Below are 66,176 nucleotides of genomic sequence, written 5' to 3'. Positions count from 1 at the left end.
CTTGGCACAGAACCCACCTTGGGGGGAGGGGACACCTGCGGGGGGGGGGGGCACCTTCAGGGGAGCAGGGCACCTGCAGGGGAGGGGGGGCACCTGAAGGGGAGGGGCTACGAGGCCACGGCCTGGCTTCTAAACCTGGGGATGCCGCTTTGGCCTTGTGACCCGGAGCAAGTCACTTGTACAATGGGGCAGGAACCCACCCCGTTCGGGCTCAGAGATGGGCGTGTGGCCGCCCCCATCACAGGTGACTTCTGTAGGTAAGGGGCGGGGTGGGGGTGGGGGGAAGAGCAGGAAGTAAAGGCCAGGATGATGCTGTCGGGCAGGAAGAAGGTTCCTGCACACGGGGCTGCAGGGAGGAGGGCTCCCGGCAACTCTCTCCCTCGCCTGCCCTTCTGTGCTCAGCCCCCCCCTGCAGGTGAGGAGGTAAGGGGGGGGACACCGGAAGAGCCTGGCCCCCCTCGGTCTGCCCGTGAATATGAAGAGAAGAAACCGGCAAAAACAAAGCAAAGACATACCACGTGCACAATGTGCCCAAACTGGACAGCACAGAGCTCCCAGTCCCCCACCCTCACTCCGGGCCGCACCCCTGCCCCCGCTCTCCGGGGCTCGCCAGGGCTCGCCGGCGGGCCCACCAGAGCTGGGTGTCTGCTTCCCGTGGTTGCTTCTAAAGACTGTCGGGACTAAGCTGGTTGGAGGAAGATACGACCGGCTCTGGGTCTGCGCGGGGGCCTCGTCTTTCTTACAGGGCCCCGTTCACCCCCGCCCGGCCAGCCAACAGTGGCGCGGGGGTGGGACTGGGACCCAGCGCTGCCCAAGCCCACACGGGATCCAGCGAGCGGAGGCAGACGCACGCTCAAGTAGCGCACGGAGCAAACGCTCCGCTGGGGCTCCGGCAGCCCGCAACCAGCCACGCGCAGACCCGCGAACGGACCTGCGCCCGCCCCCACCCGCCTCCACCGACGGCGAGCACCCTGCCGGGAAAAACCACGCCGACAGTCCCGACACCAGACCTCGAAAGATCAAATCACGAAGTGACTGAGACAGCAGACCCAGAGCAAAGGGCGGGACTGGCGGCCGACGTGACCTGGGTTTCCTCGGGAAAAGATCAGTCTTCAGAAAAAGGTGAAAGTGGTGAGGCATCCGTGGGCACCGCGGCATCCCGAGAAGCAAGGCCACGCGGGGCCCCTCCCGCTGCCCGCCCCCCCCAGCTGGACCGGGACGCTCCGGCACCTGGCACCTGCTCGGCCCCCCCGCGGTCGGTCACTTACTCCACAAGGGTGCACAGCGCGCAGGCCACAGCCCCGCAGCTGCAGCAGATTCGCACGCACCGCCCACACAGGGCGCGCTCACACTGGCCACACGCCGCCTTCCCGTCCACGGCTCGCACGCACGAGGAGCAGGCCCTGGTCGCTGCCCCGGACGGGTCTGTGAGGAAGAGACGCCGCCGTCGGCCCTGCAGCGGCTGCGGGGCCCCGCCTCCCCGACCCGTGGACAGAGGGCTGACCTGACTCCCTGCACCTGACCTGCCCCCTACCAGGGGTCCTCCTGACCACCTACAAGACAGCACGGCCCACGGACCCTCGCTCACTCGGAAGACCCCAGGAGCCCAGGGGCAGGTGAGAGGCCGGCTTCCGCGACCCCGTCCCCGTCCCCGTCCGTTCTGCCATCTCCAAGTCAGAGCGGGAAGGAGCAGTTCTCCCCCTGGTGGCTCGTATCAGAACTCTCGTGGCCTTCGTCTCGTGATACTAGCCCCGGTGTCCCAAAGCGTGGCCCGTGCACCACCGCTTAGCAAAGGCTGTGCTCCGGGCCTGGGGGCGGAGAGGGGGGACAAGGACTGTGGTATCTGCCCCGCAATGAGGGTGGTGGTCTGAGCTGCTCCCGCCCAGACGGAAAGCAGGCAGGACGCCAAGAGGGTTTCCACTCCTCTCCTGACCCCCCCAGCCAGAGGCTGCTTCAAAACCCAGGGCTTGGATGTCAGGGGTTGGGGGAGGGCAGAGCCTCCTGACATCAGGAGCCTTCTGGGCTCCCCAGCTCCCGCCTGCCCAGGAACGGAAGAGCTCCCCGGCAGACGGCATCAGGAATGAAGGACAACACACCTCCACATCCATCCTCCGCGCGGGGCCGGAAGTGCCAGCTGCTGGCCTCACTCACCAGCTTCGGAGGCCTGGGCTCGGCTCCTGGTCAGTCGGCCATCCGGTCCGATCAGCATCTGCCCACGGGGGGTCCCAAGGGCCTCTGTGGGGCCAGGCTTCGGGGACTCTGGCAGGTCAACGATGGCACAGCCTTCCTCCCACAAGTGGTCCATATAGGCCTGGGCCCCTCGAAAAAGGAGCTGCTTGGTTTTCTCTGGGGAAGACAAATCAGTCCCAGCGTCCACACCCCTGTGGCGTGGAAACCCTGGCCCGGCCACCCTGTCCTCCGAGCCGGCTGTGGCCAGGCCTCCTCTGTGTCCTGTCATCCGGTCGCCCCCGGCCCATGCTGCTCGCTGCTGGCCCTTCCTTACCCGAGCTCCGGGGCCACCTCCTCCAGGAAGGTCCTGGACCATGCAGCCCTACCCAGGCTCCCTCTCCTGATCTTCCACATGGCTCTCTTGACGTGTGGCCTCGCATCACCGCGGTTTCTCCCCTCCAGACCCCGCAAGCACCCCGCGAGCCGGCGGTATATGGCACAGAGGAAGCCCTGCCCCTCAGGTCACTAATTCACAGCCCTGGCCAGTGTGCCCCCCTCCACCTACCGTGGAGCCGCCGGCAGCTCTGACACAGGCGCCCCAGGACTTCCCAGACCTCCGTGGGCCCTGGAAACCCCGCCCCTGGAGCCAAAGTAGGTGGTCAGCTCCGCAGCAGTGGCTTTGCCTCAGGCCGCACATCGGTCATCCAGGGGCTTGCACGAGAGCGGACGCCCACCTCCAGCCCCCAAAACGCCTGATCTGAGGTTTTCTGCCTTGTCCCAACAGAGCCAGGGTGGAGATGCTGGAAGCTGTTGGCTCTACGTGGTACTGATGGGAGGACAATTGCCGGGTAACTCAGATGACCCCTGCCACACCCAGCCCTCCTCCTACAGCCCCTGCCTCGCCTTATCCTGGGGAAAGGGGGAGTGTCAGGAGGTGACCGGTTTTCCAAGGCTTGTGGTTCATTCAAGGTAGAGGTCAGGGCGACAGTCTCGGCTGGAATTTGCTGCACATGAATTCAAACTGGGCGCCTGGTCCTTAATTATGGAAGGCCCCGGGGGGTCGAGGGAGAGAGTAAGCCAGACTGACTTGGCCTCAGAAAGCAGTTTCGTTCGCCACCCGAGTGTGCACAAAGGAAAGGGCAGAACGACTGCTGACAGCAGGGTGGTGGCTGGGGTGGTGGTAGGAGGACAGGAACCACGTCTCCCAGGTGGGCTCTCCCCCACATCCCTCAGGCACAGCGGCTCCGCTTGGTTGCAAACCCTCACTGCTCTAAGGGTATAATCTCTGGGCCCCCACCACTAGGTGAGGTGAGCTCCACTCTGGAGCGGCCTCAGGGTATTAACCGCCCCAAACTGAAGAGCCATCGTGTCAATGCACCAAGAACCATGCACGAGGAAGCCAGATAAGGAGGCCTACAGCTCGCCGCCCTCACACCTCACCGGGACCTGGATTCCAGCACGCTCCTGCTTCCTGGCCTTTGCACGTGTGTCCCTCTGCCTGGAATTCCTTTCCCCTTCCTCTCCGCCTACCTAGCTCCCACCCACCCCGCACGAGCCCTCGGACACCCCTGCAGCTGGTCCTGCAGCGACCGGTGCCCGCCCAAATCACCCCCGGAGAGTCCTCCCCACACTGGGCCGGGAAGCTCCGCGGGGTCTCCCGCGCGGCCGAGGGCAGGGGCGGCGCGCTCCACAGACAGCTCTCGGGTTAGGATGCGCACTCACGCCTGCTTACCCCACCCGGGTCAGGGCACCTCCCCACCTCCCGCTGGGCCCGAGAGACGCGGAGGTTAACCCGGCCGGGGTTAGTTACTGGCCCAACCCGGGGTCTCCCGGGAGGACAGAGCCCCGAGGCAGCACCGCCCGCAGGCCGCCCGTTAGGGGAGGCAGGGAGGGAGGGGCAGGCACGCCTCCTGCGGCCTGGGGTCGGCGCAGGTGAGCGTGCGACCCTTCATGCCCCGCTCAGCGCTCCCAAAGCCCGGCTGGACTGCTGGTCCCGCAGTCTCGCAGCTCCCGGGGGGCGCGGCCTGCAGAGACCACCTCCCAGGCTCCCGCGTGCGGGAAGCCCACCCGGCACTCACCGAAGATCTCCCGCGAGTACCGCTCGGCGCACACGCCGCGGCTCAGCTCCCTCTGGCCAACGCGGACCTTCAGCTGCAGCGGGGCCGCGTCCGCGAAAGTACAGCCCCGCTTGGGCATGGCCGCGGGCCCGGGGCTGCGCAGCTCAGCCGCGCGCCTAGCCGCGACCCGTGTCGTCACAGCCGCGCGCCAACGCAGCGCGGCGCGGGATAGGATAGAGGCATGGGCGGGGCTGGGCTCGAAAGCGGGACGGCGCGGGATAGGCTCGGGGCGAGGGCGGGGGCGGGACCCAGCTGCGCGCGAAATGCCGGGGGTGAGGGCGGGGGCGGGGCTCGAGCCCGCCGCAGGATAGGTCGGGGGCGAGGTCGGGGGCGGGGCTCGAGCGTGGCGCGGGATAGGCCGGGGGAGAGGGCGGGGGCGGGGCTAGAGTGGACACAGCGCGTGATAGGTCGAGCGTAGGTTGTGGTCGGTACTGGGGCAGGGGCGGGTCTTGTGTGAGGCGCGCCGCAGGATAGGCGGAGGGTGCTCTGGGGTCCGGCCTCGGCGTGGCCGCGCGGAAGGGGTGGCGTGTCTCGGGTGTCTTCTGGGTGGTCGTTCCAACATAACTGTTGAGAGTGGTTATATTTCCTTGTTGAAGTCATCAAAGTTGGAGGATGATTCACGTCGTCCTAACTTTTAAGTGGGAGCAATGCCTAGTCCTCACGGAAGTGGCCAATGGCGTACTGGACGCCTGGGCCCTGGACGCAAGGAAATCGCTGCCCGCCGCGTTCCCGGAGCAGCTGACGCCACTTCCGGCCGTCGGCACGCGAGCGCGGAAGAGGGGTAGTGTGAGCCGCTGGGACTGTGGTGCTTGAAACGCGGGAACTCCGGGGCGCTGGCTTTAATCTTGCGAGTGTTGGACCGTTTTCTAGAGTCTTTGTGTTCGGGTTTAAAGCTGCTTCGGGACCTCTGAAGACACAGGAGCTGTCTAGCGTGGCTAGAGGCGTGTCGCGGAGGCCCAGGAGGCCGCGTGTGCACCTGCCGGCGGCACCCCCTGACGGGGTGACGCGCTGCCACCGGCAAGGCTGCGGGTCCGCGAGGCGGGGTGGCCTCCGCCCTGGGTGGGCTACCGCGTCCTGGCTCCCGTCGCGGGGCCGGCACTGCCACCGCTGCCTCCAGCACCTGGAGGTCCAGCAGCCCCCACTCCTGAGTCCGTGAGGACCTGTGGTCACTGCGGGAGGACCTGTGGTCACTGCGGGGGCGAGACGCGCGCACCCCTGTTCGCTACTTCCGCGACCTGGCTGCATCCTGTGCGACCTCACAGACGAGTGGATGAAGAAGATGAGAAGGACACCTGCAGTACCGCGCATGGCCCGGAGGGTATTGCGCACAGGGAAAGACACATACCCTATGATCTCACTAATACGAGGAGCCTGAAGTCCTCAAACTACCAGAAACAGAGCGATGGTGGTTGCCATGCTTAGGGGTGGGGGGTGGGGGGTGGGGGGTGGGGGGCGGAAGCTGTGGGTCAGAGGTGGGTCTGCCCTGCAGCGTGGTGACGAGCCAACGGTACTGTGATGTCCATCTTCAGTGTTCTCACCGGAGCAACCGCAACGGCCACGTGGGGTGAAGAATGTGTCATATGTCAGTTATATCTCAATGCTGGGGAAAAATTACTTCCCTGAAGACCTCGTCTCCAACACAGTCACCTTTCGAGGGACCGGGAATCGGACATAGGAATTTTGGGGCGATGCAGCCCAGCTTATAACACATGCCACGCTCTGCACTAGGCTCTTGGAGTGCCGTTGAGTACAACCAGCCGGGTCCCTCCCCGGTGGGGCAGATGTCACGACAGGGGAAGCATGGGGGGCCGTGGAGGCAAAGGTAAGCACACCTGCCCTGCCCAGGTCAGAATGCCCCAGGAAACCCAGCTGGCCAGGCGCAGGGCTCATGTGAAGCCTTTGCTGAATGGCATAAGCTTAAAGTTGGATGTTGGAGAACGAGAAGCCGGAAGCACTGTGAGCATGTCCCGAAGGAAAGGGACGGAGCAGCAAGAAACCGAGAGCCGTTTCATCCCCAGCACGGAAGGCCGCCGGGACTGCTCGTTCTCTCCAGAGGACATCATACGGGCGCCAGGCCTGGGGTAAGAACATTTTCTCTGGCGCCAGATGTACTCAGGACCCAGTGTGGAACACACTGCAGGTGCCGGACCTGTCAAGATGCCAAGTACTATGTTGGACGTGCCTGCTGTTACCAGACAATTGGCAAAAATAAAAGAGGCTTGAGCCAGAGGACCGATGCTTCGGCTCCTGGAGATTCTTAGCTCCCTGCTTTCCAATTCTCTCACCACCCCACCTTTAGGACCTGTCTACAGTTGACATTCTGGAAATGGATGTTCCAGAATTGCGTTGAGGAAGGAACACGCTTTCTGTTTTCCCATGAGGAGGGCAGCATACCTGCCAGAGAGGACAGGCGGGCAGGAATTGTACGCATTCAAGTGTCTAATCAGGGCTGCCTCAGGGCCTCACGATGATTGTGAGTTGTCATCTCAGCTGTCCGAAGCTGGGTAGTGTGGTTGTATTACTCTCAGTAACTTAGGTTGGAGGCTGATTTATTTACTTAGGGCGAAGTTGCATGGAACACCCAGATGATAGATGCCCAGTTCCACCCGTCACAACAAACCCGAGTGCCCGGGGGACCTGGAGAGACCACGGCCCCGCTTTCTGTCCCCGTGGGTAGTGTTGCAGTCCTAGAACCTGACACGTGCAGACTCGTTCTGCAGATGCCGGTGCGTGGGTGCGTTTGTGTCGGGCTCCTCAGCACGCTGCCTTTGAGACCGTCTTTGTTACCGTTGTATCCCGTGTGTGGACGGGCCAGTCTGTTTGCCCGTCCACGGCCACCTGGGCTGATGCCAGGTCTGGGCTGTGACAAAGGTGGCTTCTCTGGATATCCTTCTGTAAGGCTTTTTCTGAACATTCTTCATTTATTGTGGTCAGCAGGCATGGAATGGCTGGGTGGCAGGTCAGAGAGTCGGCAGCTTTTCAAAGTGCTTGGAAGAGCGCATCAGTCACGATCAGTTACCGATTTGTCTTTTACTCCCGTATCGAGCTGAGGCCACTGTGAGCCCCCTCCTCCACTCTGGGGCTGTGTCATTGGTGCAGAGTAGAGCACCTTATAATTACTCAGGCCCTCAAAACACCTGATGCTGGAAAAAGGGGGCTGTGAGTGCCAACCCATCCCTCAGAGCCTCCTGCCCCTGGGCCGTGAGAGTGAGGAGGTCAGTGCCAGGAAAGGACCACTGCCCCTGGAAGTTGGTCTTTTCAGCCTGTAAAACTCCACAGACACCCGAGGACGTTGCCTGAGGCTGCCTCTTTGAGATTTTGGCCAGAGATGGGAGAAGACCAACAACGGTTTGTGTCCAAGCGAAGGATTTAGCAGCCACTACAAGACGGAGATTTGAAAACATTTTTGCAGCTATTATAAATTGCTGGTTAACCTTCCGAAGCCGGGCTTGGAGCTTTTCGTGTAGAATGAAATGATTTCTCTTCTGAAAAATGTCTACTCCGCTTGACTGACAAGGGCATGCATTTCTCTGTTGCGGCAAAATGCTGCCGGACGGTCACCTCACGTGGAGAAGCGTGCTCCCAGGGGGCAGGGAGGAGTGCGGGGCCCAGCGTGGCTGAGAGGGTGGCTCCACTTCCCCGAAGAACCCACCCCTGCCTCCGGGCTCTTCTTTGGTCCTTCTTGCTGCGTCATGGAAGGAGATGATTCTCGGGAAGCTCAAAGAGCAGTTTCTGCTGTGTTCCTCACCTCTGCCTTCAAGCGGCTGTGCTGCTTGGGGACTGGAGGCCCAGGGAAGCTGGTCGGAACCCGTTTTCCTGGCTTTCTTTCAGATCACTGGACACTGCTCTGGACACCGAGTGGAGCGGTCTGCGAGCGTGCCTGAAACCGCAGGAGTCTCAGAACGGGCGCGCTGAAGATGCCGCCACACGGTTAGCATCTCTGAGGGGCGAGCCAGCCACACTGCAGCCCGCGGCCCCTTCCTGGACCAGTGTGGTCCCTGGGAAGCGAGCACCATGGGCACTTGGCCCATTTCGGTGAGCCCAGATGACAGTGCCAGTGTGGCAGAGCCAGGATTTGACCCTGACCGATGATGGGTCTCCCCACTGAATTCCTGCTCTCCAAAGCGATATTGAAAGGGCGGTTGTTTTCCTGAATTTACCCCCAATTCTGGAGAGTTGTTTGAGGACGCTACTCAGCCTCCAACGGAGACCACAGTGAGCTGGTTCCCGCTCTGGCCAGTGAGGAAGTGACTTTCTCGGGGCGCCTGGGCAGCGCAGTCAGTTAAGCGTCTGACTCGTGATTTCGGCTCAGGTCACGATCTCACGGTCTGTGGAATCGAGCCCCATGTCGGGCTCTGTGCGGACAGTGCGGAACCTGCCTGGGATTCTCTCTCTTTCTCTGCCCCTCCCCTGGTCACTCGCGCTGTCTCAAAACAAATCAACTTAAAAAGCGACTTATTCCACTGACGTTTCGAGGGATGGGGGCAGGTGGTTGCAAGTGACGTGAAGAGGGGCCTGCTGGTGGCCTCCCTCCGCCCGGGCAGGGAGGGCTCCCAGACCAAGGGGATGCTCCTTTAACTGCCCCCGTTAGCGAAACATCGGATGGCTGCAGGCTCTCCTACACGGGCTCCCTCCAGTTTGCCGTCTAAGCAAGCAAACGGCTTGGCTTCATGACACCAGAGACCTGCGGCACCACCCCCCCCCCCCCCGCCCAGACTGTCGTCACAGCAAAGCATTAGCAGCACCTTTTAGAGTTTAAAAGTCAAAACGAAGAGACAGAACAAGACATGTACCGACCACTACCATTCAGTGGCTACTAGATTTGTTTATTGCTGAGCTCCAACCGGCCATACAGCCATGTGACAATTAACGTGCCATAAAAGTTCTCTGTTTTGAGTACTTGGGCTCATTTTAAATAGCAGGATTTAAAAAAAAAAACAAACAACAACTGTCCACAGCCCTGGCTGTCAGATGTTTGAGTCACTGTAGACATCAGTGGTTGAGCTGAAGGCTTGGAGAGAAATATAAAAGTACAGAAAATTGTTTCCCTAACTCTTAGTTTACGGCGCTGATTTTGTGGCTGATGATGCCGGATGGGACGCTGCGGCCTGCCGGGGTCAGCTCTGCTTGTCTAAAACAGCTGGATCATGGAATCTCTTGATTTGCCGACACCAACCCATTTCACTGAAAGGGAAAAGGGTCGCTCAGCCCCAGGGTTTTGGGGCAGGGAGAGGGCGGGGTGGTGGCCGGGGCTCGGGCACCCACCTGCCACTCCGACGTGATTCTCCACGAACCGGATGTAGTTCTGGGCCTGCGGGGGGAGGTCCTCCCACTTCCTGGCGCCCGTGGTGTCCGCCTTCCACCCAGGCAGTGTTTCATATTCGACCTCGACCTTCTGCAGTATCTCCTGGTTAGCTGGGGAAACAAAGGGTAGGGGCTGACCCATGTCCCGAAGATGCTGGTGTCTCAGGCTGCCCATTCAGGGGCCTGCTTGCCGTGGGGCTGAGCAGCGAGGAAGGCAGGCAGCCCTGTTTGTTCTCAGAGTTGCAGGGTGGTTTTAGGACACTGGCTGTAACCCTTCCAGACCAGGGGGGACACATCCACCCAGACGTGGGTTTGCTAAGTGCTCTGATAGAACGTACACTGGTGACTCAGCTAAGGAACTTCACGGACCCCACTCGGAAATTCTAAGGGTCCTGAAGCATGAAGGGTTCCTGAAAAACTCTTGGGTCCCGTTCCCGGGGCGAGGGCCCCGCTCTAGCTGTGTGGTTCCTGGCACGTGGCTCACAGTAGATGCCGACCGCCCCTTATTGACGGAAGGCGCTGGAACACGCCGTCTACTGCAAGGGTCCTCCTTCACATGCTCCCCTGGGCCCTGGATCCCTGGACTCACACCACACTCCTGCTGTGCCCTCTCAAAGGTCGGAGACCAGTAGGGCCAGGGCACACAGGCCGAGAGGACACCCGCAGCCCCCGCAGCCAAGCGGCACTGGTGGGTGGCGGGTCTGCGCGCGCGCACAGGCGAGGGAGGGCCACTCCCCCCACCCCCAGCTGAAGGCGGGAAGTCGCTGGCAGGGGCGCGGCCAGGTGCGTAAGTGACAGATCCAAGAAAACATGAGCCTTTGTACTTTTTAAAAGATTTTTAAAAGAACGGATGCACGGAAGCAGAAACCCATCAGGTGTTCAATGGTCTGACTGAAAACCGTGTTTTCCTGGGTAGAACAGTCCGCTTCGTGTTTGCACAGAGTCGGCCACACGGGCCGCTCGGGAGCTTCCGGTGCTCCCGGGAGCTGGGCCTCGGCAGCCAGTGCCTCGGTGTCCCCGGGGGCTGGGGCCAGCGGGGTTGGCTCCCACCTGTCAACCCTCTCCTGGGGCCAGGCCTCCCCAGGGGTGAGAACCTGTGACTGGCAGCTGCCCGCCCGGGACTGGCCGGCTCCGGAGACAGGCGCTCGCTCTGCACGTCTGACGTGCAGACCCTCCCCTGCTCCAGCCTCTTCCCACCTCGGATCTTTCCGGTACCTGGGAAATAGGGGATCCTCTTCCCGTTCAGCTTGTACGAGACACCGACTTTGACCTCGTCCAGGGCATCCAGGATGTCCAGCTTTGTTAAGGCCAGCCTGTCCAAAAGCCAACAGACCGAGGCACGCTGGAGAAGCTGTTCCGTTCGTCCGTGCCCCTTGCTTCTCTACAAAGATGAGGGGGTCCCAGGAAAACGCGGTGCAGACAGGCTAGGGAGTGGGGCTTGTGCCCGTCCTCGCTCCGCTCACCTCGAGGGCCCCCCCACCGGGGCCCCGTCCTGGCGGCTCTTGCCCTCTTTGCCCGCCGTCATGGCTCCGCCTAAGTGCTCCTCTGCGGGCAGCTGCCCCATGACCCCAGGGACCGGCGGCCTCCCCGGGTGCCAGCTCTTTCCGGCACGGGCCCTGGGCCCCGGGCCCCGGGCTCCATCCTGCTTCCTCCGTGTTTCCCTCCTCCCTCCCTCACGGACCGGGCCGAGAAGGCTCGCAGTGGGTCTCCCCGTGCTTGTGAGTCCGTGGTGGCCTCTGTGCCCGGCGCGGACACCCCGTCTTCCACGCTTCTGTGTCTCAGCCCTCGGCGCGCAGAGCGCAGCCGCTTTGGCACTAGGTCCTACTTGGGGACGGGGGCCCCCTCCCACGGCCCGACCCAAACCTACAGACCTAACGGAGGCGCTGACTCGGGTCCAGCCAGGCCCAGGCCGGCCCCTACTGTGCCCGTGAGGACGGCCGCGTGCGCCCCTGTGCGCCGGCGTAACCTGCTGCGCACGTGCTCAGCCGGCTCTGACGTGCTCGGGGAGGGGGGCCTCCCAGGGGGACCTCCCTGTCACCCCCACTGCGGCCTCACCGTGGGGAAGGGGAGACCCTGTGGCAACAAACAGGCGGGAAGGGCTGCTCACGCGGTGAAGCCGTTGACCATGTGCGCGTATCGCAGAATCATCAGGTCCAACCAGCCACAGCGCCTCTTCCTGCCCGTGGTCACCCCCCACTCGTGGCCACGGCTCTGTAGCAGGTCCCCGATTTCCTGCGTGAGAACAGAGCGGGTCCATGGCGCCACTAAAGGGAGCCCGCACTTGGCTGCCTCTGTGCTCAACACCTCTCTCTGCTGCCGCCTCCTCCCCTCTTCTCCCCTCCTCTTCGTCCTTCTCCCTCCTCCTCTCCCTCTTCTCCCTCCTCCTTCCCTCCTCTCCCTCTTCTCTCCCTCTTTCTCTCTCTCTCCTCCCTCTCCCTCCTTCTCTTTCCCTCCTCCTTCCCCTCCTTCCTCTCCCTCCTCTCTCCCCTCCTCTCTCCCTTCTCTCTCCCCTCCTCTCTCCCTCCTCCTCTCCCATCTCTCTCCCTCCTCTTCTTTCTCTCCTTTCTCTCTCCTCCTCTCTCCCTCCTCCTCCCTCTCTTCTCCCTCCTTCTTCCCTCCTCTCCCTCTCCTCTCCCTCTTCCTCTCTCTGTCCTCCCTCTCCCTCCTTCTCTTTCCCTCCTCCTTCCCCTCCTTCCTCTCCCTCCTCTCTCCCTCCTCTCCCTCTCCTCTCTCCCTCCTCTCCCTCTCCTCTCTCCCTCCTCTCCCTCTCCTCTCCCTCTACTTCTCTCTCTCCTCCCTCTCCCTCCTTCTCTTTCCCTTCTCCTTCCCCTCCCTCCTCCCCCCTCCTTCCTCTCCCTCCTCTCCCCTCCTTCCTCTCCCTCCTCTCCCTCCTCCTCTCCCATCTCTCTCCCTCCTCTTCTTCCTCCCCTTTCTCCCTCCTCCTCTCTCCCTCCTCCCCTCCCTCTTCCCTCAGGGGAATGCTTGAAATTACACCCCCTGACAAACCCTTCCTCACACCTGGCTTCTCCCGTTGTTCCCACGTTCTCACATCCCCGGCAGGTGTGTCTGCAGCTAAGGCTCCCCGATCGGGCCTTGCTGACCAGTGGGGTTGTGTTCTCAATGCCTCCTGAACACACGGGTGGGGAGCATGACAGCCTCTTGTCCCCACCGATGGCCCGCGAGGACAGAGGGGGAGCTGGCCCTATAGCTTTGCGCCAGGGGCAAGGTTTATTTCTGGGCAAGATCCCCATCCCTGTCCCTGCTCCCCTGCCCCGTGAGAGCCCTGGCTGCTCCTGGACGTGGCACCCTTCCCTCCCCACGCCGGTCTTCACACGCACCTGCTCGGGACAAGAGCCTGTGCCCTCGCTGCCAAGGGCACAGGGCCATGCTGAGAAAAGGCCAGTGTTTTCCTGACGGTCCCTGAGCTGCACCACACGGGGCGCCCTGAGGGGGCTGAGGCCCCCCGCGTGCTTGCAGTGTGTCCCGAGGACACGAGCTTCCGCGGTGCGAGGCCGCTATAGCGTGCAACCTTCTGTGCGCTCGTCTCTGCCTGCCTCTGCCCTTGCCCTGCACATCCCTGCCCGCCCCGCCGCGGAGCGCCCCGCACCGCCTCTGTGTCCCCCTGCTGAGGCCCCGCGGGGGCTGGGGACTCACGTTGATCTGCTCGGTGGGGAAGGCGCCGATGCCCACGCGTGTGGTGTAGGCCTTCACCACGCCGTAGACCTCGCCTATGTTCTGTGGCGGGATGCCCAGGCCCGTGCACACGCCGCCCACGGTGCAGTTGGATGATGTCACAAAAGGGTAGGTCCCTGCAAGACAGAACCGGACGGGGGGTGTCCACCGCCCCTGCAGATCACCCCGGCCCGGGGCTGCCTCTTGGCAGAGGACAGCGGGCGGTTCGGCCTCCCCTAAGTCCCCTTGGCGGGGTCTCCAGGGCCAGTGGTCTCAGGGACCAACCTGGGGGAGCTGCCTGCAAGGGCACTGTGAGTCAGGCCGCTGTGGCTCAAGTAGGAGTCTGGGGGTGAACAGAGGAAGAAGGCTGCTCCCAGCTTGGATGGTGGGGGGCCTCCCCTGCTGTACCAGGTGGCCTCGGCTCGGGTGCGGCCACGGGGTCGGGACAGGATGTACAAGGGCCCACACAGCCGGAAGCACCGGCTGTACCCAGCCTTGCGGGGAGCCCTGGGCCCAGCTCCGGACACTCTCCCTTCCTTCTAGATCGTCTCTCCCTCTTCCCCCCTCCCAGCTGAAGCAGGAAGACTGGGGCGGGGGGTGCAGCGTGATCATCCTCAAGGGGAGCCCCGCCCCGTCCCGTCAGTGGCCAGCCTGGTCCCCAGCAGGCACGAAAGGAGGTCCGCTGGGAGCAGCTGGGCTGGGGACCTACCGAAATCAATGTCAAGGAGGGCTGCGTTGGCACCTTCCACGAGGATCTTTTTGGGGGTGCCGTGGAGTGCCTCGTACATAAAGTAGACGCCGTCTCGGACCATGGGTCGGATCCGCTCAGCAAAGCCCTGTGGGGGGAGGCAGAGGGAGGCTGCGGGGGACCAGGCCACGTCCGTCCAGCTCCAGCCCCGTCTGACAGCCCGATCCTTCCAGTACATTCCTTTCCCGCGAGGGTCCTGACCTGCCAACCTGTCCCCAGACCTGGAACAGCCCCTGGCCCCACCTGAGTCTTATCTGCGACTCTCACGAGCCTCTTCCTGCTGTCATGGGCTGAACTGTGTCCCCCCAGTTAATCTGTCCGAGTCCTGGCCCCCGGCCCCTCGGAATGTGACTGCGTTTGGAAACAGGCCTCTAAAGAGGAGATTACGTTGAGGTCACTGTGGTGGGCCCTAATCCAACGTGACTGGCATCCTCATCGGTTTGTCCCTGTCCTCATTCACAGCCTCCAGCAAGGACTGGAAGGAGCCAAGATCCCAGCCTTGGAAACTTCTGGAAGGGCTCTGTGCTCTCCTCATCCTGTCCCTGACCCCATGCTGCCCCTCTGTGAGTCAGCAAGGCCCCCTATACCTCATGCCCCAAATAGGACGGGGACAGCCTCTTTCTCCAGTGCATCCTGGGAAACTTGCCCTGTGGGAAAGCGAGGGGCCCAAGCATCCCCCGGCCTCCCGAGGGGACCCTCCTGACCTGGCTGGCCCGAGGTCCCTAAGAAGGCCAGCCGCCCCATAAGAATGCCCTGTGACAGCGTGCGCTGCGAGCGTTCCGTGAACGTCAGACAGGGCGTCGCGCCTCTGGCAGGCTGCCCGCCGTGCCAGGGGTCCCTGCTCTACCTTGAGCCTTTTGAGTTGACCTTCAACATCCACTTCCAGGGTGGGGAACATGGACCGGTGCTGGTGAGCCAGGTTCTTGAATCTGCAGGGGTGACAGTGACTGCGACCCCTCGCCCCGCCTGGGTGTCCGCGCCCCTCCTCACCAGCCACGGTCCCCCCCTTGGGCTGCGGACGTCTGGGTACCTGGCGGAAAATTCATCAAAGTCCGACAGGAGGTCGCAGATGCGGAGGCCCGTGCGGGCCGCTTTGGAGGAGTAGGCAGGTCCGATCCCCTTCCTGGTGGTGCCGATACTGGAAGATGGGGCGGCCGTGAACACAGGGAGCCCGGCCCGCAGCCTGCTGGGGGCCCCGGGCCGGCACCCCTAGACCCCGGTTTGCACCCCTACAAAAAGGGTAGAGCTGGCAGGGGCGCTTCCCAGCAGTAGCACCTGGAGTCTGGGGCCGCCTCTCCAGGATGGGGGTGTGGGGAGGGGCTGGGGCCCTGGAAGGTGGTCCTGGGCCAGCCCTAACCCTCCCCTCGTCCCAGGCCTTGGCTCTAAGACATCCTGTCTGCGTTCGGCCCCGGCTTCCCTCTTGCGGGGCACTGAGGCTGCTGCCCTGCGTGTCTGCCCCGGGCTCGGCCGACGGGACGCTCAGCACTGCCACCTGCTGTACCTGCGTGTGAGCGCGCGCGGTAGGCGTGCGCGTACCTGCGTGCACACGTGCGGCAAGTGAGCATGCCACGTGACGAGGCAGGACGGCCACTGCCTCACCCCGTCCTGACTTTGAGAGCCAGCCGCTGGCACACTCTCGCGAGGATCTTTGGAGGCCAGGGAGACAGCCGTTGGTGCTGGTGGGGCGAGGGTCTGGGCGCCGCGGTGAAGTGGTGGCCCGTGTGTGTGTGTGTGTGTGTGTGTGTGTGTGTGGCGGGGCGGGGCCGGGGCACCAGCGGTCCCGGTGGCTTCCAGTGGACCTCGGCCCCCTCTCCGCACACCCCAGGGCCCCCAGACTCGAAAGCCCCCCGGAGACACTCACTTCTTCCCCTCCTGCGCCTGTCGCTGTACTTCCTGCAGCCCGTCCACCGCCTGGTGAAAGTCAAACACTGCCCGGCCAGGCCAGGGTCCCCAGGGGGAGACAGACACAGGGTTAAGGGCCTCGCCTGCGCAAGCCCAGCCGCCCGGGACAGGTGGTCCAGTTTGAAAGGGGACATACTAGGATCTGGCCGCCGCCCAGACTCACGCGTCACCGTGAGTCCCTCGGGCCTCAGCTTCCCCATCTGTCAATGGGAACAGTGACCCCCACCCACTGCCCACCTTCAAGTTTTCGAGAAGGCCCCGTGGAGCTACGGGGCCCAGCGTCCCGGGGAGGAGGGCCGCGGCCGCGTCATCGCTCACGTGGCAGGTGGGTGGAGCTTACCCAGGTGGGCGCGGTCAGAGATGATGAGCCTTTTCTCCCAGTCCTTCAGACCTGCGGCCACGGGGCAGGCGGTCAGCCCTCAGGGGCAGCTGGCCCAGCTCCCTCCCAGGGCGAGTCCACAGAGGTCACCAGGGGTGTGCCCTCCCCTCCTGGCCTCTCTCCCCGCCGAGGGCCCCGGAATCTCCCGCCCCACCCGGGACGCCCCCCACATCTCCCTGCGGGGCCTCCGTCCTGTCACTTCTTGCTGCTCACGGCCCAGGGTCAGGTTCCCGTTGACTCTTCTGGCTCCTGCCCTGAACTCGAGCCCTGAGGCCGAGGCACGCTTCCTCCTCGGACCCCATCAGGGTCTCAGGGCTGCGGCCTCTAGACAACCGTCACGGGGCGCAGTTGCCCAGACACCTGGCCGGTGGCCTCGCTCTAGCCCCTCTCTGCCTCCTGCCTCCGGAAACCACATCCTTGCCTGCAGGCGTGGCGGGCCCAGCGGTCCCCAGTCCTGGCTGGGGGGCTCCAGCAAACTCCAGGTCCCAGGGCCCTTCCCTGACTTCCTGGATGTGACGCTCCAGGGCCACCTGTCCCCCGTGTCGTGAAAGCACCTTACAAACACTGGGGCCCACAGCCAATTTGGGGCCTTAGCCCGCCCTGCTCTGTGCGTCCTGGAGCGAAGTCCGGCTTTCTGCAGGTGCAAGGCCAGCAGGAGGCGGGTGGGGGCCCGGCCGAGTCGGGGAGCCCCCACCCCAGAGCCGGGCCAGGGTGAGCGCGTGGGGACGCGGACCCACCTTTCTTCTCATTCTTTTCTGCTTCTTCAAACAAGCCGGGTAAGTGGACGACCACCCCATTGCCTGCAACACACGACAGGAGACTGGATTGAATGGCAGACCCTGGCGAATTCGGTGAGAGCGTCATCAAGCGTGCGCGCTCACGGCAAGTGGGGTGAGAGCGTCATCAAGCGTGCGCGCTCACGCTCCCAGCGGCCGTGTTCGCGAAGCCGGGCCCCGGACGCGGTGAGCGGGAAGCAGACTGGGCTCTGGCCGCGCTGGGAGCCTGCGCAGCCGTATGAAGGGAGGACGTTCGGACCTGCTACGCACGCGGACCGCGGGGACACGACGCCGAGTGCAACAGCCCATTCCCAAAGGACCCACACAGTGTGGCCACTCACACGAGGTCCCCAGAGGAGTCAGAATCGCAAAGACAGAAAGTAAAAGGGGGTGCCAGGGGCTGGGGGTGAATGTTTAATGGGGACAGAGCCTCAGGCTGGGAAGATGGAAAGTTCTGGAAACGGACCATGGCGGTGGGTGCGCTACAGTGTACACGTGCTTCGTGCGCTGAGCCCTGTGCCTGAAGGTGGCCAAGAGGGGAAGCTTACGTTCTACGTATTTATCACGGTAGAGACGACAGGGCCCGAGCAAGACAAAAGCCAGCACGGAGCGTTTACAGGGACGGACAGCGTTTAGTGGTGGCTGTGGCGGGGGCAGGGCTCCAGCCAGGGGCGTGAGGGAGCCTCTTGGAGTGATGACAGCGTCCTAGGGCTGAGTTGTGGTGGCGGCTGCGCGACTGTGGCGAATTTCACAGCACGTAGATTACACTTCAGTAAAGCTGCCAGGGTTGATTTGAGCAGCGGAAAAGCGGGAGAAATGCAGCCCCAACCGTGCCCGGACCCGACCGGGGCCTCCGGGGAGCCGAGCCTTCCCTAGCCATACGACGCTGGAGTGGGATCCACATACATGCTTTACACGGGCAGGGACCGAGGCCCAGAGTAGGAAGGTGGCTGGCCCCAGGTCACATGGCGCGTTGGTGTGGGGTCCGACGTGAAACGCAAGCCCTTTCCTCTTAGACCAGAGGCAGTGGGGCTGGGACACCTGCTGCCTTCCCATGAGGAACCCCTCCTGGCCCGGTCCCCGCCAGGGCTGGCGGTGGCACGGGCTCGGCCAAGGGAGACGGGACACAGGTCCAGATGGGAGTGGCTCCGAGACTATGCGGTCCGTGCCCAGTACAAAAGGTCACCTAAATGCCACGGCGTCCTGAGATGACCGCGTGGCAGGGGCCCAGGCAATGTCGCAAGCTGAGGGGCAGCTGTGTGAGCTCTGGCACGTTCTGCCCCTGCCGAAGCACGCCGGTGGCTGGGCTGAGCCCTGCCGTGCTGCCCGGTGACCACCCAGCCTGGGGTCCGGCTGCTGGCCCCCGCCCGCCCCAGCTCCTCAGCGGCAGGCAGAGCTCCTCCGATGAAGCAGTGCCTCCTTGGCCTTGCTTCCCGCCAAGTGGGGCCCGGGGCCTGGCTGCAGCAGGGCCTCAGCCTGCGGGTTGTCCCCGGGCTGTCCTCGGCCCCTGCAGGGCACCCGAGTCGGCAGTCCTGCAGCCCTCTCCTCTGCCCAGCCTCGCCTGACCACACACAGCCCCTCAGCCCACACGTTCCTTCTTTTCCCCGACACTGTGCCCTCACTGGGCTCACACGCAGCTGCAGACTTCACTTCCCAACCGGGGAGGGGCGGATACGTCACCAGTGAGGTCCTGCTAAGTCGTGGAAGGAGCCGGAGGAAAAGTCCTGGACACCGTGGGAGGGCGTCCCGGGGGGCCTGGCCGGGGCAGGGGGGCTCAGGCTAAGAGCTGAGGGCAGGACAGGCAGTCCAGCCCAGTGGCCGGGAGGGCGGGGAGAGAAAGAGAGGCAGACAGAGACAAAGAGACACAGAGCAGGAGACCCCACAGTCCTGGAAGGGCCGCGAAGGTCCCGGCCCTGAGGGCGAGCCGTGCTGTGGGGAGCGGGTGGTGAGGAGGCTGGGCCTCCACGAACGCGCACACACGCTTGCCTGCACACGTGCACGTCCCCATCCACACGGCACACTTGCTGTCACACTCACACACGTGCAGGCGTGCAGACGCTCACGTTCACGCCCACAGTCACAAACGTGCTGGTCCCTGCGGCCCGGACGGGCCTCCCGCCGCCCCCTCTCCGTCTGGCCCAGCCCCACGTGGCACCCCGGGCCCATCTTGCCGGCACTCTCGGGACCCCAGGCTGGCGGCTGGGCACGGCGGACACTCACCGATGAAGGACACGGCCTTGGTGTTGATGATGCCGCTGGGCAGCAGGTGGAAGTCGTACTCCCTGCCGTCCACCACCACCGTGTGGCCCGCGTTGTTTCCGCCCTGGGAACAGAGACCCGGCTGAATGTGCGGGAGCCTCAGGGCTTGGCCCTTCCCTGGGAGGGCCTGCCAGCCTCACTCTGGACCGGCTGCAGACAAGGTGCTTGGGGGCTGCCTCCCCCAGGGTGCACGGGACACTGTCCACACTTGGACTTGGGGACTCTGGTGTGGCGGGTGGCTCTGATCCGGGTCTGGGGTGCATCGGGTTGGTGACCCACTCCTCGGATGAGGTGCGGGGGCCTGGCCGGGGGACTGGGTTGGAGAGGGGCTGGCCCAGCCGGTCCCCCCAGCCCCCCAGGACCCCCCTCGTGGGCAGGCCCCTAGGAGGCTGGCTTGGCAGAGGTCGCCCAGAGGTGCTTATAACTCCGCCCCACCTGTGACCCTCTCTGGGTGTCTCCTCTGATGCGGGAATGAGGGGCCAACCCTCCCAGGAAGCGCAAACCCAGACAGGCCCCCACAGCTCGAGCTCTGCGGTGGCGGACCCTGGTACCCACCTCCGGGGCTGGGTGAGGCACAGGTGCAGTCATTGGTCAGCGGGGCCACTGCTCCCACCCCCTTAGCAGGGGCCCCTCCCTTCCCGCCCTCTAGGCCTGTGCCTCCCATCGAAGAATGAAAAGGAAAAAACAATTCCGAGGCCAGCCCTGTTCTGGGGACACCGAGGTGACGGTGGGCTCGGACTGGCTGGGGTGGGTGGCCAAGCCAGGGGAGGCCAAGCCCCAGGAGGGAGGCCCAGCCTCCTGTTCCCACCAGCAGAGGGCACTGTGGGCACCCCGGCGGCCCCTGGGGCGGGAAGCCTGCTGGCCGGTGCCCCGCCTCACCCGCCTTCCTGCCCTAATCTCCGCAGAAACACAGGCTTATCCATCGGGCCTCTCCCTGCCGGCCCGCTGTGCTCCAGCCTTGCGAAGAGGGGGGGGGCGGGGGCCATGGTCTTGTCCGCCCCAGGCGGGTCTGGATGCCAGCAGCCCCCTCCCCCCACCTGCCTACCAAGAGTACCTGCTCCTTCCAGTCCCTCCACACACAGCCCAGGGTGGGGGGTGGGGGGGCACGGCCGGGAGCCTGGGGGCAGCGAGGGGCAGACACTGGAGACCCCCCCGGCCAGAAGCTTTCCCTCCTGCGCCTCCCATCATGCATCAGTGCCCTAGCGCATCTCCCGGACTCCCACGCGCCCTCCACCCCCACTCACCCCTGTGAGCTGTACCGACTGTCCCACACGGCCCTGCGAGAAAGCAGTTCCACGTGGGGCCCCCCCGGCTCCCCAGCACCCCGCTTATTTAGTGCATGTGGATGGTCTTTCTGGGTCTGCTGCTGCCCGGACACGGTGTGGAGGACCCTCTCTAACAGACCCCTGGGGTCACCACGACCCAGGACCGGGCCGTGTCCCCAGGTGCTGAGGCCGGCAGGGGCCGAGCTGCCCTGGGACTTGAAGGCCGGTGGCTGTGGGAACGGACCGCAGGCTCCCGGCAAATGATGGTGGAAAGGGATGGGCTGCCCTGTGGGGAGCAGACAGGAAGGGTGAAGGGGCAGTGGGGGCCTGGGAGCCCAGGGGGGTGTCCCACGCGCAAGGGCAGGAGGACAACACCAGGCCGCAGGGGGCTCAGGACAGACACGGTGCTGGGAGGTGACCCGGGTGGGCTGCTCCAGAGGAGACAGGGAAGGGGCATGAAGACAGCAGATGCTGGCGGGCCGGTGGTGGGGGAGGGGAGCGGGGGCAGAGGGCTCGGCCCCAGAGGCACAGGCCGTCCTTGCTCTGCCCCGGCCTTGGCACCTGTGTGCTGACCCCTCACACAGGCCCCTGCACACGTCTACGTGCACTGGACGCTCATGCCCCGTCACAACTGCCGCCACAGGAGGGGCGCCCGGGGGTGTGGTCTCCACTGGCAGATGGGGCCACTGAGGTCCCCAGAGAAGTGACCGCAGCAGGATCCAGGCTGGGCTGGACGCAGGCCCCACTGCCTCTCTGCAGACGCCTGCCCCCCCGTGGCCACTTCCTGCCTGCCCCAGCTGGGCCCAGACACCCCCCCTCCCTCCCCACTCTCCCCGTGCCCAGCACCAGGGTCAGCTGGCCCCAGGACACACACACACACACACACACACACACACACACACACAGAAGCTCCTCACGCACACCCCCACCTTTGTTTGCGGTAAACACGGGTACCTAGGAACAGGCACAGGCCGTCGTGGGCCAGTGGGCGTCAGGTGACTGCTGCCAGCTGCAGGGCCCAGGCGTCAGGCCATAGTCCTCTCCCGGGGGGCAGAAGCTAGCCCCAGGAGGCCGCGCCCGGGGCCTGTTTCTGAGAGCTCCAGGGGGACTGTCCCAGAGCCGCCCCAGTCTGTCCTCCCCCAGGTCACATGCAGGCCGCTGGTGAGGTCGGGGCAGGAACACCCCACCTGCCCTCCTCAGGTGGTGGCCCAGGCGCCGTCTGTAGTCCGCAGGCCCCAGGATGGGTGGGCCAGGGGGCCGTCGGGCTGAGGGTGCAGCCCCACACACTACGGCCGAATTTGGAAAACCGCCTGGAGGGAGGAGCTTGTCTAGGGTCCAGCGAGACGAGTGAGGACACGTGGCCGGCCTGGCCGCCTCCGTGGGGACTGCCTCTTGGGCGGCCCCTCTCGGCCTCCCTGTCCCAGGGGGCAGGTTCTGCCCTGGGGGGGTGAGCGAGGACCACTCCGAACCTCAGGGTGGCCGGGGTGGGGGGTGGGATTCCCAGACCTCGACTCCACTGCCTGAAGCTGGCCTCACCCTTCCTTGTGCCCCTGGGGGGCTGGCCAGTCAGGTGGGAGCTGGGCACAGAGGCAGGGCTCGGGGCGGCCTTAGGGGGCTCTGCCTGCCTCCGGGTCCTCCCTCTGTGCTCGAGCCTCAGGTCGGGCAGAGCTCCAGTCCCACTGCCCCCGCCCAGCCTGTCTGGTCACTCCTGGACACCCCTGCCAGCTGCCTCCCTGGAGGAAGAGATCTAAGAAAGGGGGGCTTTCTCACTCCTGGACACAGGAGCAGAACCAAGGCCACGGCTGGCCCGCTAGGGAGTCTGGCCAGATCTGACCTTCCCATCCCTGCAGGAGCCCAGCAAAGGCGGGGCCCAGGCCCCGCAGGGAGCCTCTCCACGGGGCCGCCTGGGCTTAGAGTGCGAGTGGCGGCCGTGGGCCGTACAGCGCAGACCCCTCTCCTGCCCCATCTAGAGAGCGGGCCCCGCCCCGTGTGCCCTCCGCCACCCTCCTTGGCATCTCAAGGCTGTGCAGCCCTGAGAGCCCGCGCCGGGTCCCCACCAGGCCCCCGAACCTGGGGGACAGAGAGCCCGTGGGAGCCATTTTTCTGGCGCCCTCGGCCCCTCCCTCCAGGAGGCCCCCGCTGACCCCCTGGGGGCCATTTCCGGCCTGACGGACCTGCCTCTGCAGCTCCCCTGGGCGGGCAGCCGGCCCTTTGAAGAGCAGGCCCCGGTGCCCAAGTCTGGTCTGGCGCCCGCGGGCCTTGGGAACGCTGAGGGGCGGGCTCTGCCGGATCAGAGGGACCATCTGCTGTTCAGGGATGTCACCTCCTCGGAGGCAACGGGGGGGGGGGGGGGAGGGCTGGGAGCGTACGGGGGGGGGGCAGTGTGAAGGGGAGAGGATGCTCCTGGGACGTCACCCCCACCCCCGGCGCTGTGGCTGCTCCTTCTCCCACACCACCCCTGCCCGGCCGCCGGTGCCTCTCCGCACCCCTCCTGGCCGCGACAGTCCACACCCACGGGGCTCCGCGTGGCCGCCCTATGGAGGGGGACTTGTCACCCACACGTGTACCGCTGCCGTCCAGCATCCGTCCCCATCCCTGCCCCCTTTCGCCAGCCCTTGGCCCCAGCACCCCGCTGACCTCTGACCTGCCAGGGCCCGACCCCTACGACCTGCTCAGCCACCACTCCTCCCGTTCTCTCTGAACCCCCAGCTACCCGGGTCCCCACGCTGCTCTGGACGGCTCGTTTGGCCACAGCGAGCCCTCAGCCCCGGTTCCTGGGGAGGCACCAGCCTGGCCATCTGCCCTGCGATGCAGCCCCCTCCTCCCGGCCCCCGCCATCATCAGCATTGAGGGCCCCAGGCCTCTTCTCCCTGCCGACGTCCCTCATTGTGTTTCTCACACAGCCTCGCCCCCATCCCTGCAGCCAGAGCCTGCCTCCCAGTCCGGCTCACTCTGGACGGGCACCGCCCCTGTCGGTCCCCAGCCCTGGTCCAAGTGCCCGACAAGTGGACAAAGGGAGGGAGTGAGCAGGGAGGTGAGCAGGGGCGGGTGGGGGTGGGGGCAGCTCCTCAGAGGCTGCGGGGCCCCTCCCGGCCTGCCCCCAGAGTGCTTGGGGTCCGCTTGGGTGTGGGCCTGGGTCCTGGGCTGCAGAGCCAGGTTTTATCAGGCTTCTGCACGACACGCGGCAAGGGGCCGGCCCTCAGGGGGAGACGCTGGCGGCCGCAGCCCCGCCCGTGGGGGAGAAACCCGGTTCACCCTCCCGTGCGCAGCTTCACCCCTTCTCTGTCTGCCTGCCGCAGGCAAGCTCCTTCACTCGTTCACTCATTCAACCCAAACAAAGAGTTGCCCTCTGCTCAGTGAGGCTCCGGGTGGGGCCTGGGAGGAGGGAGGTCCTGGGCTCGAGGTGGGTAGGCAGGCCTCACCTGCCGGGGCCAGAGGGGGCTGTGTAACCTGGGGGGGTGGCCCTCCAGAGCCGCCGCTGGGTGGTCAGTGCCGTCAGAGGATGCAGACTTGCAGGGGAGGCCCGCTTCTGGAAGCAACCCCGGGCGCTCCCGGCCCCCGTCCCTGTGGAGGGCCCCGGCCCGCCTGGGGTTCGAGGTGAGGTGTCTCCTGATACCCCCCCGGGGAGAGGGGTCCCCGAGCACCAACAAGCCGCAGGGCGTGGCCCCTCAACCACTGAGGCCACCGTGTGCAACACCAGACCTTCCACCACCGCTCGAGGCCCCCGGCCCTTCCCAGGAAGTGACTGGCTGGACCAGTGGAAACCGAGAGACCCAGCACAGCACCCTCGCTCGTACTGAGCACGTCACACACGGAGCCCCGTTTACACCGAAGCTGGAAGGAGGGAATTTTAAATCCTGACCTTGGCGGTCCTGGGCAGGGGGCCCCACAGCCTTCTGACCAAAGTAACTTGGGAGGTGGAGGGAGGGTTGAGCGGGAGCCCCTGGCTCTGTGGGCCTGGGGCCGAGTCCAGGCTGGGGGTGGGATCAAGCAGCAGGAAGGACGCTGAAAGAGGGACCCCGGAGGAGGTCTCGAGGAGGTGTGGGGGCTCGTAGGAGGGGCCAGCAGAGCTCACAGGGGGAACACGTGAACTTGCTACAGAGAGCAGAGGCCCCCGGGGCTGTTGTCACTCGGTCCAGAGGGAGCCCGCCCCGCCAAGAGCAAAGGGAGGCCCCGGGGGACCCAAAGCAGCACCCCCAGCCGAGAACGCTGGGCGCGGACCAGGCACTGCGGGGGCCGGGGCGTGAAGGCTGGGAGGGCACAGAGGCGGGCGCGAGGCGTCTGTTCAGTGTTCAAGTGGCACGGAAAACAGCAGCGGGAGGAAGCCAAGCCTGAGACCCCGGACAGTAAGGAAGGTCGTGGGGGAGTCCTGGGGCGCCGACCACGGGCCCCACACGACGGGTGGGAGAGAAACAGGACAGCGGTGGGGGTGCAGGCGGCCTCAGACCACGAGGGCCGCAGAGGGCTTCCCCGCCGAGCAGAGGCAGGGTGGCGCCAGTCAGCAGCCCCCCCGCAAGACGGCCCCGGGCCCAAGTGACAGGCCAGGTGACCCTTCTGGTCACTGGGGCTGGCCGGCTTCAGTCCTTCCAGGCAGCCACCCAGACGGGACTCCTGGCCCGGCCCGCTCTGCCCGCTGCACGTGCCCGCCGCCCGCTTCCCCGGGCCCCTCGCTCCCACGTGCTGCCTGGCTCCCGGGGTCACGGCTCCGTGTGGCTCTGTGCACCCGGTGGCCGTGACTTTGGGCTTCGTGTGTTCGCACCCTGAGTGAGAGGCAGCCTTCCCCAGGGCAGAGGCTGGTGCCTCAGCATGCAGCCGGACGCCAGGGCCGTCTCCACGGGTGTGTGGTACACGCGGGGGCCCACGCGTGCTGCTTATTCCCGTTCCTCAACTTCTCCAGGCCTCACTTTCCCAGCTTGTCAGGAGGCTGGAGGGGGGTGGGGTGGGGGCGCTGGGGCTCCTACAGGCAGAGACGCGGGTGATCTCTGTGTGAGAAGTCAGATGGGGGCCAGCCTGCTCTGCCCGTGGCTGGTCCCGTCCGGGACTCTTACTAGTGATGGACGGGAGAGGGCAGGGCCTGGCCTGCTGACCCAGGTGGCAGAGCAGGGAGGCCCCACTCCAGAACCATTTCCAGGACGAGGAGAGCCCACAAAGGCCCCCAGTCTCCTCAGGAGGGAGACGGGCCACAGACAGACGCGTGAGGCTCACCGGGGCCGGCAGGTTACACGGAGGGCCGTGGCGCCATGTGCCCAGGAGCAGGGGGACAGGAATGGGTTCGCTGGCCGGGCTCAGGGCACGGAGGGTGGGGGCCTCTCACGATCCCAGGAAGCACCTTCCGGGAACCCGCTGCCCGGAGGGCACAGGAGTGGGCACAGAGAGCGGCTGGCGTGTGCCGAGAGCCAAGCGTCGGGCTCACCCTTTCCCCGGGGGCATGCCCCAGCCCGAGCCCTCCCGGCAGGGGCCAGGGGATAAGGCTACGGACCAGGCAGAGGAGCTCAGGGGTGTCCCCTCCCCACATGGAGCAGCGTTTCTGGGCTCCAAACCGCAGCAGAGCCAAAGCACGAAGCGTAAAGCCCACCCGTCTGTGCCCTGAGCTCTAATTATCCGGTCAGCAGCGTGGCTCTCGCTCTGGTACAGGGGCAGTGGCTCCGAGGGAGCCCATAGCTGGCAGTGGCCACCCGGGGCCCTTGGGGACAGAGCCCGTGTCTGGCTCCCCGCTGGCGCCGCCAGCCCCTGGGTCACCCTGGCCAGCCGTCCGTGGCCCCTCCCTTTCCCCCTGAGTCTGGCCGGGACCCTCCTTGCCCCTGGTCCCTCTTCCTCCGGGTCCTGGCCCCGGCCCCCTGTCCCGCCCTTGCCTCTGCCTCCTCTTGGCTGATGCCCCAGGGCCACCCCGCTGGCCGGCCCTGTGCCAGACCCAGACGGGATGAGAAGGGAGGGTGTCTCAAACCAGACAGAAGCTGGGGGCGCCACCCCACCCCACCCCATGAGGATCGAGTGTCCCCAACTCAGCACTTGTATTTATAGCTCTGCCCTGGCCCCGGCCTTAAGGGGTGGGGCTGGGCGGGGGAGGCGGTCCCTGGGGGAGGGGGCGGGGGGGGGGGAGTGTGTGCGTGTGCGAGGGTCGGGGTGTCCAGGAAGGGAAGGTATCTAGGAGGCGTGGCCAGGTCAGGGCGCGGGAGGAGAGGGTCCCCGGGCGTGGGGAGGGGGGGGGGTGTGCTGGGGGGGGGGCCCCGCACCTGGCAGCGGCTGATGATGTCGGCGTCCGTGGCCAGCAGGTCCACCACCTTGCCTTTGCCCTCGTCCCCCCACTGCGCGCCCAGCACCACGGTCACCCGGGAGCCGGTGGCCGCCGCCTCCTGCTGCAGCCGCCCCCGCTTGACGCCGCCCGAGCCGGGGGGCCGGTCATTGGAGGAGGCTCGGGTTCCCGACATGCTGGTGCGGTCCTCGGCTGCGCTGGGCCACGGGAGGGCCCGGCCGCCGCACCATTAAAAGGAGCCGGCCCGGGGCAGGGGGCGGGCCGGGGGCGGGCCTGGCCGGTGCGGCGGCGCCTCTCGGTGACCTCCAGGCCGCCGGGTCCCGCCCCCCGCCCGCCCAGCCACCACCGGGGAGCCGAGTTGGGCCGCGGACGCTTACTCATGGAGGTGGGGGCACAACGACCGCGAGAGCGCTGCGCGGTCCGGGTTTCTCCCTCGGGAAGGCGGATGGGGACATCTGCGCTCCGGCTCCGAGAGGGGCCTGGGGAGCCCTCCCACCGGCTCCCCACCAGCCTCCGACCTCAGGGCTTTAGCGACTCTGGGGGGCCCTCTCCAGGGTGGGGGTGCGGCTTGTAAAAGGGGAGCCGTGTCCTCACACCGCACCTGGGGGCGGGGGGGGGCTGCATCTTGGGGGCTTGCAGCGCACCTGCCCTGAGGTGAACCTGGGTCCCTGGACCCAAGCGCGCACTCTGGTGGCCAAAGAGAGAGCGCGCGGCTGTCCCCTCCCCCAGCACACCCACGCATGCTCTCAGGGGCTTGGCGTCCAGCACGGGGCAGACAGGCCCCACTCGGGCTGTGCTGCCTCTGGTCCGCAGGGCCCGAGAGTCCAGGGACACAGGACCCGCGATGGTAGGGTCACCTGGCCAGCCGAGAAACAGCCAGGGATGCTGGCCAACCCCCACACGGCCAGGGTCTCCGAGAGGCTCCACTCGAGACACCTTTCCTGGCCCAGCCTGTGCAGGGACTGGGTTTCCAGACGGGATTTGCATCCCATTGCTGGGCTCCCGTGCTCCCAGCTGGGTGCCCTACGTGGCCCCCCCGGGAACGCGCCACATCCTGAGTGGACTCGGGTTTGGGCATGGCTCACCCCAGTGGGAGATGGGGCCAGGGATGGACCCCGGGAGGGGGGGCAGGAGCACGCCGTTAGCCTCTCACCCTGTTCCCTCTGGGGCCGGCGGGGGGGGGGGGCAGTCTCAGTACAGAGGCCCCCAGAGCCCAGCAACTAACCTGTGGCCAGGGCTCAGGGAGCGCCGGGCTCCGTGGATTCTGGCGGGGGGACCAGAGCTCCCATGGAGGAAGAGAGAGCAGACTCTGGCTGCCACACAGTCACTCACAGAGAGTCCCAGCTCACGACCGCACTGCCAACCTGCCCCTCGTTTGTCCCCTCCTCGGCCCACCCCCTGCTGGGGTCCTGGCTGGGATCCCTCCGCGGCCCAGACCCTCTTCTCTCACACGGGGACACCGGCGGTTCCTCCTCCCGGAGTTGCTGTGGGGCAAACACCAGGGTGCAGGTACAAGTGGGGCGCGAGGGGCAGGCCTCCCGTCCTTGGCCCCCTGGGCGACAGCCCCCCTCTGCCCCGGCTGGCAGCGCAGGGGCAGGCGGGCTGCCTTCTGGAAGGCCAGGCAGAGCAGGCTGAGGGTGGGGCCCAAGGCCTCGGGCAGCCTGGAGGGGCTGTGGCAGGGGGCTTGGGTGTTTCTGGGAGTGGGGGCTGGGAGGGGAACTGGCTGTGTAGACACGAAAAGTCGGAAAGGCATGGTTGTAGCAGAAGGGACGGAGAAGGCGGGAAGGGTTGTTTGCATTTGCAGAAGGAGCCCAGCCTTCCCAACGGCCACAGGAGCCACGGAGGGGAGGGGGATGTGCTTGTCTCATCAGATGGGGATGTTTCTCTCTGCTGAAGGGGGGTGCTAGCTTGGAGCCCTTCCTGGGGGAGACTGGGGCTCAGTGGGGACAGCGTGGGGGCTCACACGGGGTCTGCAGGGCCAAACCCTGTCCGGCAGGGGCACCGACTCCCCCAAGCCCGGTCTATAAATAGCCAGAGGGCCTGGTGGGAGGGGGCGGGGTTGGGCTTTTCTATAAACAGCCCTGTCCTGGCCCAACAGCTGGGGCCCTGCCGGTCACACGGCCCTGCCTGAATTAGAACACATCCCCTCTGCCGTGGCCTGTGCACAGTGGGCCTGTCACCAGGGTGGTGGAGGAACAAGTCAGCAAGCCCGGGGGCCTCACCGTGTGACCTCGGGCTCAGCCACATGGGGTTTCCACCATCCGGGGGCCACACGGCACCCTGGAACCACATCATACACAGTGGTCCAGGACGCAGACAGCACAGATGCCTGCAGGACGCTTGTACCCTTGAGCGCAAGACTGCACGGCAGGGGTGAAGACAGTATGCGGCAGGGGCGAAGAGGGCGGGCCGCAGTTTCCTAAGACGTCGGACAGTAGCCCCAGCCTAACGAGCGCACGCGTAGGCGCAAACACAGGCGTGCGGATACGCGCAAACGCTTCGCGCCGGAACAACGTGGGGTCGTGCACACGTGCACACGAAGGGGGAGCAGGGCGAGGCCCCGCCAGACGGCGGGGTGTTACTCAGCCAGAAAAAGGGGTGTTGTCCCAACACACGCTACGACACGGAGAAGTCTCGAGAGCACGCCATGTGGAGCGTAGCAGTCACAGAAGGCCACGTATTGGGATTCCGTTCATACGAATGGTCCACAGAAAGCAAATCCACGAGACAGAAAGCAGATCTGGGGGCTGGGAGAGGGGGGATGCGGAGTGAGCGCTAAGAGAACTTTTGGGGGATGGTGGAATATTCTAGAATAGGATCTTGGTGCTTGAACGTCTCGTGCATCTGCTGAAAAGTCACTGAATTACACACCCACAGCGGGTGAGCCATGTGTACATGAATTCTGCCCCCAAGAGCCCTACTCGCCTCACCCGCCCTCAGTGGTGTTTACCATCTGCTCGGGCCACTCTGGGTGCCCTGTGGGCGCCGGCCCGCCCACCCCCCCCTCCCCCCAGCGCATCACAGCTGCTGGAGGGCAGACCCCTCCGGGCACCGTCCAGCCCCTGCACGTTCGCCCGCAGCTTCTTGAAACCACGTGGCCCTCGATGGGCTGGCTCTGCTCTTTATTGTTTATTGGTCTGAGGCTCTCCAGATGCCAGCCTGGGTGGCAGGGCACACCTGGGGCGGGTGTGGGGGCGCGGGCAGGCTGGCCCTCCCGGGGTGGGCCCTGGTCTCCTCTCGGCCGGCGGGGGCGTGCCTGACCCCGCCGGAGGCAGCGGCGGCTGCAGGCTGGGTCACTCTGTCGACAGGGTGGCGAGGGCTTGGCGGGGGCGGCGAGAACAGATGCCCTCCCGCCCCCAGGGCTGGGTGTGCCCGGTGTGGATCCTGTCTGCCGAGTAGGGGCACCATGGCATATCTGTGGCAATGCTGGCCAGCCTGCCCCTACCCGAGGCCCCAGGGTCCTCCCACCCACCTGTACCCAACTCAGCTACCGCAGGACAGCAGGAATGCATGAACAACCCTATTTCAGTGAAAAAACACTCTCTGCTCCGGCCTGGCGAAGCAGGTTGGGGGGCAGAGCGGGGAGCGGGGGACTGAGGCTCGGTAAGGAGGCAGCGGGCGGGGGCAGGGGCTCCCACGGCTCTGCAGGGAGAGGTCCGCCAGGGCCTGTCTCCAGAAGCATCTGGGCACCAGGTGGCCAGAGGGCAGGGCGCAAGCTTCAAGGTGCCCTGGGGACACAGCCACTGCCCCTCACCCCTGCGGGCGGGTGCTGGGGAGCATGCGGGCGCCGGCGTGGGCATCGGCATTCGGCAAGCAGACCACGAGGGAGCTGGGGCGTGCGGGGGGCTGGGCTCTGGTGCCTGCTGGGGTCTCGGCCAGAACAGACCCAGGAAGCTCCGGGAGGCCCACGGCCCCGGAGGGTAAGGCACAGAGTTTTGGTTCCCCAGGGGCCCAGTCCCAGCCTGGCCCCGGAGGAGCCCCGCTCAACCGCACGTCCGGCGGCCCACGGCTGTGTGGAGGCCGGCAGCGGGCACGCTCACTTGGCTTTGGGCTTACGGCCGAGGCCTGTGGGGGGCGAGAGGAAAGCATCATTAGGAGCAGACCTGCCGGGGACAGCGCCGAGGCACCTGCGTCGGGGTCCCCAGGCTCCTGCTGTCCCATCACCACTGCCCGGTGGGCCCACTGTCTCTGGGTCCGCTCTGACCCTGGGCCCTCGCCCCTGCACAGCAGGACTCTTCCGGGTGCAAGATGCTGGGATGCCCCCCAGCCAGCTGGCTCCTGCCCACCCGTCCAGGCCGGATCTGGGCCCTTAGCACACGGTCGGCCCTCACCGATCCCCGGCACCGCTGTCTCTCCCGGCGCTTCCCCGGCGGTGTCCCTCCTGCTCCCTTACGCTGTCCCCACCTGGACAGTTCCTGCCACCTGCATGCCCCCCCAACTGGCCCTGCAAGGTCCCCGGCCCACTAAAGCCCTCTGGTCCAGGGGCCCTCTCGTGGCACCCTGCCCGACTCCCCTCCCCCCACCCCGGCCACACCAGAGCCAGGCCCGTCCCAGGCCCCCCGAGCGTCTGCAGCAGACTTGGGTTTGGGGAGCATGCTTGAGAAAGACGGGGCAGAAAGGTCGGAAGTCATTCAAAGTGTAGCGCCTGGGCGGCTCAGGAGTCCGACTGTTGATTTGGGCTCAGGTCATGATCTGTTATGACAGCTCAGAGCCTGCTTGGGATCCTCTCCCCCTCTCGCCCTCTGCCCCTCTCCCATGCACGCACGCGAGCGCTTTCTCTCTCTCTGGCTCAATAATAAACATTAAAAAAATAATCTCAAGAAAGGGGCGCCCGGGCGGCTCAGCCGGTTAAGGGCCCGACTTCAGCTCAGGTCACGCTCTGACAGCTGGTGGGTTCGAGCCCCACACCGGGCTCTGTGCCGACAGCTCGGAGCCGGGCGCCTGCTTCGGATTCTGGGTCTCCCTCTCTCTCTGCCCCTCCCCCAGTCGCTCACGCTCTCTCTCTCTCTCAAAAATAAACATTAGATGGGGCGCCTGGGTGGCGCAGTCGGTTAAGCGTCCGACTTCAGCCAGGTCACGATCTCGCGGTCTGTGAGTTCGAGCCCCGCGTCAGGCTCTGGGCTGATGGCTCGGAGCCTGGAGCCTGTTTCTGATTCTGTGTCTCCCTCTCTCTCTGCCCCTCCCCCGTTCATGCTCTGTCTCTCTCTGTCCCAAAAATAAAAATAAAAAAATAAATAAATAAATAAACATTAGAAAGTTAAAAAAAAAATCTTAAGAAAAAAGTCATTCAGAGCATGGTTTCTATCCCAGCCCCACTGCGGGGTGCCAGGACACAGGGCCAGGGGCGGGGGGCGCCCAGGGCACCGCACAGCAGGGGTCTCTCAAAATCACCACCTTAACCAGATAATTGATGTGAAGGTCACTGACCACAGGGCAAATGGCCCCGAGCTCTCCTGGGGTGCTGGGGGTCGGCGTGGGGACCCACGTCCCGTGTGCAGAATTCCTGCCCAAACACCATCGGGAACCAGGTGGGCTGGGGGCAAGGGGAAACACCTGGAGTGAAGGTGTCTTCCACAACCACAATCCCAGAGCCACACAAGACAGACTGAGGCTGGATGCCTGGTCCTGGGTAGGACCTCATTTCCAAAAAGTCCAAATAACTGTGAACAGTGTGACAGGCCTGCCTGGGAACACCTGCCTGGGGCTGCACAGGACAGACCCTGACTCGTCCTGGGGGGGGTGGGGGGGTGGGGAGAAGAGCCTTGCTCTCAGGAGACCCCTGAGGTCAGGTTCAGGGGCCAAGCGTTTGAAAGTCTAGAACTTTCAAATTGTTTCATAAAGTTGAGAGCAATGCTCAAAGTTGGCAGCAAATGCTGATAACTTTGCTATTTTTTGCAAGATTTTGCCATTTCGGGGTGAAGGGTGGGCGGTGTTCATTATGATCTTGCAAACTTCCTGTCGGGTTGACGTTTTTGCAAATAAAATCTCGAGGAGATGAGGAGGCTGGGATTCCTGCCTCCTGTCCCCGCCCCCCCCCCCCCGGGGACGGGGGGACCTGTGGAGGGCTGTGTGGCAGCAGAGGGAGCACCCTGGCCTTTCACTGGGCAGTGGGCACATGTGGCCGCAGGCCCCCAACCCACGGACCACACGGCCCACTTGTCCCCTACACCTGGGGCCGGCAGCGGGGGCGGACCCGGCTCGTAAAGGACACGCCAGCCCAGCTCAGAAAGTAACCCTGGGAGGAGACAGGCGGAAGGCTGTCCCCGACAGTGAGGATAAACCGTAAAGACGGGAGCCCCTGACTTCACTCCTGCCCTTGCTTCCTCTGGGCGCCAGCTGAGGCCTAAGCCCTGGAGCTGGGAGCCGAGCCGGCCCCAGCAAGGCTACAGGTGTGGGGAGAACCAGACGGCCCCCCCCTATCGTGGCACACAAGACCGGCACCCACTGACACAGTCCAGAGCGCAGCGGGGACCCCAGGCCTGTCCGTCTGCGTCTGTGAGCCTGCTGGGCCACATCAGAGACACGGACGGTCCTGCCCGTACCCGGGGGTCCTGGTGCTGTCGACCCAGGAGGTGCCTATCGACCCATTCATGGCTTCCAGGACCTGGCCAGGGAGGGGAGGCCCGCCCGCTCCCTGGAGAGGGCCCGTCACTCACTGCCCCCCAGGAGGACGTGTGGCCGGACCAGGGCCGGAGGAGGGCTGGGGTGTGCCCTGTGGAGGGTCTCACCCGGAGGCTGGGAGTCAGTAAACCCCATGGTCAGCTAGGCTGGTCGGGACAGGGACCCAGCGGCCCTGCTCCCCAGAGGGCACCCGACTTGGTCTCGTCCACCCCGCCCTCTTGAGGCCCCTCTGCTGGGCGCACAGCTCTGAGGTCGCACCCGGCCGCAGCGGGGACACCAGCTAAGCGAGGCATGGCTCCCGCCCTTCCCGAGAGGGGGGGCGAGGCGGAGGGCTGGCAGGTCCCACCACCAGCGGCAGAGGAGGCAGGGGGGCTTGCTGTCAGGCCCGGGGGGGGGGGCGGGGGGGGCTGCAGGGAGCGGGTTAGCGTCCAGGAGCGGCAGGGCCCAGGCCCCGCCTCTGCTCACCGTTAGTGCAGGCACCAGGCGGGGTACGTACCTCACTGAATCACACAGAGTCTTTTTGTTTTATTATCGTCAGAGTCAGGGGCAACCTCTGCTTCCAAATAAGAGAAACGCACTCAACGGCTTTTTCCTGACCCACCCTGAGCTGGGAGCTGGACGCCGAGCCAAACACGGCCGGGCCTCAGGCGGCCCCTGGCTGACGGCCCCACCTGCCACTCCCTGCCTGAGGTCTCGAGAAGTGGTTGCCAGTGGGCCAGGGGCACGGCCACTCGGCAGCGGCCCCACAGTCGCCCTTCCCGCCCGCGGAAGGTGGGGCCGTGGCCTCCTTCCCCCAGGCCGTGGGGACGCTCTGGGGGTGGGGTGGGGGGGGAAGAGGACCACTCGCCCGCTGCAGAGAGAGACTCAGGGCTCTGGCGTGGGACGGATGAGCTCTGACCCCATGCCAGTGCCCCCAGGCCCTGTGTGACCTGCCCTCCCAGGTGCCCTGCTTCCGGGGCACAAAGGATGATGGGAGGGGAGCCCCAAGTTACCTTCCTGGTTCCTCGAGGGGCGCTTCTTCCTTCGCTTGCCTGTCCCCTTCGAGGCTCGCTCCCGGGTCCTGGGGAGGGTGCCAGACCCTGAGGAATCCATCGCTGCGTCCTCCGAGAAGGATCTGTCCAAGGACGTGTCCAGTGCAGAATCCGGAGCTGTGTCTTCCTGGTCCCCGTCCCCGTCCCCGTCCCCAGCCACGCCGGGGCCTGTGGCACCGTGGCCACGCGTGCCTGTAGCCTCCGGCCTGCGGACGGTGCTGTCGGCCTCGGCCAGGCAGGCGTCCCGAGGGCCTGCGGGGTCTTCAGCATCTTGGCTCGACCCCGTGGCCCCGGGGGGCTTGTCACCAGAGAGCCTGAGAGGCTTTAGGGCCTGAGCCCCTCCCAGCACCACCGGCCAGGCCCCCGCAGAGGGCTGGGGGGCCTGGGGGTCCTCTGCGGCCAGGAAATCGCTGGCGTCGGTGTACCAGGAAGAACGCCTCTCCAGGGGCCCGGGCCCCTCCTCCTCCGATGGGTCAGCAGTGGGCTGCGGGCCGGGGGCCGTGGCATCCACGCGGTCCCTGCCGTGGGGCTCAGAGGTGGGGTGGCTGGTGTCTCCTGCAGGGTCTCTGGTGGCCACTGTGGACACAGGACAGGGCAGCTGAGGGTGGGGCCCAACTCCCAGGCCAGCCCGACGGCGCCCCCACTTAGGGTGTGCTGGAGCGGGGGGCCTCCCTCCGTATCTGCTTCTACCGGAACGTCCCCGTTCCGCAGCACCCGCTGCCCCAGGAGGCATCCCTGGCGGCCTCCAGGTGGGGGTTCCCGGAGAACAGCCCTCGGCATCCACTGTCCGCCCCGGGGTGTGGGCCTACTTCACCCCTGTCCCTCAGCCCCTGTGGCAGCCACGCAGAATGGAGTGCAGCGCCCCGCCCCGCCCCGCCCCCCTCAGCACCCCTGAGCCCCAGGGACGGATGTCAAAGGCCCGCTGGCCCATCTCTCCCGCCCGCCTGGGGGCTGTCACACCCGCGGGGAGCTCTCTGTCGTGGCAGAGACACCCCAGCACCAGAAGGGTGAGCCGCTCCTCTGGCCCCACCTCCCACGGCAAGGGAGATGAGGGCTTCCTGCAGGAGGGGAGGCTCCGGGCAGCGAGGAGGGCGGGAAATGGCGATGAGGAGGTGGGAGAGGGTCTCACCAGGCGCCTTGTCCCTCAGGGGGTCTCCGGCAGCCGCCTTGCTGCCCCCCTCCGCGTCCCCTCGGCCACGGGCCGTCTTGCGCAGCTGGAAACCCTTCCTGATGTCGGCCAGCAGGGCATCGATGACACACACGTCCTCCTGCTTCCCGACTCCCCTCCTGACTGAGAAGCCCCAGGGACCCTCAGAGACGCGGCTTGTGGGGCCCCCCGAGCCCGCCCAGGGGACCTGGAGCCTGGAGGCGTGGGAGGTGCCGCCGGGTCTCCAGGGCAGGGAGGAGCGTGGGCCAGATGCAGGCGCGGCCCCGCGGGGGCTCCCTGGGCCCCCAGCCGGCGCCTGGCCTCACCGGGCTTCCCATCCTCGCCCCGCGGCCTGCACGCCTCCTCCTCGGCCAGCTGCTGCTTCCTCCTCTCCGCCTTGGCCGCCTGCTCCTTCCGGTCCTTGTTGTCCTGCGCGGGACCGACACGGAGCCCCGTGACCCCAGCCCTCGGCAGCCGTCCCGCCTGAGGTCCGCAAGGGGCTGCGGGCCCACCTTCAGGGCGCGGAGGAAGAGGTTCCGGAAGGTCTTCATGGTGCTGAACGTGTCTTCCAGGGAGAGCTGCTGAGCGTCCTCACACAGGTAGCTGGCCAGCTGCAGCTTCTTCTGCTCGATGGCCCGGAACACCTCGTCCAGCGCCCGGGAGGCCTCGATGCTGGCCTGGGGGCGTGGGCGCACGGTCACGGCCCTGGGAGGACCCCTTGGGGGGGGGGGCACCTGCCGTCACAGGGACACAGCCCGGGAGGGTGATGGCCGCCGGCACGGGCCCCCACGGGCAGTGGTTTCTCAGTGGGACCAGACAACTGGGTACCGCGGCCCCCGGGGAAAGGAGCTGCCTCGGGACCAGGGACAGCAGCGCCGCCCTGCCGCGGGGCCCCTCGCCCTGGCCCCGTCCTCCCCCACACTCACCCGGCCCTGCCCGTTCCACCCTCCCGGACTGACTGGCCCACTGGCTGGAGGGGCCCGCCCCTGGACGCCACCGGGCCACTGCTCCCCGAGCCCAGCCCCGCTCGCCTGGAGGCGCTGGGCGTACTGCTCCTGCACCTCAGGGATGCAGGAGGACACCTTCCTCTCCATTTCCAGAAGCTTCTTCAGGTTGGTGCTGGACTCCGAGCGGATGAGCTCAAGGTTGATCCTGAAAAGTACGCGAGAGTGCGCTGGGGTCAGGTGACAGCTGAGGTCCAGTCTCGTGGAGTCGGTGGGGGCCTCACCCTGCACGCCCGCGGGGTCACTGGGGGCCCTCACCGCGTACGCCCACAGGCTTCTGGAAGCACGTCAGGGCTCTGGGAAGGGCCAAGCGGTGCTGGGGGGATGTGTCAGGACAGCGACCCCAAAGCCTCGGCCCATCCTCCTAGTCTGACCCTCCGAGAAAGGTTCTGCAGCTCTGGGACCTGACGACCTCCCATAGCAGCGTGTGCCTGGTGTTGGAAGGCCCGGGCCACGCTCCCCAGGGCTGCCCCTCTGGGCCGAGTGACCCACGTGGATGCAGCCCCACTTCCCCGGGCCTCGGTTTTTGCCATCTGTGCAATGGGCCTTGCTCACGGGCTGCTGTGAGGGTCAACCTTATGAAGGGTGGTGTCGCACTAGCCCCTGGTATGCCCACGACCAGGTCACTCCCTCCCTTTCGTGGCCTCAGCTTCCTCCCGTAAATCATCTGGGGACAGGCCATCAGGCCATGATGGACCCGAGGTCCTATCCCAGGCCGAAAGCGAGGGTCCCACGGGCATCTGGGGGCCCGGCCTGGTCCGGCTGCCTTACTGGTCAGGACCAGGGGTGGGGGTCCCGGCGTGGGCGAGGCGGGTGGGGGGCACGTACCCCGCTGCCTGGGAGGGCCGCTCCAGGTCCCTCGGAAGCTGCAGGAGGTCCGGGTGGTTTTTCTCCACCTCCTGCAACAGAACGTGTCCGGTGAGCGCCGCCGCGGCCCCGCCCGGGCCCCCGGGGATGCCCGGGCCCCAGGGGCCGCCCCGCGGGCACACCTCCAGCACGTGGTGCAGCAGCGTCACGCGGCTCTGCTGGGACTTGGTCTCCGTGAGCTTCAGCAGCGTGCTGATCTTGAAGCCGTCGGCGTCCCCCGTGTGGCTGCCCTACGGGGGTGGGGAGTGAGCGTCCTGCCTCCTGGGGCTGGGGGTGCGGCCGGGGGCGCGGCACACTTACATAGTTGAGGAAGTTTCCTATCTTCAGGATCAGCTGGCAGAAGACGGGCAGCTGGTGGCTGGTGAGCAGGCCTGCGGGAGGGCGCCAGGGCAGAGGGAGGGGCGGGTGCTGCGAGGCGTCTGAGGCTGCGGCCTGGGGCCAGCACCCCTCGGTCCCCTCCCCCACGCTCCCTCCCGGGCTGCAGTCCCAGCGCGGACGGCCTCCGGGGCTCGGGGAGCAGGTCTGCCAGCGTTGACACTCACTGAACCCTCACGACCCTGGGGCAGATGACCCCTGCCCCCTTCTGTGGATGAGGGTGCTGAGAGGAACCTTCTAGAAGGTTGTAGCTGTGACCTCCCTGGTTCTCGGCTAACTGTCCCTTGGGGCGTCGGGGAGGGTGGCCCTTCTGGCCCCGTGGCCAAGAAGGGAGTGGGGGGCCACGGCGCGTGTCTCTGCCCTGTGGCTGTGGTGTATTCCCGCTGCTCCCTCATCTGGAGAACGCGGCGAGTATCTGCACACGTGTGTGCCTCTGCACGTGTGCGTGCGTGTATACATAAACACATACGTGTGTACCCGCAAACGCACGCGTGCCTGTGTCTGTGCGCACGACTGCGTGCGTCTCTGGCGGGCGACCGCTCCCTCTCCTGGTGCCGAGCGCCCCGCCCCCACTCACTGTCGCAGGCGGCCAGCACCAGCTGGGCCTTGGGCTGCACCACGTCCAGCACGACGGCCGTGCCCTCACACAGCAACATGCACTCCACCCGCAGCTGGTAGCTGGGGACAGAGCGGGAGATCAGGGACGGGGCCCCCCACCTGCGGGTGGGCAGCGGCTGGGGGCTGAGGCACAGAGCTCGGGGAGGGGTCCCACGGCCTGGCGCTCCAACACGCGCTCCTGGGCCTCAGCAGGACTGGGGCAGGGCCCAGGGATGGCACTTTGGACCAGCTCTGCTGCACCGGAGGGCGGCCGCCTCCCTGCGGGGCACCCCTGGCTCTCAGAGCGGGCGGCTGCACGAGTGACCGTGTGGCGCTCCTCACGGAGTCCTGAGGGAACGGCCTGCACAGCCCCTCTCCCCTCCCCTCTGCCCCTCCCCCACTCGCTCACCAGGGAATGCCCAGCAGGAGGAGGTAGAACTGGTCGGCGTTGGCCAGCTTGGTCCGATCCTCCGAGAATGCGCGCAGGTTTTCAACCTGCAGACAGGAGACCACTCCTGGGGTTCCGGATCCCGGCCCTCCCAGGAAGCCCCCTGCCCTGCCTGCACCTGTGTGGCCCGCTCACGCCGGCGCCCCTCCCATCCGGCACACTCCGCGAGCCGGGAGCCCTCCCCCCCCCCCCCCCGTGCTGCCCCCCCCCCCCCGCCCCCGGCAGGACTAGCAAGTCTCTTTCCTTGACTCACCTCGTGCTTCTCAGGGAGGAGCTTGAGGAGTTGCTTGAGGACCTCCACGTCAAATTTCGTGGTGTCCCCAGCCCGGATCATCGCAGTGACGTCCTCGTTGGAGCTGCAGGTGAGAGGGGGTGGTTGGGATGGGAGGAGAGGGGCCTCATGTGGGCTCCTGGGGACCCTGCCAGTCGGGGACTGCCCTCGGCCTGTGACATCTCCGCTGGTCACACCCGGGGCACAGAGAAGGCAAACCACCTGCCTCAGCTGAACAGTAAGGAGGCCTGGGGCCGACTACCACACTCCTTGTCTGCCAGAGCACCCTCCGCCTCCCCCTTCCAGGGGGCTGCTCGCGACACGGGCCGTCTGGCTCAGGCACCCCAGGGAGCTCCGTAGCCGGAGCCACCAGAGGGGTTCCCCGCGGATGTCTGGGTCTCGAGGACGGAACGTGCAGTTCCCAGAGCGGCCTGCAGAGGGCGCCGCAGAGCCCAGCGGGAGGTGCGGGCGAGGGGGCGGGGCAGGGGCGAGGCCGTGACGCCGGTGCCGCTCACCATCGAAACTGCTTCAGGAAGATGTTGAGGTTCAGGCTCTTCTTGGAGTCCAGGAAAGTGATCTGGAAAACACCCCCGCCCTGGTGTTGGTGCCCGGGGAGCAGCAGAGGCCCCTGGCTGAGCCCCAGCCCGGCCCCACCTCCTTGGGCTCCTTCCTGGCCGGGGCTGCCACTTGCTCCTTGGGCTTGGCCTCGGGGAAGCAGAAGAGCCGCTCGATGCTGGAGAAGTCCGGCTCCACGACCTCGGCCCCCAGGCTGCTCAGCGAGGCCCACATGGAACTGTGCTCTGTGGACGAGGGGCCCCGGTCGGGTTCGCGCCCACCCACCCAGCGGCTTGACGGACGGAGGGGGCGGGGCGGGGCGGGGCGGGGCGGGGAGGCCCCCCCACCCCGCCGCCCCGTTGCTGTCACACCGTATGCATGCGGACGCATACGTGCCCGTGACCCGGCTGGCAGGAGGCCCCGGCCTTGACCTTCTCTGGGCATTGGCACCCAGGGGCCTGGGCGCTGTGGGGCTGTGGCATCGGAGCCACCCATCGGCTTGCGAGGGTGCGCGTGGGAAGAGAGGCCCTCCACAGGTGACCTGTGACCCGTTCCCGCCCCGCCCTGCCCAGACCTCCCAGGAGCTGAGTCCAGAGCAGAGATCAAATGGCCCTGGCCCACACTTGGGGGGGGGAGGGGGGGAGACACAGGGGCCCAGGTGTGAGCACATATACTACCAGTCGGTATCGCAGGCCAGCAGGGCCCGGCACCCCCGCTCGGGCAGGAAGCCGCTCACGGAGCCTGGGGGGCCCTCACCTCGCGCCGCATCAGAGCCGGGCGGGGGCTCACCTTGGGCCACATTGGACGGCAGCTTCTGCCAGTTGAGTTTCTTCATGCGCACAGTGGGAGCGTGCACGCACCGGTGGCTTGGGACCCAGGCGGAGGAGCCCAGGCTGGGGCCCACGTGGGCCACGATGACCTCCTCCACGCCACCCGCCGCAGAGGGGCCAGAGGTACCCGGCAGGGGTGGGGGTGGAGGGGGGCCCCCGTCCAGGCCAGGCGGCGGGGGTGGGGGCGGGCACCCCGTGCCCGGGAGCGGTGGAGGTGGAGGAGGTAAGGCCCCGCCAGAGACAGGCAGGGGGGGTGGTGGAGGGGGTGGGGGGGGTGGGGCCCCCAGGCCTGGCAGTGGGGGAGGGGGGGGAGGAGGAGGGGGCCCGGCGGTGGAGCCAGGGAGTGGGGGTGCGGGTGGGGGCGCTGGGGCTCCCAGGCCTGGCAGTGGGGGAGGGGGGGGAGGAGGAGGTGGGGGGGGCGGGGGAGGGGGCCCCGTGGTGGGACCAGGGAGTGGAGGTGCAGGTGGGGGGGCTGGGGCCTTCAGCTGTGGAGCAACCAGGTCCTCGACAGCGTGCAGGCTGCTGAGGTCCGCCTCGGGCCTCGGGCCCCCCACCCCCGCCTTGGGGGCGCCGCTGTTTTGGGGCACGCTGCCCCTCCGACCCTGGCCTAGGTCAGCCTGGACACTCTTGTGGGCCTTGGTCAGGGCGCTGGGGCGTGGCCGCCCCTTGACGGACAGAAGCCGCTCCATCATCTCCTCCAGGGTGCATTCCTGGACTGGGGAGGGGGTGCCGGGGTCAGGGCCGAGGGCCAGAGGAGGTGGGTAGGGGGAGGTGGGACAGGCGTGGCCACTGCCCTCAGGCAGGGGGCGGCTACCCTCCGGCAGTGGTCTGAGACCCTGCTGGCCGTGCATCGGGCGAGGGGTCAGGGCGGGAGGTGGGTGAGGGCTGTGGGCACCGTGCCCGCTGGGCCCCACCTGCTCACCGTCACTGGCCAGGAGCACGGCCCGGTTCACCAGGTTCTCCAGAGCCTCCCAGAGCAGCTGGCTGGAGGGCAGGGTGGGCTCCAGGTACAGCAGGCCCTGCAGCACGGACAGCAGCTGGGCAGACGCCGGGGAGCAGCTCACCTGGGGGGCAGGGGGGGGCGGAGGCTGGGTCAGCGGGAGCACCTCAGCTTGCCGGGAACGTCCACCCCCTCAGCACTCTGCGGCTTGCGGGGCCCGGGTGATGAGCTGGGTTCACGGTTCCCTGACCGTCGCACCGGTGACATTCGGGGTGAGGCCGCTCTCCGTGCGGGGGCTTCCTTGTGCATTGTGGGATGCTGGTCCCGGCCCCCGTGAAGCCGATAGTGCCCTCTGCCCCACTGTGGCAACCCTCATGTCTCTGGATGTTTCTGGATGCCCCCTGGGGACGCTCGCGCCTGGATGAGAGCCACGGGTTCTTTGAAGGACAGAAGGTCCCAGACAGGGAGGGCCTGAGCTGGACCAGAGATCAGCCTCCTGGCCTCTTGCTGGTCCTGGGGACCCTCAGGCCATTTGGCGGTAGCCAGCGAGCTGGGGCCCAGGACAGTCCAGCTCCCTCTGGGCAGCCCAGGCCTTTGTAATGCTGTCCTCCTGGGTCCTGGGGCCCTGGCTCTGTGCCTATGACAGCCCGGACCTACCGCCAGGCGCCAGGCTCTCCCCTCTCCAGCCCCCTGACCCCTCACTGCTCCCTCGCATCTCCACATCTGGCCCACGGCTCCGCTGGGGGTGGGGCCTACCAGGGCCGGGAAGGCAGCCGTGTCCGAGCCCCGGCGCCCAGGCCACAGTCCCGGGGGTCGTCACCTTGTGGAACACAGAAGTGAAGACTTCCTGATGGTTGTTCATGTCGACGCCGCCGCAGATGCGCAGAAGCTCCTCCGCATCCTCGGCCTTAGCCTCCTCGAAGGCCTCCAACTGGATCAGCAGGTCGGCGTCCTCCAGATCCCTGGGGCGAGGGGGCCGGATGGGCTGAGGCCGCTGCCCCCCACCCCCCAGCCTCCCCGACCCTGGACAGACGCACGGACGACCCTCAGCGTGGCCCACGCTTCGCATGTGGCCAAACCTCAGCCTGGGGCCAGCTCAGCAGCAGAGCCACAGGCCCAGGCTCCTCCCCCTGGCTCCGCACTCCCCAGCTGGCACCCCCGGGGCTGGGGTCCCACCCAGGAGAGTGGTCCTGAGAAGGCCCAGGATGGGGGTTCTCTGCTACGTGGATTCCCCGGCACCCAAATAAGTTTGAATTTCAGATAAACGACCAGTGACCTTTGGCATAAGTATATCCTGTACGACATCTGGGATATACTTACACGGAAGGAGCCCTCCTATTCAGCTAGGGGTCCTGCACTGCATGAGGCAACCCTAGCCTCCAGGGGCAGCTCCAAGGCCCCAGGCAGGGAGACCCCGCAGCGTGGCACACTGCGTTGTCAACCGGCCTGGGTCCAGCGGCAGAAGCCCTCTCCTGCCCCTCTGGAGGTGCTGTGTGGGGCCCAGGGGAAGGCGAGCCTGGCTTTGGGGGACGGTGCAGGGGACTCACCGCAGACGTGTCAGAATGTCCAGCAGCTGCAGCCCTGGGAAGGGACAGGAGGAGTCAGCAGGCCTCAGAGGCTGCTGCCACCGGCCCCCCCCACCCCGACCCCGGTCGCTTGCACCTCTGATGCCTCTCCTCTGGTCTCCCCCTGGGCTTATTCCCACCCCCCGGAAGGCGGTGCCATTCCTAAGGCACCAGGAACACTCTGGAGGGACACGTGGTCGCACCCACTAAGGGGTCATCCCACAACTGGTAGGACCGGAGCTGGGGATGGGCGTCAACACCGAGAGGCCCCGAGTCCCCCGAGGGGGGCAGGTGGGGGCCGGCTTCCCAGAGCCTTCCTCTGGGGTCCTGGGGCGGGCTGCGGGCGGTTACCGGTGAACTCCCCGCGCAGCTGGGTGCGGGTGCGGAGGTCCTCGGGGCCCAGGATGATGGCATTGATCACACTGAGCAGGGTGACGACATAGGGCACGTTGTCGCTGTCCGAGAGCTCATTCATGATGACGCTGAAGCGGTACTGTTGGCTGCACACGGTCTGCAGGGCGGGCAGGGGTCAGCACGTGCCCCGGGCCCACCGAGGCCCCAGGGTCCCCCGAGGCTCACCTTGTAGTGGTCCAGGGCGTCCAGGGTCAGCATGTGGCCTTCGGGCGAGTAGATGCACAAGGCAGCCAGCAGCTCAAACACCTGCTTCTTGACCATCACGTTGGATGTGTCCAGAGCTGCCGAGGGGCGGGGGATTGTGGGGGAGTCTCAGCGGGGGCCCAGGACCCCAGGCCCGGCTCCCCCTCTCCCCTCCTGGCGGCTGGTCCCCACCTGGGCCTGAGCTGAACCCACACTTCCGCAGGTGGACACCAGAGGGCGCCCTGCACCGGCACACCGGCCACCTCCCGGGCTGGCCTCCCCAGGTGCCCAGACCCGCCTCCGGGACCAGAGAGGCAGACCCCGCAGGCACGGGCTCACAGGCGGGGGTCCACTTGGACTGGGCCTCAGTTCTGAGAGGGGTCCCTGTTGGATCTGCCGAGGGCCACGCTGGCACATGGCCCTGGGCCGAGCCCATGCTTCCATCAAACTCAGTACCGACTGTGCTTGACAGCCCGGGATGCCCCCTCGTCCTCGTGGCCCCCTGCCTCCCACCTTATCCCCGAGCTGGCACAGGGGGCACAGCCAAGCCCAGGCTGGGTAGGGCAGGAACGAGGTGGCCTGTGGCTTGTTCACCCACACGGGCACTCCCCCACCCCACGGGCCGACTCACCCGTCACTGGCCCCTCCTGGAGCCCCAAGCATCGTGGGGCCCGGGTGCTGCCACGGAGCAGCACAGCCTGGCAGGCAAGGGACACACAGTGATCCCTGCTCACTAAGGGCCACCTGAGGTTGCTCTCAAGGGTGGAAGACTAACCCTGGGCGCAGCCTTGGGAGACTTCCTGGAGGAGGGGAGCGGGAGTCAGAACTTAAGGAGTCAGGGGCGCCTGGGTGGCTCAGTCGGTGAAGCGTCCGACTTCAGCTCGGGTCATGATCTCGCGGTTCGTGGGTTCGAGCCCCGCGTCCGGCTCTGTGCTGACAGCTCAGAGCCCGGAGCCTGCTTCAGATTCTGTGTCTCCCTCTGTCTCTGCCCCTCCCCCACCCATGCTCGCTCGCTCTCTCTCTCTCTCCCCGTCAAAAATCAATAAACATTAAAAAAAATAAAAAAAAGAACTTAAGGAATCAGCAGGCACACAAAGGCAGAGAGCAGCCTGAGCTGGAGGTGAAGCCCCACGTGGTGGGAGACGGCACAGAATGGGCAGGGGCAGGGGTGTGGGGGAAGGTGGAGGAAGAGGCCATGGGCTCAAAGGGCTCGGAGCCAGGTGGAAGGCAAGCGGGACTCCAGCCGCCAGGGCCCGGACCTGGGTGGCGGGAGTGGTGTAGGCAGAGCCCGGGGGGGGGGGGGGGGGGGGGGGGGGGGGGGGAGAGGGTGGGGCCCCAACAAGCGCAGGGCTGGGCGGAAAGGCCGGGCCGGGTCACAGAACAGACCGGGCAGCCAGGTGCGGCCGGTGGAGGACCAGGGCTCCAAGGTCACCTGGACGTCCCAGACCTGGGGCCGATGCGAACCCGGTTCCTCCTCCGGGAAGCCCTCCCAGCCTGCCCAGCCGAGCTCTCTCCTGCGACCCCAGCCCTCCCGCCGCCCTCCGGGGCCTGGGGCCTCACGCAGAGTTACCAAGGGGCTGGCCGGCTGTGCCGGCCTGGCCTCCCGGCAGCCCGCGGCTCACCCAGGGAGAGCTGGCGCACGTAGGCCTGGTTGCTGAGGATGTACTCGATGCCCCGCTGCGAGTTCAGGACGGCGCGCACGCAGCTGATGCAGGTGAGCTGCAGGAGGGCGTCGGCGATGCGGGCCACCCCGCGGCCGGACAGGCGCGCCAGGGCCTCGAGCAGCAGGTCCAGGCCGCTCTGCTCCAGGAACTGCACCATCCAGCCGCCGTCGCTGCTCTCCAGACGCTTGCGCAGCCCCGAGTAGTTGACCACGGACGGCATCTGCAGCAGCCGGATGCACAGCTCGGGGTCGGCGCTCTCCAGGTTGGCCTCCGTGGGGTCCGAGTCCTGGGCCCCCAGCTTCTCTTTCAGCGCCGCCCACTTGCGCTGCGCGCCCTCCCTCACCGACATCTTGCCGAACTGCAGGGCCGGAGGGAGGGGGGCGTGAGTCCTGAGCCCAGCTCCGCCCCCCGGGTGCCCCACCGCTGGAGAGGCCAGGGCGGGTGCGGGCGGGGGTCCCCCGCCTCAGTATCCCCACCCGCCCACCGGGTTTGCCCTGCGGGGGCGGGGGGGGGGATGCTGCGGGCAGACCCTCGTCCCGTCTGAGCTGCCACCGCCCCCCCGGCTTCCTCCGTGCCAGGCGCTCCTGGCCACAGCGGCTGGGCTGACAGCAGCGCCACCCCCCCCCCGCCCCGCCCACCCTGTCGAGGCGGCTACACCGGCAGGAATACCACTGACCCAGCAGTGATGATGCAACAAAAGTGGCGTCTCGGGGCTCCCTTATCTTGTCCCGGGGCACTTCCCCTGCCCAGTGGACAGGGTCAGATAGGGACAGCGGGGCAATTCCAGGCCTCAGGCGTGTGCCGGGGAAGGGGCTGACTGGAGGGTCATGCCCGGTGCTCCCCCAATCGCCGGCCCTCCCTGCGGGGAAGCAGCCTGCCAGGCCCTGGCTTCCGCGGCCCTGCGTTTGCCAACCAATGTGGACGGAGCACCGGATGCCCCCTCACACACACCTTTCCCCTAAAGAGGACGGGCTGTGCCTCCGCCCTCGCCACCCCCGGCAAGCCCCCCTCCTCCGGCCCCTCGGTGGTGACGCCGTCCCGGACCGCGGCCTCTGGGGACCGGCCTCAAAAGTCAGGGGCAGCCCAGGCTCTCCGCGACCATGTATGGCTCAGGTTTTATATTTAGAGCCTGAGAAGGACAGCACGGGGCTGCCGAGAGGGAGCCCGAGGACCAGAGCGCGGCAGTACCGTCACGCCTCACGCCCGGGGATGCCACAGCCCTCCAGCCCCCCACCGCGCCCACCTGACGGGACAGGAACGGGGGAGGCACCCAGAGAAGCGCGGTCACATGCCCACCGCCCCCCCGTTGGAAAGGGCAGGGCTGAGTGAGACTGGACTCCGGTCCGAGGGGGGCTGGGAGAGGCTGGCCGTCCAGCCTGGCCTCGATCTCAGGGCTGCGGGACCCGGTAAGTCGGGGGGAGACCCCACGGACCATCTGAGGTCATATGTAGGAGATGCAGGCCGAGAGGGGTCGAGAGCCCAGGGGCCTGTCCCAGGCCTGGCTCTAGGCCCTCTGTGCTCACTGTGGTGCAGCTGGAGGCCTCCCGCCCCCTCTGCCTTGGTGACTCTTGGGTATTGTCCCTTGTGCTTCCCGAGCGCCCCCCCACCCCCCACTGGCATGGCTGGCCTGGCCTTTCAGCAGCCCCTCCTGTTTGCAGTGGGTCCAGACCCCCACCGAGCCCCTTATCCTCCTGCCTGGCTGACTGCCCGACAGGCCCCTGGGGTCCCCCAGCGGGGGGGCCGGGGGGGTGAGGAACAGCTCTGGGCCCACCGGCCACTCGAGCCGTCTGAGCCTCCTTTCCTCGCCTGAATTTCTGCATCAGCCTACTGGGGGCATCCCGAGAGGGAGTGGGTGCGGTGTCCTTGCAGGGGGGTGGCCGGGTGGCGGTCACCGTCCCCCAGGAGCCCTTACAGCCCTCCCTGTGACCGCACAGCCCACCTGCTCCCTCAGGCCCGGCCCTCTTATCCCCTCCCTCACCGTCCACTCACCCAGATGCGCAAGACCTTCCGGCTGCCTCTGCCCACCCATTCCAGGCCCTGCCGCGGGCCGCCCCTCACACTCTCCTGGCTTCTCATCCCTGCTGACCGCTGCCGGCTGTGGCTCTGGTCCCTCCTGGGCGGCCTCCTGGTGGCAGGGGAGGGGGCCGCTCCCACCACCACGAAGAGCACAGCAGAGGGGCCTTCGCACACGCTGCCACGCACCTCGGGTGCTGCTGCCTAAAGACGCAGCCGAGACTGACCCTGCCTTCCCCGCCCCCACCCCCGCCCCACTGGCCCAAGTCCCTGTTTCCCTGGCACAGGCTGAGTGGCTGGAACATGACCTCTCCCAGGCCAGGCCTCCAGCATCCTAAGTATCTTCCCCCCCAAGAGCCCCAGGGGTCCCTAGATGCAGAAAACAGCCTCTCAGAGCCAGCCTGCGTGGCCCAGAGCGCCCCACCGGGCTCCTGGCGGCCACGGGCTCTCCACCCCAAGGGACCCCACCTGTGGGGGCTCCCTTGGCCTGTGGGGGTGGGGTGGGTGGGACCACAGCAGCAGGTGACCGGCCCATCCACCTGCCTGTCCACGAAGGATCCTAAGCTGTGTGCCCCGGAGCTGAGTTTCACAAGCTGGCACCGGGCTGTGGCCCAGTATGGAGAGGGCGTCCAACTAGGAGAGTGAGCTCAGCTGTGGGTAGGGATGACTTTTCTCCCTCTGTGATGCCACCAGGCTGCCTGGGCTCATCCAAGGCCCACCTGCTTAGGTCCTGGGTGGAGGATGACTCCCTAGAAATGTTTCAACTGCCTTTCAGGATGAGCTCCTGAATACACGGATGGACGGCGGCCAGACACCAGGACAGAACTCCGACCCACAAACTGCAGCCACAGCCCAGGAGGAAGCCCGCTGTCTCCCACAGCAGACCTGCCGGAAGTCGGACCTCGATCTCTGACGCACAACCACCCTGGGACAGTGTCCCACATGGCCGGGGCTGGATGACGGCTTCCACAGTTTTTGTTGCCACGCCCACCTGAGGACCAACCAGAAAGCCGAGCGCACTCCCCAAGCGATCACGCGGGCTGTCCCACTTCCCCAGGCCCCCAGCCCCTCCCCCGGGTGCCCCTGAGCCCCCCTTTTTCCTACAACGAAGCTTTCTATACATAGAAAACACTTTCACATATTAACATATACATGCTACAGAGCCCATGTATGTACTACACGTATACATCATATACACATAGATATACGTACTACATAGTGATAATTAACGCATGTATTCTATACTATGTACATAGGCTGCACATGTACGTTAATGCACATAATATTACACATGCACAGTAAGCATATATCGTGTAACGTGTATGTACTACGTGAATACCTCATATGTGTGCACATGATATTACACATACATGGCAACAATTATATATAAGAAGTATAGATGTGGGGCGCCTGGCTGGCTCAGTCAGAGGAGCCTCTGACTCTTGATTTCAGTTAGGGTGGTGAGTTCGAGCTCCACATTGTGTGTAGAAATTACTTAAATAAATAATTTTAATAATAAATAATTATACAATAAAAATTTTAAATAAAATAATTTTTAAAAATGAATGCTTAAAAAATATGCACCGCACGCATACATTATACACGTACGTCCACACTAACAGCGAACATATATACATGGAACTAAAATACGAAGTGCTCCCACCCTCCCGCCTGCCTCGAGTCTGACAAATGCGAGCGGTGACCAACTCGCTGCCTGAAGCGGCTCAGAATAAACAGCTCTTTCCCATCCGGATGGCGGTTGAGCATTTCCGCCCCGAGCCCCAGAGGGATTCGGGAGGACAGCGAGGGGACCTGCGTGGGAGGCAGCATGCTGGGAGCCAGAAGCCAGGCTCCTGGGCTTGCTCGCTGGCTGTGTGCCGCGGGGAAGTCCCTCTGCCCCTCTGTTCTCCATCTGTACAGTGACGCTTGCTGCGGGGCTGCCAGGGGAGAAGCTGGACCTGGTGGGCAGGGCGAGCGCCCGGGAGCGCTGTGGCTGTGGTAACGCCGTCCCCGGGCGTCCGGCCCTGCCCGACTCGTGGGCCGAGCGGCGGGCCCCCAGCCAGGCCCGGCGCCGAGACAGGGCGGGGTCGCAGGGACCTTCCCAGACTCGGGCCCGCCGGGCGGGGCGTGGCCAGCCTGCCGGGGGCGGGGCCACACGCTCAGGAATGCGCTCTCGGGGCCCCCACTCGCGCGGGGGCGGGGCCAGCGCAGGAATTTGCATTCGCAGAATTTTTGCAGCCAGCACCGCCCGCCGTAGAGCACGAGGGTCTCCAGGGCCCGAGCCCCCGGAGGGGGCTGAGGCCTTACCCTGGACCTAGGGCAGCTGGGAGGTGCCCCCTCCCCAGGCAGTCCGTGCCCACCCCCCCCAGCCCTGCACCAGAGGGACTCCGCAGAGGAAGGCGCTGGGGCTCCCGCAGGAGTGTGATGTCGCCCGAGATTCTCCAGCGTTCGAGTTTTTCTACCAATAACGTGGGGTTCCCACTGGGGCGGGGCCACGCCTCCCCCTGCAGACTCTGACTCCCGAAGGCAGGGTCTCCCTCCGAGCTCTCCTGGGTCAGCCCACGGCTCACGCGCGTTCACGGCCCGCGCTGCTGACTCGAGGACCTGGAGGAGACTGGACGCCGGTCCTCCTGGCCCCTCCTCGCACACCCATCTGCCTTTCTGCCCGCACCTACATCCCGGCGCCCACAGGCCCGGGCAGCTGTGCTGACTCACGGCAAGCCACCGCCCCTGCCTGTCTGTCAAGCTGTGTGCGTGGGGGCGGGGGCAGGGTCAGAGCTGCCCCCCCCCCCCCCCCGACCTCAGAGACCAGCCCCTGCTATGCAAATAGGGAAACCGAGCCTGAGCGGGAGAGCCTCCTGAGGCGGGCACCGGGCACCAAGCCATGTCCTGGGCACGGCTGCCGGGAGGCCCCTGCATGGGCCCAGGGGCGGGAGGGGGCTTCCAGCAGCGTGCGGCGGCGGGGAAGCCCGCACTAAGTGCCGGAGTTCGGCGCCCTGGAGGAGGGGGTTTGGCCTTCTGCTCCTTGATCCCTGCGAGGGCTGGAGGAGGGGCTGGGGGCCCTGGGCGGGCCGTGAGGGCCAGGGAAGGCACAGGCTGGGGACTTGGGCACCTGTGAGAGGGGCGGCCCTGCCAACATCCCCACCAGGGCTGGGGTGCTTCTGGGCCCAGAGCCAGTGAGGGCGGGGGCGGGGTGCAAACAGCGAGCTTGCCTTCCTTGGGGAAGGCGGGTTAAAACGGCAGGAGCGGGGTTCCGGAACTGGAGGCAGGGGCTGCCACACTGTATTTTTAGCTCCGAATTTTTCCACTGCCTGGTAACCCTTGGATTGTGTTTCCAGCGGCAATTCCCCCGGAGTCCAGGGGCAGCCGGGGCCCTGCAGGGTTGGGGAAGCCCCTGAGGCTGATCCCATTCTCCTCCCTCCAAGACCTTGGTTCCTTCTAAGCCTCGGGCACATACGACCTTACCCACCAGGCTGCAAGCCCCCAAGGGGCTTGGGTGGGTCACCTGCCCTCGGGCTCATCCCCGGTGAGGGTCCAGTGCACAGTGGGCCTTGGGGAAGGAGGAACAGCAGAGTGCCGACCCATCACCTGCCCACCCGCAGGCAGAGTGCAGAGGACCTTGGCCAAGGGGCAGAGTCCTCCCACTGCCCGCGCCCCCCCCCATCCCCCCCCCATGGTCTCATGCTCCAACCCCCTGCTGCCTGCAGTCCCAGCACGGGGTGCAAGATCCATGCCTCCCAAGCCCTCACCTTGAATGCCCCGCTGTGTGTGAGGAGGCCGGCCGGGCCGCCGGAGCATCCAGCAATAAGACAGAAGGGGCGGCTTGCAGGCGGGTGGGCGCCAAGACCTTCACAGCAGTGTTGAATTAAAAACAGAGACAGGAAGTAGGACACCAAGCCGTACTGTGTAGGATTTCAACCATAAAACATATCACACAAGACACACGCCTGAATGCTAACAGAAGTTGCATCTGGGGTGAATGTGGTCTTTGTCATAATTAGAAAGACAGAAAAGGCCCCAAATCTCAGAGGGAACAGGGCTCAGCTCAGGTCACCAGGGAGGCCAGGCACTGTGCCACCAGGATCTGGGGCAGGTGGGAGTGAGGTCAGACACAGAGCCCAGGCCGGGCCTGTTTGCATCCTCCGTGGGTCCCACCCTCCTGGGTTAGGAAAGAAGCCACAGAAAAGGCTGCCCTGGTGTGGGGGATGGACTTGGCAAACAGGAAACGCCTGTGCGGGGGCGGGGGGGGGGTACTGCTGATGCTGCCCCTGCCCCACCCCTGCCCCTCCCCTATCCCTCCCCTGCCCCTGTTCCCTGGGAGGAGGTTCTGGGACTGGGCTGGGGTGGTCTGGGTGTCCCCCTGACCCCAGCGGATGGCTTGCTGGGTGGGGAAGGACAGGAAGGGGTGGAGGCACCCACGCCAGGAAGCCGAGCTTTCGCTTCCACCTGTGCTGGGAGCTGGCAGGGACTGGGTCTGCCCTCACCTCCTGCTGTCACCAGGCCTCCACTCCCCCAGCTGCTTGAAGGGCAGGCCCAGTGGGAGTCCCTGGAGGGGGCTGGTCCCCTCTGACACTCCCAAGGGTCTGGTCCAGCGCCTGGTGGCCGGAGGCGTGAGGGGCGGGTGCCGCCCGCCTGCCTCAGCACAGGAGGGCAGCATGGGTGGCTGAGGAGGACAGCGGCGGCCACCGCTGCCTTCTGTGGCTGAGCCAGTTCCAACAGTGATCGCTGGAGGACAGTGACAAGTACAGACCTGTGTTGCCTGTGAGGAACCGGAGGCCCCCACGTGGCAGGGTGGCCTTTGACTCTGGGGCTGCTGGACCGCCCGCAGGCCCCGTGCCTGGCCACAGCCTCCGCCCGCAGGGGCTCTGCTGGGCCACAGGAAGACCTCCGGCCACCAGAATCCCTCCTCCCTGGGTTCTGTCCCCCAAGACCAGATGCAGCTCAGAGATGCCTCCTTCGGGAGACCCCATGTCCCTCCTCTGTCTCCCTGCCGTCCTCAGGAAAGGCCTCTCCCAGGCTGGGAGGACACTCGGTGCCCAGGGAGAAGGGCTGGCCATAGACTTCAGGCTTCGGGCCCTGCAGTGTGTGCTTGCCGAGGCCTCGGGGTGTTGGGGTATGGCTCAAGACTGCCCACTGCCTGCCCCGGCAGTCCCTGCCCCTGGCCGTCCTGGTCCCAGCTGGAGGCTTCCTGCCCAGGAGCAGGGAGGACAAAGCAGCGGGTTGAGGGGGGGGGGGGGGGAGGGGCCGCCCGGCACTACCAGGGCCCTGAGGGCAGAGGACGGCTCAGGCTCTGGCTGGGATCAGGCTCCGCCGCTGGCTGGCTGTGTCCCTTGGACCAGCCACAGGACCTCCCAGAGCTCTGGCCGCAGTCCTCGAATGGGGATGCGCGGGTCAATGCCAACCCCTGGGCCTGCTGACAGAGCAACAGGCACCATCCGTAAGTCCCGGGAATGCGCCGGAAAGCACCGTGCCCAGCTGCCCACCCATCCACTGCGCCCCCCGCCTGCTCCTCCTCAGCCAGGCTACCAGCGGCCGACATGAGCTGAGATGCAGCCCCCACTGGGCAGCCCCCCACTCGGCAGCCCCGGGTCGCCTGGCTCAGGCAGCCAGTGCCGGCAGCCTGGCCCGCGCCGGTGAGCGAGACCCAGTGTCCACCACAAGACGCCCCCCCCCCCCCAGGTATTTCTTGCCAGTTGCGCAGGGCCAGGCCCATCATGGGCTTGGTTTCCTCATCTGTAAAAGGGCCGGGATTTTCTCCGGGGATGCTGGTTTGGCTGAGCCAGCACTGCCTGCCTGGCCTGCGAGGCCCCTCCTGGGTGGGACCCCCCACCTCCTCTTACAGGTGATCTCCCGGGTCCCACCTCTGGGCGTCCCTCCTATCACTCTGCCACCTCCGGGGGGCGGCCCCCCACTCCCCCGCCCCCACCTCCACGGCAGCCGGCTGGCACCAGGCAGGGGCAGTGGGGGCCTCCAGAAGGGCGGGGGTCCCGCCCCGGCACTCCCGTCAGTGCGGGTGGGAGGCGGGACAGGCCGCGTCCCCTCCCCGCCGCCGGCCGGGCCAAGAGCGGACAGTTGACCTCCCTGCGGCTGTTCGAGGACGGCGGTGCCAGGCTGTACTTGGAGCGGAACCGGGCACCCGGGCACGGGGACCCGGATGGCGGCGGAAGCAGGCCGCACACTGAGGTCACACCCAGGGCCAGGCACAGTGGAGAGACTGATGCCCTCTGACACAGCTGGCCAGGGCCCCTGCTGGTGTCCACACCCACGTCCACCAGTACTCCGCAAGGCCAAGATCGAGCTCAGAGACAGAAAGCCCTGCCCCACGGGCTGTGTGTGTTCGTGTGTGTGCACGTAGGGGTGGGCACTGGCTGGCCCGGGCATGGTGGGGACTGGGGCAGTGCAGGGAAGCCACCACCCGGGGCTGCATGTGTGTCTGGAACTGGCCTCCTCCTCCCTGACCCAGCATGCCCTGGGCTAGCCACAAGGCTAGGCTTGGAGGTTCGGCCTCAGCGGCACCATCTGCTAAATGGGAGGCACGGCCTGCCTCCACCTCCCCAAGTGTATCTCCTGGCTGGTCTCTCACCCACAGAGGGCCCCACATGATGGCCCTCAGCAGCACTGCACACGACTCCTTGCTCACGTCGGCCCCTGCCTTCCCTGTGGGGTCAGCCCAGGCCAGCCTCATGCGAGCAGGTGGCCCTGGGTCCACCTTCCCACCTTCCAGCCTCTCCTTTCCCACGTGGGCCCAGCTCACAGGCAGGGGCGCGGTGGAGGGTGCCCCAGCAGCACACGGCGGGGAGGGTGGCCTGGCCGGGCAGAGAGCGCACGATGTCCTCAGGTAGCTCGGTGGCCTAGTCCTCCCAGTGCTGTCACCACCCCCCTCCTGCCCCACAGCAGCTGCCTGCCCACGTGCGCTGCTAGGGAGTCACCCAGGTGGGTGCCCCGGGGCCTGCCCCGTCCCTTGTTGGGAGGCCAGAGGGTGCTGCTGGGCCAGGACGAGGCTCTCCTATTCCCAGAGTGGTGGTGACGCGGGACGGGGGATAGCCTTGGCCTCCAGGTGCTCACCGGGGCCAGCCAGTCCTCACCCTGACCCCAGGAAAGCACTTTCCGTACGCCTGCTCTGGCCCTCTGGAGCAGTGAGGTGAGCCCAGAAGCCCGGGGCACACAGTAGGGGCTTTATAAATGCATCTTGCCAGAGTGACACCACAGATTCTACAAGCCAACAACCCCGTGCCTCAGTTTCCTCTTCCGTGAAACAGATGATAATCACAGTACCCGTGCCTCACTGGTTAGGCGTGAGACTTGGAGGCCGTGGGGTGGGTCCATTCACTCCTTCGTGCATTCACCCGTTCTGCACACAGACTCCACTCAGGACCCTGGGACCGCTGCAGTGCACAGGCCAGACTCGGGACTCGCTCTCAGGAGGTTCTGGCAGTGCACCCGGCAGAGGGGAGGCCCCGGGCAGCCGCACAGCTTCCTCAGTCACACCTGGGGAAGGTGCTGTCCAGCGGACAAGCAGCGGTGGCCCCTGCTGGGGGGACGGGCCCACCCTGCCCCCTGTCTTGCTGCCTGGCCCAGGAGGAGGAGGAGGCTGGCGGTCCCGGAGCGAGAGCTTCCCTCGGTCTGGAGCTTTCTCTGCGCGCTGGGTAGGTGGGCAGCTGGTGAAGAGACTCCACGCCAGCTCAGGACTCAGGCTGTCTGGTATTGAGAGGTGGGCCCGGCAGGACCCTCCTTGCTAGGGGTGAGGCTGCTGGGGGTGGGGCCTCATGGTCAGATCCTCTCTCACACGTCCAGGGACCAGGCGCTTGCCCCAGCACAGGCACTCCTTCCTTTATAATGGGTTGAAACCACTTTCTCATCTTGGACACACAGGGTCCCCCAGGCCTGGCTCCTGCTTGGCCTCAACCTTCTGTGCCGGGCCCAGGTCCCCTGGACCCACTTCTGTCCACTGCCTTTCCCAAGCCACTGTGTCCACTGGGCCTTGAGCCAAGCAACTGCTAGACCCCTGCTGGGGTGCAGGGGGGAGGGGGCCAGGCAGCTGAGTCAGGCCTCACCCCTCCAACTGTGGGGGCACTCTGCCTCCTGGTTCCTCCTCTGGGTGCCTCAGAGGGTGCCCACACCCCAGGCCGGAGCCAGGCCGGCGGCGGCGTGCCCTGCACCTGCAGGCAGTGCCCGCCTGAGGTTATCCAGCTACCATCCACCCCTCCCCCGCCCTTCCGAACCTGCTAACTTTTCCAACCTGGAATCAACTGCGCTTTGAGGAAAGGCGAACGGAGTCTATTTAAGGTGAGGAGCTCGCGATCCCGGAAGGTGAGGTGTTCGCAATTAGCTCCGACAGCCGTCAGCACCTCCACAAAGTGGGGGGCCCTCACCTGATGGTTAACTCTTTGCTGTAAATGGCTGGGTCCCAGGAGGGCAGCCCCACCTGATCACTCGATCCTCTGGGTCCTCTGCTCTGCAGGGCCCCTCTGCCTGTCTGCTGGCCCCGATGACCTGTCCATCGTCCCTGAGCCACTGCGTGGGGCCGGGACGGGAGACAGGGGACAGCTGGGGGCTGCTACCCCAACTTGGCTTTTTAAATTGAGAGTCGATGCTCTCCTGGTGAGGGATGGGGACAGTGTGAGGCCCCAGAGCCGGAACCAAGAGCCGATACTGGACACGCTGGGACGGCGGCACCCTCTCCCCCAGCGCTCCCTGCCCTGGACAGCACGGTGAAGGGGGTTAGGGCATTCGCTCTGGGTCCAGGGAAGAGGTCCACACCTGAGCCACCGTCCCCACCGTCAGGGTACAGATGGAGAAACTGAGGCCCAGAGAAGGCAAGCGTCCTGCCCAGGTCCCACTGCCAGGTCCCGCTGCCAGAGGGAGCAGGCTGGTGGGAAAGGAGTTTCCCCAGTACAGCTCCCCTGTGGGTGTGCCTGACCCGGGCAGGGTCGTGGCCATCTTCGCCAGTCGGGGTCTCCGTGTGTCACAGTGGGGCACTAACGCTGCGGTCACAGCTCCGGCCCCCATGCAGCCTGGGGCCCTGGGTTACAGAACCTCAGGAGGCTAGGCAGTCAGACCCCAGCCTGAACGCCACGGGAGCGGCTGCAGGCTGATGGCGCCTCAGGTCCCTCCCCAGGAAGGGGGTCCAGGGCCGGGACTGGAGGAACAGTGGGGGAACACAGAACCGGCCTCCCACCGGGAGGAACCCAGCGCAGTGATGGGGGCTCTCGCTCCCCCAAGGCCTGCCTGCGGGGTGCCAAGGCCCCGGGTGCGCCCAGCTGCTCCGCTGCAGCTACAGACACAGCAGCACTCGCGGGACCCCCGGCCCGTGCGCACCTCGTGGGGCCACCGGACTGCCGACCCGAAGTTGAAGTTTATTTTCCCAACTGTGGCTGATTCATGGTCAGGATGTGGCAGCCGCGGGAAGGGGAAATTCTGCTGGCACCGGGCGGGGCGCTGGCCCGGCTGACCCCCGGCCACCACCGCGGCCAGTGCGTTCCAGCTGCGTCTCCGCGCGGGGGTCGGCAGTCAGGGGTGGGATGAGCCCCGGGGGGGGGGGGGGGGGGGGGGGGGGGGGGGGAGGGAGGGGGACTCCTGGGGCCCCGCCCGGGGGCAGGGAGCCGGGAGCCCGCCGCCTTGTGCCGCCACCCGGGGCGCACGCCGCGCTGCCCCAGCCCCCCTCCCCAACCCCAAGAGCCCCCTCGCTCGGACTCAGTTTCCCTGCGGCTCCTGGGGCGGGGGGGCCCAGAGGCGCGGACTTACCGGGCTGGGGTGCAGCGGCGCTCACTCGGGTCGGGCCAGGGGCCGCGCCAGGCCGCCCACCGCGGGCTCCGCACGGCTCGCACCGGGTCGGGCTGGGCTCGGGCTCCCGCTCCGCGGGGCGCGCGGAAGAGGAGGTGCCGCCCCGCCCCGCCGGCATGCGGCCACGTGGGGACCGGGCGCGCCCGGGGGCGGAGTCGGGGAGGGGTCGCCGGGAGGCCCCGCCCACCCCGCCCGCGGCCCGCGCGCTTTCTGGGGATCTCCTCGCGCCTGGAAATTCCCCGAAGTCGCCCCTTCCCCGCCCTGCCGGCCTCGCTCCTGGCGGCCGGGGGTGGCGGTGGGTGCGGAACACGAGGAGCGGGGGGGGGGGGGCCCGGGAAACGTCTGGAAGCCATTCCCCCCCACCTCAGACCTCGCTGCGGGGCGGGCCCCTTCCTCGGGCTGCACCGCGCCGCATCTTGTCACCCCCGGCCCCTCCTCCAGGTCCAGCCCCAGGGGCGGGTGAGCCGCCTCCTTGGTGTCGCTCAAGTGCCTCTGCCCTCTACATGGGACCCCTACTCTGGCAGCTGGATTCCAAGTCCCAGGGTTCCCCGTGGGAGACTGCTCTTTCCGGTGCTCTGCGATGGAGAACGCCCCCAGCATTCCGGGCCGGCCCCTGCAGCCTCCTCCGGGCAGGCCTCCGGAAACAGCTCCCACATGGGGTCTGAGTGGTCTCCAGGCCGCCCCCACTCTGCCGGGCTCCCGGCATCCGGGACTGCTGTGCCCGTGCCCTCTGTCACCCCCTCTTCTTGCCCGGCCCAATCAATCCTGCCAGACTGCCGGACCTGGTCCCTGACCCCCACATTGGCCAGGGTGGCCTGTTCATAGCAGGCTCAGAAAGCCTGGCTGACTGGCTAGGGAGAGGCGGCCCCCAGCTCTGGAAGTCCCTTCCCACATCTAACCCTCAGTTGGAGGTCCCCGGGCTTGGAGTGCACCAGGCCTGAGGGCCCGGGGGGGGGGGGGGGGGCCACGGGTGCACGGGGGATGGGGGTGGGGGGTGGGGTGGGGGGAGGCAAGCAGGCAGGCCTCTGTGCTGCCCCCAGTCTGACAGGAGACACAGTCCCTGCCCTGGGGCCCTGCTCCAGCACTCCGTGAGTCAGGCTTGCACATGCCTCAGTTTCCCCACCCGTGCAGAAGAACGCCAGGAACCTCTAAAGCGTGTACCTCGGGCAAGATGAGGACAGAGCATCGCTCCACGGACTTGTCTGACAAGCCCGATCGATCGATCGGTGGGGAGGAGGCCAGGTGGGCGGGGCCAGGTGGACGCAGGTGCTGGGAGGGGGGGGCCAGGCCTGTTGGTGTCCCAGCCCTGATCCAGCTCCTGCCCTGGGGGCAGCCCCGCGCCCTCTCTGCTCACGGTGCTGCCCCTCTGCCCCTCTGTCAGGTCGGGATAAGGCCCGGAGCTCCTGGCCTGTCAATGGCCACTCCCAGGGCGAGTGCGGCCCCTCCCCGGCCCCGCAGCCGCAGGTTCTTCGAGCGTCCGCCCCAGGGCAGCCGGCCAGTACCGCAGGAGGGCCCCTGCGCACCCATGAGAGCCGCCAGGAGAGGCGCTTGCCGACTCTTGGACGTGCTCCAACCTGGAGACTCGGAGCCGGACGGCCACTCCTGGGCGGGGACTCAACAGTTCCTGGAATGCACCCAGTCCCGGCCTGGGCAAGTGTCCCTCAGCCTGGAAGGGGGGCCAGCCCTCCCCCACCCGACCCCCTCCCCTCTCCTTGACCCTCGGAGCTTCGGGGCCCCCTCCGGGAAGCCTTCCTGCCCTCCCTGGAGCTGGGTTCCAGGCCTCTCCACACTCTCCTGACTCCAGAAGCTGGTGCCCCTGGAGGCGGGTAGGAGACGTGGGCCTGGCTGACTCTGCTGTCCTGAGCTGGCGCCTGGCTGCTGCCGGCTGTGGTTAGTGGGTGTGTTTGCTGACCTCATGGATGCGAGAATGCGGTGGAGACAGGTGGGAGGACCTTCTAGCCCAAGGACTGGGCTGGGAGGGGGGGCGTGGGGGAGGTCCAGCTGGGAGCCCCGTGCTGAGCAGGGTCTCTGTGCCCGCCCCACACCTTCTCTCACCCCTCCCACGGGCCTTGCGGAGTGGGCAGGATCCTGAGTGGCACCCAGAGACTGGAGCAGAGGCCTGGCATGGACGGGGGTCCGGATCCAGCTTGCCAGACCCTCCGTGGCCCCCTCGGCTGTGAGGCCCCCTGCCCGGATGGAGGAAAGGGAGGCTGCCGGGGGGCTGGCACCCCCAGGGCTGGCTCCCTTGTGTCCCTGCCTGGGGCGGGTGGGACCCAGGCCAGGCCCTGGTGGTGGTGAGGCACCCGGGGGGAGGCAGTTCTGTGCTGCACCCCGAGGGCCGAGTTCAGCGCAGGAACAGGTAACGGGTGACGGTGACGCGGGAGGAGGAAGGCGGGGAGCGTGTGAGCACGTGTCCAGTGCAGTGCGTGGCTGAGGTCAGAGGTGCGGCAGGCTGTGGGTGCGGACACTGGTCTCGGAGTGACTTTCTCTCCAGCCTGGAGCTCTGCCCCGCCAGGCCTCAGTTTGTGGGCTCATCTTGCTCCACACCCCCAGGCCCCCCTCGACCCAGGCCCCATTCCAACACGGTTTCCCGTCCCTGAGGGGGAGACCTCAGAAACCTTCTGCAAACACTCCCCAGCACACTCAGCCCATCTGATGAGGGATGTTCTTTCTGGAAGCCGGGTCCGTCCGGCAGGTCCCATCCCGGGGCCTGGGTCTGTTTTCAGAGCTGGGGGTGTGCCCGTGCCCATGCCCTCATGCCTGAGCACCAGAAACCCGCTGCAGCTCGGACACACGGCCAGCCGCGGCCAGCACACCGGCCGGAGACGGCGTGCCTCCCGGCACCGGCACTGGGGGACCACGTCCTCTGGCACCGACCCGCACAGAGCTGGCCACCGCTTCTCATCAGGAAGCAGAAGATGGGGATTTGGTTCTGCCCGCGTGAGCCCTGCCGGCATGGGAAGGCTGGCGTGGGCACTTCTCAGAGAGCAGCCTCCCTGCCTGACGTGGGGGGCGGAGGTGAAGGCCAGGACACCCTGAGTGTGGTGGGTGGGCACTCGCGGGCCCAGAGGGGGGCTCTAAGGCCACCAGATGAGACCAAGGTTTCGTTTCCCCTGACAGGCACCCAGAATGCTTTTTATTGCTCTCATTTTGAAACATCTTTCCTTCTGTTTCCCTACTGGGGTGCCCTGACATGACTTCTGATGCTGATACAGAATGAAGTCAGTGAGGGGGTGCCAACCCACCCCCCCCAACCTGTCTGTGCACAGCTGCAGGCAGCAGGGGCCTGCCCTGCTCTAGGAGCTGCCCCCGGGCCCCAGAACCAGCAGCTGCTTTCACGAGCACAGTGGCCCGGTTGGTCAGTAGAGGCTTGGGTCCGGGAGTGACCTCCACCCCCTTCGTCTGAACACCCACACACACTCACAGGAGCCCGCCATCACTTGCGGACTCTGTATTTGCCAGCTCGCCTTCCGTTCAACTCGCGTTCGTGACCCTAAAATCGCAGGCATTCGGGAAGGTGCCCGGGGTGGCAAAAACGGAGTCCCCCGATGATCAGGCCCACCGCTGAGGTCGGAGGAGGGGGGTGTCCTGCCTCCCGATTTCATTCTGCGCCACAAACAAGCTTCCTTCTCCTGCCTGTTCAGGACTGTTTTCCACATTTTTGTCCCTTTGGTGGAGATTTCCCTGTTGAAATGGCTATCCTGTGCCGGGACATGCCTCCCGAAGGACACGCCTGGGTCAGGAAACTTCCTTCAGGTGCTGGTTACAAAGCCGCTGGCCCTGAGCTCAGGGAGAGCGAGTCTGTAGTGTGCAGTTGGCCGTGAACACCACAGGTCTGAACTGCGTGGGTCCACTTAGACGGAGATCATTTCTCAATAAATACAGTCTGGTGCTGTAAACGTATCTTCCTTATGATTTTCTTGGTAACGCTCTTTTCTCTAGCTCACTTCATTGTAAGAGTACAGCATAGGATACATATAACATACAAATACGCATCAAACGACGGCTTACGTTACCAGTAAGGCTTCTGGTCAACCGTGGGCTATGAGTAAAGTCTTGGGGGAGTTAAAAGTTATATGTGGATGTTCGACGGTGCGGCGGTCAGTGCTCTTAGCCTCGCTGTGGTTCAAGGATGAAGTCTACACTAAATAAAGCATTTCTAAACAGAAACACGCACAGAACCAGGTCATGTGTTGATCAGCCGGGGAAACGTTGGCCGGAGGCTAGCAGCCTCTAACCCTGTGTCCCCTGGACGCCAATTCGCCGTTCGTGGTGACCCCAGACCACAACCGCCAGGCCCCCGGGGCTGCCGAGACCGTGAGGACCCCACCGCCAAGTGCAGGGCACAGGGGCACCTGCTCCTTCACTGTCCTCCGCACCCCAGGCCAGGGGCGCTGCCTGCACAGAGGCTGGGGTGTTGGCAGGGGTGGCCAGTCTCCAGGTCTGCAGTCCCTCTGTCTGCGGCCTGCTTCCCTCAGGCACCTGTCTGAGCTGGGGGGTGGCCAGTGGTCCCTGACTCCCTGGGGGGTGCTCGGGGCCATGGCTGGAGATGCGGCCTGCAGAGCAGAGAGGGGCTCTGGGACTCCTGCAGACCCCGGGTGAGACAGGCTGCCCCTCCCCTCCCCGGCCTCCTCTGGTGACCACAGCTGTCCAGGGAAGGTCTAGACGGACAAGTGGGGTTCTGCACAGATAACTCAGTGTGATGGGGGCAGAGAGCAGCTGAGCTCTGACTGGTTTATATACTGGGGGTTGCGTCACCTGTGCCCAAAGAAAGGATCCTGCCGTTAACCAGGTGGAAGCCGCTGGGACCAGCGGCCTTGCTTCTGGGAACTGGGGGGAGGGAGCAACTGGGGGGCACACCAGATGGAGTCCCTGGGGGACTTCGAGGGTGAGGGGGCCCCCGGGCCCCACGGCGCCCCAAACTCAGTGCCTGCACAGGTCTTTTCTGCCTCACCCTGCCCTTGGCCTTGAAGCTGCAGATTCAACGGTGGGTCTTCTCTACCCTCTAGAGAGGGAAGCAGTCAGGGGGCAGGGGGAGAAGGGGATCGGGGCTTAGGGCAGCGAAGTGGTGGGGGGTGGGGAACAGGGGCATTTAGGCTGGTGAGTCGGATTCTCCCCGGTGTTCTTGAAGAGATGGAACCCAGTCTGGAATGCTTGCCGGTGGTTTTGGCTCCTGGACCGTGTTTCTTAGAGACACGGTGCCCAGCCTGGGCATCGCAGGTCCATGAAGACTTCATTTTGGGGAAGGAGCCTGTTACCCAAGAATTTATGAATGGGATCCCTGCGGGTGGCCGTGACCCTTCCGGCCAGGGGCCTGCCTCACTCCGACCCACCCCTGGACCTCCAGCCCTGCCCCGGGGTCCCCAACACCGCAGCCCCCTGTGGTCCCAGCACACCCCACCTTCAGGCCTGGCCCCCAGTCTGCCCAGCCATCCCTGAACTGGGTGCTGAGTGTCGTCAGCTTCAGTGCACCTGAGCTGTCCCACGGCCGGACTAGACTGGAGAGCCAGTCGCAGGTGGGGGAGGGGCCCCTGGTGCCCCAGCTGGCCTGCTCCCTGCCCGACACCCCCCTCCCCCCCCCCCCCCCAGCCAGGTCTCTGCTCCCACACCCGCCGGCCCACCTTCCCTAGCGCCATTCAGGGCCCGGCTTGTGGGCTTGTCTCCCGAACAGCAGCCGGAGGCTTAAGGGTTAAAAATAACCAAAAAGCTATGACCCCAAGGTGGTTCTTCTGCCCACACTGGCTGCGAAGGCTCTCTCCCACACCTCTGCACGGGCGCTGCAGGGGTGATGCCTCCCTCCATGGCGACTCTCTGCCTCTGGGCACCAGGCACCTGTTGTCCCTTGTCTCCACCGAACTTTGACCTCTCTCCGCACAGGCCTGTGTGTCGTTTGTCTGCCTGATTAGCCTGTTTCCAGACCAGGTGTGGCAGGGGGTGCCAGGGTGGGGGTCGGAGTGGTTCCCCCCACCTTCCCCGCTCTGCCACAGAACGAACCCCGGACTGTCCCCCCCACGTGGGCGGCTCAGGACCCGCCAGGCTCTCCCCGGCTCCCGGGCAAAGCCCTTTGGGGCCGCCCTAGGCACCGTTTCCTCTATCTGTCGACTCCGGTTACTTGGGTCATATTTTTTAGACTAACCAGAAGTCAGGTGCTAATTTGACAATTTGAAGAGCGGTGACTGGGCTCGGCCCCTGGTCGCTCGGCCCCTGGTCTCTCCGCCCCGCGGGTGCAGCCCCGCCCTTTGCCAAGTTGGGGGCGGCTCACAGGGTGAGGGCGCCCTTCCGGACGTGTCCCCAGCCGGGCTCAGCCAACACAGCGTCTCGTCCCTGAAGGCGACGGACAAGTGTGGCGCCAGGCTTTCTGCTGATGGCTGTCCTGAGGATGACTTCTCTTATTCCCATTTTTAACCGTGTCCCACGTACTCACTGAGCACAGACGCATTCGCAAGATCCAGATTCAAAGCCTGCGGGAGGGGGACAGCGGGAGGCCCCTCCCTGCTTTAGCTTCTCAGGAGCCCTTGACACACTCCCGCCCCCCACCCCCACCCCCGGGAGCCAAAGCTGTTTCTCTGCACATTCCAGTCAGTGAATTGCCCCATCGCTGGGTGTCCCGCCCCCCCACCCCCCACCCCTGTGTTTGCTTTTCCGGCACAGGGCCTGGCTGGGGAGGCGCCTAGTGGTGTTTGCTGAGTGACTGTGTCAGCCTGTAGCTCCGTTTCCTCTTGGGAGGGGGCACATGGGTGGGCTGCAGCCTGAGCGAGCCCAGAGAGCAGCCCCTCCGGCCGAGACCCCACCTCACTGCGCGCGGTCTCTCCTCCACTGGCTCCCACTGCTCCAGACCCGACCCCCAGATGACAGGCTGTGTGTGTGTAAACTTCCCCCAGAAGAGGGCTCTGGGACTCCATCAGGTGTGCCCTGGCCAGGGGACCCCGCTGACCCCAGCCAATAGAGCCTAGACTCTTCTCCCCGCTCCCCCCGCCTCCCCGTGCTGGCAGAAGCGGCCAAGTCCTTCTCCCAAAGCTGCTGACTCAGGCCTGAATCATGGCCTGCCTCCCGACACCCGGGAGTGGCTGCTGGTGGGGGCAGTGGCGAGGTGGGGGCTGGGCAGGCTGGGCAAGGGGGGCGGGGGTAGGTGCCGTCTGACTACCACCCGCGTGGCCTTGAGCGGTCAGGGATCGAGCGGCATGGGCTGCATTCCAGAAGTGGGCCTGGGTGGGCCTGACCTGCCTGGGGAGGGCCCCCCTGGAGGCTGGTTACACCCTGTGGACAGTGGGCAGTGTGGCCCGGTGGTCCAGCCCAGGAGCACCGTAGCCATTGGCCCCGGGGGCCCAGATGCTGGTTCTGTGCGTATATGCTGCCAGGCACCCTGGCTGCTTGGATCTGGGGCCCCTTGGAGGGAGGGTGGAAACACCGGTCCCACCCAGCTCCTCTGGGGGGTTCAACGGTGTGAGTTGCGTGAAACCCTCTGAGCAGCGCCCTCCTCTCTCTGTGATAAGGAGAGCGATGTTGTGGAGGCGGGCGTAGGGGACCAGGCCCAGGGGTGACCCAGTGGGGACCAGCCGGCCACTGTGGACCAGGGGCTGGGGGGGTGAGAAGTCTGGGGAGGCTCTCTGGACAAGCCTCGGAGCAGGGCAGGGAGAGCAGGGGAAGGGGTAGAAAGGGCGGGGCAGCGATGGGGGAGAGAGACGCTGACCTATCAGGAAGGATCCTGGGTGCAGGGAGGGAGGCAGGGGGGCAGGGCCAGGCCGGCTGTGATGTGTGGGCTAAGCTGGCTGGAGCTGGTGGGGTAAGACATGAGTGCACGTGTATGTGCGTGTGTGTGTGTCAGAGGTCAGCTTCTGGTTTCTGCCGCAGGGCAGAAACCTGGTCTGTCGGGAAGACCTGGGAGACAGGGGTGCTGAGCAGTCGAAGGCAGCCAGGCCCCCCAGTATTTGCTGAGGATGCGCTCAGCTTAGGCTTCCGGAGGCAGGTGGCCATTTACAAAGATTGGGGACACTCGGCAGCTTGTCTTGACCAGCGTGTGCTGACTTCCTCTGGGGCTGCGGTCCTGCTCAGCCATGACCCCACGGTGTCTCCAGGCCCCGGCCTTGTGCTTCGCCTCATCATGTGGATGTGGGGCAGTGCCCGTGGCTCCGGAACGTGCCGTGGGGAGCTCCGTGGGGACAGAGCGTGGGAGGGAGCCTCAGGCCCTGGCCCGGAAGGCCACCCAGTGTGGCACATGCCCACGGTGGGCGCCCAGAACGTGACCCGGGGCACCCGCCAGGCTCAGTCAGTCCAAGTCATGCAGCCAGGCCCGGTGGGTGTCACCACCTGTCAAAGATGGGTACCCAGGGCCCAAGGGGCTAGGAGCTCACTCAGGGCTGCACGGAGGGCAGGCAGCTCACATCGGGGAGTCTCCCCACCAGAACAAGTCTCCACAGGCTCCACCTGGAGAAAAACAGCTGTTCAGCACGCGGGCCCCTCCCACCCCGCCCCTCCCACCAGCACACTGGCCCTTCCCGCCCACGACCCCACCCCTCCTCCCACCGACCTGGTCGGGGGGCGAGGGGGCTGTTGTTCCCAACTTAGGGAGCCTGACATTCAGAGTGGGGAGCAGCTCACAGGCAGGCAGGAGCACCCCGAGGGTGGGAGAGCCTGCAGGGCTGTCTGGGGACCCCCTGCGGGAGCCCCAGGGGACCCAGGGACCTACTGACCGGGAGCACTGGTGTCCCCGGCTGAAAGGTGGCCCTCAGGTCAGCCAGCAGGAGGCCCCTTCTGGCCTGGCCACCTGCACAAGCCCCACAGGTGGAGGGAGCCACGTGCTGTGGCCTGAGGTCTAGGGTCCTGGACCTCCCCCAGTCTGTGGCCCTGGGCAGAGGGACTGAAGTTCCTTGAGCTCAGTTTCTGCAACCCCCACCCCCAACCCCACAGGGCGCTGGGGGTCGGGGTGGGATGAGAGGGGTGTCGGGGTGTGTGAACAAGGCTCTCTCTGGCAGGGGCACGGAAGAGGGGCTCTAACCACAGCCTTCAGATCTCAGCGCCCTGGCA

General features: G+C 66.2%; 3 protein-coding genes across 8 annotated transcripts in view; all 3 read right to left on the bottom strand.

Annotated features, from left to right (window-relative positions):
* SIVA1 (SIVA1 apoptosis inducing factor) overlaps positions 1-4,415 on the bottom strand; it is a 5,649-nt gene extending 1,234 nt beyond the window's left edge. Inside the window, exons 1-3 of one of the 2 annotated variants that reach the window (XM_042987812.1) lie at positions 4,248-4,415; positions 2,152-2,346; positions 1,269-1,425 (exon numbers count right to left, since the gene is read on the bottom strand). In XM_042987812.1, the coding sequence (XP_042843746.1) occupies positions 1,269-1,425; positions 2,152-2,346; positions 4,248-4,365 (470 nt within the window). In that variant the 5' untranslated portion in view covers positions 4,366-4,415. The remainder of the gene's footprint in view (positions 1-1,268; positions 1,426-2,151; positions 2,347-4,247) is intronic. The other variant, XM_007094867.3, reaches the window with a different exon arrangement.
* A 4,661-nt stretch (positions 4,416-9,076) lies between these two features.
* ADSS1 (adenylosuccinate synthase 1) lies at positions 9,077-27,062 on the bottom strand. 2 transcript variants are annotated; one of them, XM_042990710.1, is made up of 13 exons: positions 26,825-27,062; positions 19,288-19,390; positions 17,029-17,091; positions 16,253-16,303; positions 15,872-15,938; positions 15,041-15,148; positions 14,858-14,939; positions 13,972-14,098; positions 13,245-13,399; positions 11,698-11,822; positions 10,806-10,903; positions 9,552-9,701; positions 9,077-9,470 (listed from the first exon to the last, which is right to left on the bottom strand). In XM_042990710.1, exons 1-13 carry the CDS (start codon positions 27,017-27,019, stop codon positions 9,418-9,420), a joined length of 1,377 nt encoding a protein of 458 aa, XP_042846644.1. In that variant the 5' UTR covers positions 27,020-27,062; the 3' UTR covers positions 9,077-9,417. The 2 variants fall into 2 exon arrangements, with proteins under 2 accessions (XP_042846644.1, XP_042846645.1); XM_042990711.1 differs by lacking the exons at positions 15,872-15,938; positions 16,253-16,303; positions 17,029-17,091; positions 19,288-19,390; positions 26,825-27,062 and adding an exon at positions 15,286-15,304.
* Positions 27,063-29,949: 2,887 nt separating this feature from the next.
* On the bottom strand, positions 29,950-57,230 carry INF2 (inverted formin 2). 4 transcript variants are annotated; one of them, XM_042990706.1, is made up of 23 exons: positions 57,114-57,230; positions 45,315-45,714; positions 43,675-43,790; positions 43,447-43,606; positions 43,078-43,111; positions 42,351-42,492; positions 41,513-41,654; positions 40,550-41,305; positions 39,860-40,005; positions 39,721-39,782; positions 39,188-39,290; positions 38,896-38,981; positions 38,467-38,567; positions 37,815-37,885; positions 37,637-37,744; positions 37,476-37,546; positions 36,675-36,795; positions 36,156-36,320; positions 35,970-36,072; positions 35,626-35,787; positions 34,458-35,072; positions 33,962-34,018; positions 29,950-30,909 (listed from the first exon to the last, which is right to left on the bottom strand). In XM_042990706.1, the coding sequence occupies exons 2-22, from the start codon at positions 45,703-45,705 to the stop codon at positions 33,963-33,965; spliced, it is 3,711 nt and encodes a 1,236-aa protein (XP_042846640.1). In that variant the 5' UTR covers positions 45,706-45,714; positions 57,114-57,230; the 3' UTR covers positions 29,950-30,909; position 33,962. The 4 variants fall into 4 exon arrangements, with proteins under 4 accessions (XP_042846640.1, XP_042846642.1, XP_042846643.1 ...); XM_042990708.1 differs by lacking the exon at positions 57,114-57,230 and adding an exon at positions 51,119-51,216; XM_042990709.1 differs by lacking the exon at positions 57,114-57,230 and adding an exon at positions 45,886-45,950.
* Between the last annotated feature and the right edge of the window lie 8,946 nt (positions 57,231-66,176).

Source organism: Panthera tigris, chromosome B3 (genome assembly GCF_018350195.1).
Source record: "Panthera tigris isolate Pti1 chromosome B3, P.tigris_Pti1_mat1.1, whole genome shotgun sequence".
Lineage (NCBI taxonomy): Eukaryota > Metazoa > Chordata > Mammalia > Carnivora > Felidae > Panthera > Panthera tigris.
Note: the sequence above shows the minus strand (reverse complement) of the source record. Positions and strands in the feature narration are given on the sequence as shown.

Excerpts from the sequence above, each read along its gene's own strand:
- ADSS1 (XM_042990710.1), bottom strand. The coding sequence starts at position 27,019 with ATGTCGGGAACCCGAGCCTCCTCCAATGACCGGCCCCCCGGCTCGGGC. Across the intron at positions 13,400-13,971 it reads CCTCCTTGACATTGATTTCG|GGACCTACCCTTTTGTGACA; the intron begins GTAGGTCCCCAG and ends TCTGTCTTGCAG. Across the intron at positions 9,702-10,805 it reads GAGGATCCCCTATTTCCCAG|CTAACCAGGAGATACTGCAG; the intron begins GTACCGGAAAGA and ends TTGTTTCCCCAG.
- INF2 (XM_042990706.1), bottom strand. The coding sequence starts at position 45,705 with ATGTCGGTGAGGGAGGGCGCGCAGCGCAAGTGGGCGGCGCTGAAAGAG. Across the intron at positions 37,547-37,636 it reads TGCTGCACCACGTGCTGGAG|GAGGTGGAGAAAAACCACCC; the intron begins GTGTGCCCGCGG and ends GTTCTGTTGCAG. Across the intron at positions 35,073-35,625 it reads CCTGAGGGACAAGGCGCCTG|TGGCCACCAGAGACCCTGCA; the intron begins GTGAGACCCTCT and ends CTGTGTCCACAG.